This window comes from Hibiscus syriacus, unplaced genomic scaffold, assembly GCF_006381635.1.
Source record: "Hibiscus syriacus cultivar Baekdansim isolate YM2019G1 unplaced genomic scaffold, ASM638163v2 tig00000935_pilon, whole genome shotgun sequence".
Classification (NCBI taxonomy): domain Eukaryota; kingdom Viridiplantae; phylum Streptophyta; class Magnoliopsida; order Malvales; family Malvaceae; genus Hibiscus; species Hibiscus syriacus.
Genome location: NW_024061835.1, coordinates 1 through 56,088, shown reverse-complemented (window position 1 = coordinate 56,088; position 56,088 = coordinate 1). Strand labels below are relative to the sequence as shown.

Here is a 56,088-nt window from a genome sequence, read left to right as displayed (position 1 = left end):
ACTTTCTGATTAGGATATTAGACTTATTATGATGAAAATTCTTTTGGATTTATGAATTCAAAACTCATCAAATTTTGTTCTGCATAATGCTACATGTATGTTGTCGTTAGGAACTTAGGATTATTATTGCTATTGCCGTCGCGTAGCTCCTCTCCAAACTGCAAAACCAGGTAGAGTTGTCGAATCTGTCATACCGTACGCAAATGGGGAAAACGCTAAAGATGGTTTCGACGCCAAGATCCTTCACCGAAATGCAGTCCTTCCTCCGCAGACAATCTCCTCTCATTGTTACTTCCGGACCAGCACCACATTTCAAGAGAAATCCAGAATACCAGCTCCGCTTTTTGGTAAGAAATAAATATAATTATTGGAAACAGACCACTGTTTATGGATTCAAGGACTTTCCTTTGCTTCAATCATGGAAAATTACTCCTACCCTTTGCTGCAACCAAGGTTATCCCTTTTTCTAAAAGACCTATTAAAAGTTTCAATTTTTCTTCTGTAAGTTGTAGTCTTAACACTCGGCCAATTGTTGAACCGAAATCTCAGACGGGTAGCATGCCGAATGTTGTTAAAATACTTAAAGAAAGAGGATTGCTTGAATCCATAACCAATGAAAATCTAAGCTTGGTTTGTTCAGACCAAACTGCTGGTCCTCTCAAAGTTTACTGAGGTTTTGACCCAACTGCTGAGAGCTTGCATTTGGGGAATCTTTTGGGTCTCATTATACTTTCTTGGTTCCAAAGATGTGGTCACAAAGTTGTCGCCTTGATTGATGAAGCTACCGGTAGAATTGGTGACCCTTCTGGTAAAAGTCAAGAAAGACCTGAACTTGATTTGAATACACTGGAAAAAAACATTGTTGGGATCATGGAGATTGTAATTCTTAGTAAAAATGCAGATCTGGGTACTGAAAAGAACTCAAACTTTGTTGTTTTGAACAATTATGATTGGTGGAAAGAGGTTAGGCTGCTCAATTTCCTTAAACAAGTCGGTCGATATGCTCGGGTGGGGAGTATGATGAGTAAGGAGAGTGTTAAGAAGAAGAACTGGTGACCAAAATGCAAGACTATTAGAAGTTTGGGAATTATTTGTATATTTTACCCTAAAAAATATGCCAAATGGCATTTAACGCTTGAAATTAACGGCCCATCACGGTCAGACACCAAACTGAGCAAATAAAACATTTATCTCAAATTAGACCGAAAAAACGTTAGACACTAAATTAGAAAAAGATTCATAAACATCTTTATTACTATTAATCCTTATATTTAAAACAGAAAAGGAATTCATAACAGTGGGAAAAAAATTAATCGGTAAAAATTATACTGAAAGTTTGAAACGTATTATTTATATTTAAAACAGAAAAGGAATTCATAACAGTAAAAAAAGAGAAAATAACTTCAGTGACCAAAAATGCCTTATAATATACGATTTTAACCAACTTTTTTTAGATTTGCCAAAATGACCAACAAAATCGCAACGCGATCTCCAGAATCGCAAATCAGTTCCCATAATTGCAACGCGATTATGAATAATCGCAATGCGATAGTACAAATTCGCATTGCGATTTTCCATAATCGCAACGCGAATATGAAAATCGCAACGCGAACATATAAATCGCAACTCGATTCTGATTATCGCAACGAGTATCCGTAAAATCGCAACGCGTATTCGTAAATCGCAACGACAATACGTAAAATCGCAACGCGTATCCGTAAATCGCAACGAGAATACGTAAATCGCAACGCGGAAATCGCAACGAGAATACGTAAATCGTAATACGTATCCGTAAATCGCAATGCGAATACGTAAATCGCAATGTGAATCTGTAAATCGCAACGAGATTCTGACTATCGCAATACTGAATTTCAAATTCGCAACTCGATTTCTGAATTCGCAACAGGTTTTAATTTCGCAATACAAATGTTTTGGGTATATAACTACGTAGCAGCAGCAACTCATAACCTAAATCCCTAAATCGCAACTCATTCCATCTCCATCTATCACTCTCTCCGGCGACATCCGTTCCTATATCCAACGACATCCTTCCCCATCCGGCAACAGGTTTTAGTTTCGCAGCTCGTTTGTTTAGTAAATTAATTTACAATAATGAAATCATCTAATGTTGATCATGTTTGGATATATTTGTGTTTTGGAGGGTCATGGGAGAATGTTCATGGTGTTTTACAAATATATGCCTTTACCCATGAATCTTCAACTAAAACTGTCATTAAAAAAGTTAACTTATGAAACTCTAATGTTACGTGTTGCAAATAAATTGAATTTAGAGCCCCTACGTGGATTTAGGCTATCTTATTAGAGAAATGGTAAAGTTTATTTGTTAACCGACAATGAAGATGTTGAACGATTCATTGCTTAAATTAGTGTTTCAAGTGATGATGTTACATTGTATGTTGTTGAACCTAGAAGTAGTGAAGTTGGGTCAGTAGCGGGTAGTAATCAACTAAGTTTTTCAACCCCAGTTTATGGTGCTCAAAAATTTAATGGTTCCACCACAATTTCATCACCAAGCAAATATTGTTTCACCATATTTCCAATATCAAACACAATCTCAAAACCCACAACCTTTCCCTAATCCAAATCACAATCAACTTTCAGCACCAAATTCCGGTTTTCGTATTGACCAGTAAGACGATGATGAGCCAACAGAAAAAATTGTGAGTACTAGTCAGTATTTGAAATTTGATCTTGGTCAATACCCAGACTTTGATCTTGGTCAATACTCGGATTTTGATGATTTTTCAGAAGAAGAAACAGACCCTGCGTGTAATGATTTTGATATTGGTCAATACCCGAATTTTGATGATGAAACAGCCGTTGCCGAGGAAGATGTTGTTGATGATAATGAGGAGGAAGTTATGACTTAAAATGAACATGTTGAACATCCATTCTGTAATTCATATAACACTGAAGAAGAAAAAGAAGAAGAAGAAATCCCCAAAGAAAAGTCCCCGAAGAAAATGCCACGGGAGTATAACTGGAATATGCCAGAATTACTTCAGATACCGGAAGAAGAGTTGGTAAAGATAGCAGTTGATTGTTACACAAAAATTATTCGTATCAATAAAGATGATTGTTTTGATACAAAGGAAGACTTGAAGATAGCTTTGTATACGAAATGTGTGGAAGATGACTATCAACTAAAAGTTAACAAATCAAGCAAAGATCGTTTCGAAACAAGGTGTATGATTGACAAAAACTGTATGTGGCGTATGATTGCAAAGAGGATAAAAAAGATTGCGAAATGTTTCAAGTTAGGACTTTTATTGATAAACATACATGTTCAAGAACCCAAGTTTTTTCTCACCATAGACAGGCAAACAAAAAGGTGTTGGGTGGTTTTCTGGCTGAGTTAATGTTTTTGAATGGTAGGGTATATCGGGGACATGAAATTATGACTGACATGAATGCTCGGTTCAAGATTAGTATCTCATATTCTCAAGCTTGGAGAGCCAAATGTTATGCCTTGGAATTGTTGAGAGGGTCGCCAGAAGCATCGTTTGCCCAACTGTCGGCTTATTGTCACAATTTAAAGCTGAAAAATCCTGGGTCGGTAACTCATATCAAAACAGATAGAGATGGACACTTTGAGTTGCTGTTTATCGCCATTGGTGCTGCGGTTAGTAAATCAATATAATTTTGTTGACTCATTTTTGTTAGTTACATGCATTTCACATTTAAATGATTATATTTCTTGTGTATATGATTTTGTAGATTCGTTCGTTTATTAATTGCATGCGCCCAATTATTATAGTTGACGGAGCACATTTAAAAGGTCGATACCTTGGAGTAAACTTATTAGCAGTAGCCATGGATGCTAACAATGGGATACTGCCAATAGCTTACGGGGTTGGCAAATCTGAAACCCCTCTGATTCATGGACATGGTTTATGGGGCATCTTAAGGATTGTATAGGTCCTATTAGCAATCTGACAATCATATCCGATAGGGCAAACTCAATTGACAACGCTGTTAGAAGGTGTTTCCCAGATGCTTTTCATGGACTTTGTGGTGTTCATTTGTATAGAAATCTAAAATCAAGGTCTGCTGGTATAAAAAATCACAAATGGACATACTGGAAGGCTGTAAAAGCTTATCGGGAAGTGGATTTTAATAAGCATATAAACTGTTTAAGACGTGTTTTGCCTCAGTGTGCTCAAACACTAGAAGATGTCGGATTTGAAAGATGGTCAAGAGTACATCAACTTGGAGCAAGATATGGTTTCATGGCGTCTAATAGTGCAGAACCAATCAACGCTCTAAGTCGTCATTCCCGGAAATTACCCATTACTATGTTAATGGAGTTTTTTCGAGCCTCTATTCAACAGTGGTACTACAAGAAAAGAAACCATGCAGGTATTATTTCTTTAAATTCGTAACTTATCATATATTTTACTAAGTATTATTTATTTAAATTTACATGAACATTGGAACATCATGTTACACCATGGACAGAAAAAAAGATAACGAAACGTGTTGTGAAGTCAACGTCATGGAGAGTTGAACCATGTTCAAACACTTTGTTTGAAGTACTGGATAATAACTTAAATGAGCTTGTCGATCTAAATGCAAATACATGTAGTTGTATGAAATTGAAAAACATCTGGTTATCCGTGTGGCCATGTTATAAAAGTTTCTCTTCATCTAAACCAAGATGATTCAAGCGCATACGCTATGGATTGCTACACTACAGAAGTATATCGACAGACTTATGGCGAGATTGTCTACCATTCCACATCCTTCTGATTGGGATATACCAGATGACTTACAAACAGTTTTGCCACTAGCCATGGACAGAAGGCTACCTGGCCGACCAAAAAGTCACGATCGTATACCGTCTAAGGGTGAAGAGAAGAAGAGATCGACATGTAGTCGGTGCAAGGAAAGTGGTCATACAAGGTTGACATGTGGATCACCAGTGCCATCACAATCATCTTTTCCTCTACCAAAATATGGATCCTCATCAAAATCCAAAGCTCATATGGTTTCAAACAAAAGGCAATCAAAATCGCAATCATCTTTAAAATCCCAATCATAATCGGCTTCACCTTTTGGGACTGTTAACTTAGGTGATTTTTAAATGCAAACATTGTATTATGTGGATTTTATGTATGAACTTTTAACATTTTCAGTTAGGCATGTATTAGTAACTTGAGTTTGAAAATTGCTATGATATGTTCAGTTGTTATCACTTATTAGGCATTCATTTGACTATCGCAACATGGAAATGACGTTCGCAATCATCTTAATGTATATCGTAACGTGGAAATTACTATCGCAACGAGAGAATCGCAATGCGAAATGAAAATAGCAACGTGAAAATCGCAACGCGGAAATGACTATTGCAATGCGAAATGAAAATCACAACGAGGGAATCGCGTTGCGATGCAATGCGAAATGAAAATCGCAACGCGAATTTAGTTTCGCGTTGCGATTTTAGTTTCGCGTTGCGATTTTGTCGTTGCGATTTTAATTTCGCATTGCGATTCTCTCGTTGCAATTTTCATTTCGCATTGCGATAGTCATTTTTTCCTTCAACATAATGCAGATTGAAATCAACAAAATCAACCATTACATTTCAATCAATTAAACAAGAACAAATAAGAATTATGTTCACATCAATTAAACAAATCAACTTTTACAAATCATCTTTTACAAATCAATTAAACAATCAAAAAATATGCAATAATTCTTATTTCCTCATCTACTATTGAATCAACTTTTGCAGCCATACATCATTTTCACGCAGCTCACTTCTGAGATTAACCTGCAGAAACCAAACATTTGCTCAAACAACACTTTCTACACATCTAAAACCTACAAACAGCAAATTATTGAATTCTAGGTACTTAACCAAACATTTTCAAACCAAAAGCCTATAAACTTACCAATTGTTTATGGACACTTTCATAACGCGGATGCAGGTAGGCAGCGTCTCGCATATATCGCTCTAGCCATAAAATGCCGAAACCACAAGTCTACTGCACTTCTATCTCTATCGGTGGGAGGTAGAAGATGTGTACTTCCTGTCGTCAAACGCTCCAAGCACATGCATACGAGAGGACCATAATCCCCTCTGGCTTCCTTCATTTATTGTGGTGCGGTCTCGTCTCTGCTAACTGTAATATTGAGCTTCTTTGGCTTCTTGTTTCCAGAACGAGTCCAATAATTTATCACATCCAAGAATTTAGCCAAATGAGAGCTCAATCCCTTAATAATATCTCTTAAATCAACCAATGATATGTAATTTATCATGCTGTCATATATTATTGCCTTAAGGGATGGGAGCTGAAGCTCGACGAGAATCCAATGTTTACTTTCCAAAACAGGGATAAACACCTGCAATCATAAGTAATAATTCATTCATTTGCGCACTTATTTATGAATACCTTTAAACTCAATCTAAAATAAATACTAATTTTATCGACCTCCTATCATGCAGGATAAAGTTTAGCTTGTCCATTGCCCAACGCAAATGATTCATCTTGTTGATTCTTCAAGTGAATGGCGTTAAAAGACGTCGGCATAATTGTATATCGTGTATTTCTTTTATTTTTCTTAAGTTTCCTAATTATTAGAAGACGTGACACCAACGCATCGATATGCTGTTTTACAAAAAAATACATATATTAGTAACTTACATAAATTTTAAAAAAAATAATCAAATTGAAATATAAGAAAAATATAAGACTTACCCCTCCATCGAAATAGCCATTGTCTTCGACCCCTAATAATACGCCCCACCAAGACCGATCAAGCAACAAATAGATATCATCGTTGAGCTTGCATATGTCAGTGAAACACCCCTGGCTCCGCTCATGTAGATAAAAATCAACTGCGGTCTTAGCCCAAAGGGTGTTATCCAGAATTGTGTCCGGTAGTTGTCTCCTGTCCACTTCAGATACCGGAATGGTACTGGCCGGTAACTCATACGAGAGCCAACTCTTATCCATTATTTCCGGTACGTCAGAGGTTTTCTCAAGAATCTTACATATGACGCCATGTGAATTGGGCTCTTGAATGGTGGGAGGGACCTCTTCAACGATGACAGTGGTCTCTTGAACGGTGGGAGGGGACTCTCGAGGAATGATAGGGGCCTCTTCAACGATATGAGTAGACTCTTGAGGGATGACATGCGAGTCGGGCTTCTTCTTGCGGTGTCTTAGCACTATTGGGGTGTACGGAGACTTAATAGCACGTGCACGCCGTCTGATGCGTGAACTCCGTCGTGCAAGAAAAACCCGACGTAAAACATCCACCTTATCGGGCCGCTAAATAATTAAATAGAAAAATCAGTAAATAAATAGACATGATATTTAAACAGTGAAAACAAAGACAAATACTAACTTCACAGTGTTAAAGAATAAACAGTTTAGCAGTATTTGCAGCAACCGAATAAATTTACTAAGCAATCTAAGTGAAATGGTTAATCTAAGTGAAATTACGAGTAAATTTATCATCAAGTTAAATATGGAAAATCTTAAACTTACCTCGTTGCGTAGAGTATGAACCTCATTCTGCAACGATACTACCATCTCACGTAGAGCGGCAACCTCACCACGTAAAGTAGACACCTCCACACGCCATGCACCATCGTTATCGCGTAGAGTACCGATCTCCTCACGCAAGGCATTGACCTCATCACGTAACTCCCTTGAATCATCCCGTAGAGATGGAGGTAGAGAACATAGGGATAGAAGTCGTGGCATCTTTGTCGGTCGCCTATCATGAGGTGATGGTGGAGAAGAGGCTCGATGATGTGACGGGATAGGTGATGGCTCTCGTTGTAGAGGTGGGTCGATCAGGTGATGGCTCTGGGTGAGGTGATGGCTCTCGAAGTGGAGGAAGTGGAGGCTGCTCATCATTTGTGCCATCAAAAAACGCTGACTAGCTTGCCACCAATCAGTGGCAAGCTCAGCCTCTGTGGGTGTCAGTCTCTGTAAAAGAGTGTTGGCCTCCTAAAAATATAAAAACTCAAACAAAGTTAAACGTCTACTATTAATAACTTGTTTATATATGATAGTATTTGTGTTAACTTACATTATTTATTATCGCATATGGTATTAAGTCTTCCCAATCCAACATACGTTTCCTCTTCCAGGAAATAGCCCTAGGAATATCATTTGAAGTTTTTAATGCATATGTCTGCATGCTAGGGAAAGCCTCGAATATCCAAATCTACAAACAATATAATAACAAACATTAGTAATTGTTAAATAATTAATTATAAATTTGAAAACATTATATAGAAATTCTACCTAAAGGCCCAAACAAAGCCTGACAAAGTGTATTTCGACCCATCGCCACGCAAACTTTTGCGGTCATCAAAGGCAGACGACAACTTAGTCTAGGTAGCTTTCCATATATACGAACCCCACGGAAATAGATTCCATGTATTTAGGTCCTCTACCAATAATATTAGCTCTTGAGGAATAGGTTGTCTGACTTCTCTGCCTAAAAAGCCGGCATACACAAGTACTAGAAGGCATACTCGGACAACATCGACGTCATTCATCCGAGTAAAACCATCTTTCTTATTAAACAATTTCTTCAGGTCTTCGACGTGTAAGTTCGGCTTTTCTATTGACTCATCAAGAAAAACCCGGGATAACCATGATGGGCGGGTGATATGACGAGTGTACTGGCCTACATCATCGTGTCTGAATCATAAACCAGTAATTAAGCATAACTCCTTCCGCCCAAAACAAATATACGCCGGTGGAAAATGAAACCATATCTCTTTCTCACCACGTTGTATACTGTCGGGTAGATCGCTAGTCATGATCTGAAGCCACAAATGGGTCAAATTAGCATCTCCACCCGGATGCTGTACTCTCAGCCATGGCCCGAAGCAAGTTTCCTCAAACAATTTTCTTTGTGCAGGTGAAAGCTTCGAAGCAATTGTAGTGGATAGGCTAATTTTATTCCTTAATATCAATGAAGCCGAAAAAAAATTCTACAAAAACAATAAACATATCAAGTTAGATATACCAAAAACTACACTGTGAAGATATACTAAAAACAATAAACATAAAGTGTAGTAGTTTATTCTTGAAACTAAAATTTGCAACACTGTTTTGTCATTTGGTTGAAATGAAAATCGCAACGAGAGAATGAAAATCGCAACGCGGAAATGACTATCGCAACGAGAGAATCGCAACGCGAAATGAAAATCGCAACGAGAGAATCGCGTAGCGAAATTAAAATCGCAACGCGAAATGAAAATCGCAATGCGATTTTGGTTTCGCGTTGCGATTTTCATTTCGCGTTGCGATTCTCTCGTTGCGATTTTCATTTCTCTCGTTACGATAGTCATTTTCGTGTTGCGATTTTCATTTTCATGTTGCGATTTTAAGTTTAGAACTATTCTTCTTCTGCAAATTGAAACTTTAATGGATTGCATTACTTCAACCAAAAGACAAAACAAAGACAAATACTAACTTCACAGGGTTAAAGATAAATACTTATCATCAATTTCAATATGAAAAACCTAAAATAATGCAAAAATTTCAAAATAAAAATAATTTAAAAAACTAACCCTCGGAGGTTGATTTTCCATTTCTGAATGATTGTGAGGGATTTCTGACCATGAATGGTTGTGAGGGATTTCGCAGGAGATGGGGACGGAAATCTTCGGAGATGGGGACAGATTTCGCCGTAGAGAGTGAGAGATGGAGATGGGACTGAGTTGTGATTTTTTTAGGTTTTAGGTTATGAGTTGCGATTACGGGAGTGGACGGTTCAGTGTTCTGATAATTAATATTCGTGTTTGAAATTTGAAAATAAAATACGCGTAGCAATTATAATGGCGCTTTAAAAATCGCGTTGCGATTTACGTATTCGCGTTGCGATTTACGGATACGCATTGCGATTTACGTATTCTCGTTGCGATTTACAGATACGCGTTGCGATTTACGTATTGACGTTGCGATTTTACGTATTCTCGTTGCGATTTACGGATACGCGTTGCGATTTTACGGATACTCGTTGCGATAGTCAGAATCGCGTTGCGATTTATATGTTCGCGTTGTGATTTTCATATTCGAGTTGCGATTATGGAAAATCGCAATGCGAATTTGTACTATCGCATTGCGATTATTCATAATCGCGTTGCGATTCTGGGAACTGATATACGATTCTGGAGATCGCATTGCGATTTTTATTTCGAATTACGATTTTGTTGGTCATTTTGGCAAATCCAAAAAAAATTGGTTAAAATCGTATATTATAAGGCATTTTTTGTCGCTGAGGTTATTTTCTTGTAAAAAATGTAGTAGTAATTTATTTAGATACATTTTAAAAACATGTCTTTTTATATATGATTTGAAACTATAAATATTTTTTTATATTTTTATTGTATATATACATGAACACAAATATAATACGTATTATGTAATTAGAAAAGTTTGGTCAAATGTTAGAGCCAAAAAAATCAGTATTTTTTTAAAGTGTATTATTCTTAAATTAGTTATATTTTCATCTTTTATTTGATATCAATTTAGTTATCGTTATGCTCGACTTAAGCGATTTTGGTGGTAATAATTTATTAAGATCTTGAGTTTAAGTATCATGAATGTCATAAGTTTAAGCATTTAATATTAAATGATTTTATTTAAACATATATCGGTAGGTTCGAAGAAGGCAAGAATCTCATGCATGGTCCAGAAACTTTATACTTGCTTTAGTTAATGGAGTCGTTAGGTTACAGAAGCAAAGCCCAGCATTCACTTTTAGGCTCGATGCAGTGCTGACAAGACCAATCTTGGTGTGGAGGAGGAGGTAAACCAATGACACATTTTTGTTTGACCACTATTCATATTTTCCTTCCGGAAAAACACGTTTGCCATCCTTGTGTAATGGAATAATATTCAGAAGTGGCTATCAATTGACCCAAACTAAAAAAAGTTTGCATCTCAATCTTCAGGCACAAAAGTCAAGCAAAAGCAGCAGAGAGTGGAGTTTTTACTTTACACTAAAATACAGAGTTTCGATGTAAAAGAATGGTAAAGATGTCATGATAGCATACTTTCTTTGTCTCGTTTCTTCTGGGGATGAAAACTTGTCAAAACAAAAGCCCTCGCTTTTTCAAAGCATTAAACAGTGTGCCCATTGCCATTTGCGAGTGAAGAACACTGGGTCCGATGAGTGTTGAAATCATCGTTAACTCATAAAAGCACGTGGGCGTGCTTCTTCATCCACAAACCCACAGTTCCTCTTGGGAACGACAACATACACCCCAAACCCTATCCCTCCCTTCAACGCCCTCGTCGTATTGGGTTTAAACAGACATTCCCCCCCTTTTTTTGGTAGCAGCGAATGTTGATTCTAATATCAAAGTGAGGGTATCCCGATGGCCCAACAACCCTAATCACCTTCACCTATTCTCTCTGCTCGTGTTTCGTGTCAGTTAAAATATCTGAGGTCTCGGCATGGATTACTTCCCAAACCCCACCGCATTGTCATTTTTTAATAATATTTCCAGAACAGAGTCGAGTTGAACTTCTACTTTTGTCTTTTTCCTGTCAAAGTAATCAAATAATTGATATCGATGTTGCATCTTGAGACTTGAAACATGCAAATCTCCTTTGTGGTTAAAATAAATGTTAAATTTTATAAAGAACATTAAACGGTATTACAAGCATTTAGAACAACATTAAACAACACTAATTACAACATATACAATTCTCTCTTAATATCACTGTGCAGTTTTTTAATAAAATAACCCTCACTAGAATCGAGCTCAATGAACTGTATATCAGTGATGACTATAAAAAGATATCGATACCTTTTAACTATTAAGAGAAGGAAAAATATAATAAAACAATAGTAAAAACAGTTACAAAATTCATTAATCAGTTAATATCGTTAGAACTACCATAAAAGCAAACAAACTATTAAATAATAAAAATTCAATGAAACAATTCAAAAAAAATTTAAAACAATTATTATTATATGTAATGAAAAATAAATATCATTAATATTAAAATAAAATGATGGAAAATTGGTCTTATCATAAAATAAACATGATTCATTGAAAATTGATTATAACTATGTAATGAAAAATAAATATCATTAATATTAAAAATTAAAAATTTATTTTTATTCCTATTATAAGTTTGATATAATCTATGTATAAATTATTATGCTTAGGTCAATTTCAAATATTAATAGATTCTGGACCAAGTAAACCCAAAGGAAAGGAAAAAGATTAAAAGAAAAGGTTTGATTGACGTGATGAGGACTTTTCATGTGTGAGTAATAAGATGCGCCAAGTCGCACAAACTTACCCATACCATCACCCTTTAATTAAAGATCATGTTCTCCTATCGGTTCTTCAACTGTTTCCACACGGTTATTCCTCTGCACCTCATCTCCCCCAATTCCTGCCTCTAATAGCCCGGTGTCCCATTTATATTTTTTGGCACCAAGGGCACGTCATCCCCAACATCAAAATTTTCCCACTAATTTTACCAAAACTTCTACCCAAAAGAAAAAAAACACTTACTCGATTTAAATATATTAGGTTCTGTACAGTTATTTGGAATAATTCTAAAAATGGCCCTCAACATTTTACTTTATAATAGTTTAGTTAAATTTTTAATTTTCGGTCGACTTAAACTTTTGAAATTAAATTTCAGCTCGAATTTAGAATATAAACTCTAAATTATAATTAATTCAAATGACTAAACTATTTAAAATTTAAAAAAGTCTAAAAACTGAATTTTGGTTCTCTCTAATAATAAATATTCCAACTTCCTGTTCTTTTTCAAGATAAATATAATTTACTCCTACGGACAGTATGATGAAATCATCATCGAACACCTATCTAGTCAAAGCGTCAAACAATCTAATCTTTTGATGACAAGATGACGTCATGCAATCGAACGGCTATTAGCCCCATGGAGCTCCTTCGAGATTACGCACTATTAGTAACTATTACACTCTATAAATCTCTCCCCATATTCTGGATTGCTATTCATTCACAATAATGACCCTCTTTTACTTCCTATTTCCTTCCGTGTAGAATCTAGAGATTAAATTAGGCTTTAGGGCTATTTTAGACCTTTCGACTCCCTAATCTCCCCTATCAAATCACCTTTATTCACACTTCTTGTTCTGGAGTAGTAAATCATATTCTTATCCCTTAATTAATTTTCATGACAGTGGTGTTACGTTTTTGTCCTCGCCGCTCGTCTTGAAAGGAGTTGCGTTTGTTGTAAATTACGGCAAATTTAAAGAATAAAATGGGTAATCGAGCAAGAGATCCAGGAACGTAAATTTTACGGATTACGGTCTCATCGACAATGACAGACAGGGATATCTTCAAATCCAAAATAAAATCTCACTACACAATTACTTAAATAATTTTTTAATTATGTGACAGGGCGAAGCCCCTCAAATCCTAAACTACTGGTTCAATCCTGGAATTTTAAAAAAAATATATTTTAACTTTTTATTATTTTGTCGTGTTTTTAATTATTTTGACTTTATTTTTGTTTTTTAATAATTGTATCTAATCTTATCGAGCTTTTAATATTAATACATTATTAAAGATTTGAATATAATATCTTTATTAAAATGAAACAATGTGTCAGTTGATTTAAACTCTTTTTATAGTAAATTTTTAATTTCAATTTTTATTGGCATAAATTTCAGAAAGGGATACACCTATTAAGGCTTGAATATTCACGTTTGATGTGAAGTAGAATAATTTAAAATTTTAATAATAGTTGTAAATTGATTATTAATTTGATTCACATCGTATTATTATAAAATATAAAAAGTAAATACATATGCAGTGTTAAAAATTAGGGTAAAATTTATAAATGATTTATTGATTATAAAATATTATTCTGTTAAGTCTTTTAACTGTTAAAAGTTATAAAATAGTTTTTTGATTATATGTCATTATTATGTTAAGTCATTGGACTATTAAAAGTTATAAAATTATCACTCGATTATTAATTTTCTGAACTCATCATTTTTTGTTAAAAATTAATGATAATTTGAGTTGAACATTAACATGTTGATTGTGATATGATAAAATCTAAACTCAATATCTCAAAAGACTATCATATTAAAATCAACAAATTAGAGTCTAGCATAGCCTATGATAAATTTTTAATTAGTTGATAATTTAAAAAATGAATTTAAAAAATATGAATAATCAATTGATAATTTTATAATTTTTAATAGTTGAGATACTCAACAAAAACAACCTCCATAATTAATTAAACATCTTATAACTTTTAATATTTAAAATATTCAACAAAGAAACATATTATAATTAGAGAATTAATTTACCATAAAAACTAATTAGCTATAAATTTGAAAATATTTTTAATTTTTTTGTACAATTATTAAACTTGCTATATAAATTTAAAATAATTTTATTAATGTGTAAAACAATTGTTTCAATTAAATAATAATATATATTTTTCTTCTATATATGTAGCTAGTGTTACGCTCATCAATCAAACTCTGAATATCTGTCTTCCTAATTGACTCCATCTCTTACAATGCAAAGCCCCGCCATTGTACATTACCGTTCTCTCCAAGCTGTTCCGCTCTTCAGTACCCCAGAGGCGTACGTAACGCCTTGGCCTTACAATCGTCCCGAGGTTTCTTCTCAAATGATTGCCCCCACCCATTTTCACGAGCGAAATTATCAACCCTTTTGCACTGAATTCGCAGGTGTTTTCTCTTTTAATGGTTTTGATAGGAATCGTGAAAATGCACTTGAAACTAAAATGGAAACCGGTCCCGAAATACCTCCGATTCTCGATGGGATAGCCGCCGTGGTTGGCCAGCACGTTCTGCTTGGTAACAAGACCAACCCCGCTGTGAATCACCACATCAACTGTGGCAATCAACCAGGTTTCATTTCGGTGTCACAACGTTTCGGGTCTAACAAAAGAGACATGGGTAGTACGGTTTCAGTGCAGAAAAGCTACAGGGGAGTGAGGAAGAGGCCGTGGGGGAGGTGGTCAGCGGAGATACGCGACCGTATTGGGCGGTGCAGGCACTGGCTAGGCACGTTCGACACGGCGGAGGAAGCTGCGCGTGCTTATGATGCAGCGGCGAGGCGGCTGAGAGGGTCGAAAGCTAAGACCAACTTCGAAATTCCATCAGCCCTGTCGTCACAGTCCACCTCGTCGTCATCTTCAGATGCAAAGAAGAAGGTCAAAGGTAAAGCTAAAACCGAGAGAAAATGCGCGGTGGTCACCTCCGTGGATCAGCTGTTCAGTTATGATTGTAGCCTTGGTAGAACTGTAGGGACAGGGAAGTTGGAGTTGGGCGTTGAACGTAATAGCAAGGCCATTGCTTCAAATACTTAATGGAACAGCCAATTCATCCCTAGCTATTACCAGTTTCTTTGTCTTCTCTAACCTTGTTTAACTGAAACTGATTATGTTTTTTGTTCTGCTTTTGCATGGTGCATTGAAGCAAAGGTTCTGTGGCTTTTGTTTTCTGGGTTGTAAGTTAAAATCTAGGAACATATATATGGAACTGATAACATGTATAGAGTAGTAAATTAATCTTCCGGTATGCTTCCAATGCTGTATCTTTACGGGAGTGAGTCTTCTACTGTATTTGTTACTCCCTAAAGCTCTTCCAATGTTAGTAAACTAATTTACCCTTTGTTGTCAATGGCTTAACCAAATCAAATTCATTTGTGTTAAGTTGCAGTGGAATTAGTAGACATAGTAATATACCTAGTTTTGACGAACATAGAGCTGAGAGATCGAAAAGTTAGGCATGTCATTGTTGATTACAAGTACGGAATGTAGCTCAGTCTTTTTTTTTTGGAGGAGGGAGGGAGGAGGCTATATTTCCTTTCAAATCGCCCTGTATAGCCGCGGGTGAAGTATGACAGACTCGAATTTTCAGGATATTTACTATTTACACATCTATTGGGAGGTTTTACTGTAAGTTGGATTAATATATGTTATTTGAAATATTATATGTTTTTATTAAAAATATTATTTGTATTGGTAATAATAATGATAATAATTAAAAATATTATTGTAGTATATAAAATGAATTAAAATTTCTGGAAAATAAATTTTAGAAAATATTTTCTAATGTTTGAATGAAGATACATAATTCATTTTTAGTTTGGTAAATTTTCCCGAACATATTTTTTAAAATACTTTTAGTGAAACATACACTCATTATAAATTTTATTAACTTTTTATCTGTTATTTTTTATTGAGTTAATTTTATTATTATTAAAATTTAATGCTATTCATCTTTTATAATTATAAATAATATGAATAATTTACTTTGATTGAATTACAAATATATTGTTTTTATTAATTGTGAAGCTATTACAATATATATGTTCAATTATTCTTTATCAAAATTCATTGCATTGGAGAGTTTATACCCGAAATCATTCATATTTATTTAGCAAATTTCGTATAAAATACTTTAAATACTCCATACCATATAATCATTTCAAAATCATTTTCATAAATTATTTAAACATTATTTAAATGAAATATCACATAAAATGTATTGAGTAATTTATACTCAAATTATCGACGCATCATTTTGTAAACAATATAAAAATAATTCATGATATAATTTAAAACTTTTCTTTCAAAATCATTTGAAGTTGATTCGTCGCAAACCGTTCTCATATATTATATATGATAGCATAAAAATCATAATTCACTCACCTGGTAATGCCTCACTAGTTACTCTTGTATTTGATCTTTTGCTTTCAATTTACTTTGATTACAAAATTTATCACAGTCTAAACAAAATAATAAACTACATAAATATTCAAAGCATATATTAGTACCTTACTAACATAAGCGGAATCTAATAACAAAAATCCATAAAATATATCCGATACTTGTTTGATATAAAAAACACTTCACTTTTCCATAACAACTTCAACATTTCCAAAATAATTATTCAATTTCAAATAATTTCATATTCATCAGCAAACTATCTAATTTTCAATACTTTACATTTCAGTCATCATTTATGAATTCTTTTAGAATTCATTCTGACTTTTCCAATTTATTCAAAATGGTCATTTACCATTTTACTTAATTTAAACCCAAATTCTAAAAATTCCAACATTGTAGTAATATACGCAATCTAGTAACTTCACATTTGCAAACATGCAATTAAATCCACAAATTTCAAGCTTATTCGAATTGACTACTAAACTTCCCCAAATTTTACAATTTGATCCAAAACAATAGTCTAACTTCAAATTCGGCATTTCAACATAAAATTCCAGCAATGAACACCCATAATTTAACAATTACACATCAATGTCTCGTAATTTCCAAAACTTGCAAAATGGTCCTTTTACTATCTCAAGGTTCCAAATTGATTCAATTCAATCTCCAAAGCATGTAGAACACATCTAACATCAACTTCAATCAAAATTCAACCAATATCCATAAACCCTACCATGGTCGAACTTATATATGACTTTATAATTGCTTTTAATCATCACTTATACTTGAAAATTAATCTACAACATCAAACATAAAAATAATATATTAACTTTTCAAAATCAAACATGTTCTTCAACCACCCAATTCATGAAATTCATCATCAAAGCATTATTTCCATGAAATTTTTATACCAAATAATAGAGAATTTCAAGATGATTAATTTACAATTTCGATTTAACATGGAAAAATCAACTTCAATGCCATTGATCCATGTTAAATTTAACTTTTCTAAATTATGGAAATAATATTTCCAACCTTTTTCTATCATCCTTCAAATTTCCGTGAAGTTCCGGTTCGATCCAATTACTAGAATTCTTATCGGACTTTCTACTTTATAGCTTTTAATACAAATCTTGAATCAAAATTCTGACTCCTATGAAAACGTTAATTTTGCAACAACAAAAAAACTATTCATTTACAGTATAAATATAACTTTTAAAAATTATATTTTTAGTCCCTAAACTTTTCCAAATTTATACTTTGGTCACTAACCTTTCAAAATTTATATTTCGGTCACTAGACAAAATGTTGAGGTTTTAAAGTTTATGTTCGTTCATTTATGTCTGTGTATGTTCGTTTATGTTCGTTTGTTTATATTCAGCCTAAGCTCCATACCCATTTAAAATATTAAGATCCAATCATTAATATTTTAAAACCCAAATAATTTTAAACACAAATCAATTAAAGAAAATGTAAACCATACCCATTTAAAACCCAAATAATTTTAACTCTAAATTTGTTGGTTATATTAATGAATAATGACTTTTATGTGGTTATTGTTGTTGTTTACATTCGTTTACGTTCATTTATTGTGTTCGATTATGTTCATTTGTTATGTTTTTGAAGGTTCGTTTATGTTTGTTTATGTTCATTTATTGTGTTTGTTTACGTTCGTTTGTTTATGTTTATTTATGTTTGTTTACTTCCGTTCATTTATGTTCGTTTATCATTTAAATGAACAAATATGAACGAACATGAACATGCTACATTTTTAACAAACAAACACGTACAAGAAATGTTGTGTTCGTTTATGTTCATGTTGGTTCATTTGTTCCGTTAAAGTTAAACGAACGAACATGATCATACCCCCGTTCGTGTTCGTTCGATTCGTTTACAGGCCTAGAAATACTTAACTTAAATTCATAATATTTTTTATATATTAATTTGAAAAATATTTTATTTTAATATTAACTTATTAAATTTATTTTATTATTAATTTAATTTAAAAATATTTTACTTTTTTATTTAAAAATATACATTTTATTCTTATCTTATTTTAAAGAGAAAATAACCTCAGTGACAAAAAATCCCATATAATATACGATTTTAACCAACTTTTTCCGGATTTGCCAAAATGACCAACAAAATCGCAATGCGATCGCTAATTCGCAACGCGATCTCCATTATCGCAAATCAGTTTCCAGATTCGCAACGCGATTATGACTATCGCAATGCGATTTTCCAATTTCGCGTTGCGATTTTCCCAATTCGCAATGCGAATAAGTAAATCGCAACGCGAATTGGGAAAATCGCAATGCGATACTGACTATCGCAACGCGATAATACAAAATCGCAACGCGATACTGACTTTCGCAATGCGATACTTACTTTCGCAAAGCGATACTGACTTTTGCAACTAGATAATACATAATCGCAATGCGATTTTCAAAGCGCCATTAGTATCGCAACGCGTATTTTATTTTCAAATTCCAAACACGAATATTAATATATTGGAACACTGAATTGTCCACAGTATATCCCGTAATCGCAACTCATAACCTAAAATCACAACTCAGTCCCATCTCCATCTCTCACTCTCTCACCCATCTCCGACGAAATCCGTCCCCATCTCTGGCGAAATCCGTCTATCTCCATCTCTCAGAGCCACCCTCACAATCAGAAATGGAAAATCAACCAAATCAACTACCGAGGGTTAGTTTTTTTAATTATTTTCTTTTTGAATTTTTTGCATTATTATTAGGTTTTTCATATTGAAATTGATGATAAGTTTACTGGTAATTTCAATAATAGATTAACCATTTCACTTAGATTGCTTATTAAATCAACCGAGAATCGCAACGCGAAATGAAAATTGCAACGCGATTTTAGGTTCGCGTTGCGATAGTCAAATTCGCGTTGCGATAGTCATTTTTGTGTTGCGATTTTCATTTTCAGAAACTATTCTTCTTCTGCAAATTGAAACTTGAATGAATTGCATTACTTCAACCAAAAAACAAAGACAAATACAAAATTCACAGTGTTGCAAATTTAAGTTTGAAGAATAAACTACTACTCTTTATGTTTATTATTGTTTTTGGTATATCTTCACAGTGTAGTTTTTGGTATATCTAACTTAGTATGTTTATTGTTTTTGTAGAACTTTTATTCGGCTCAATTGACCTTAAGAAATAAAGTCAGCCTGGTCAAAACAATTGCGTCGAAGCTTTCACCTGCACAAAGAAAAATGTTTGAGGATATTTGCTTCGGGCCATGGCTGAAAGTACAACATCCCGGTGGAGATGCGATGTTGACACACCTGTTTCTTCAAACCATGACTAGCTATCTACCAGATACTATACAACGTCGTGATGAAGAGATATGGTTTGATTTTCCACCGGCGTATACGTGTTTTGGGCGGGAGGAGTTTTGCTTAATCACCGGTCTACGCTTCGGACACGATGATGTAGGTCAGTACACTAGACACATTACCCGCCCATCATGGTTATCCCGGGTTTTTCCTGAGCTAGAGAGGTCGAATCTACACGTGGAAGACGTGACGAGATTATTGAATAAGAAAGATGGTTTTACTCGGATGGATGACGTCGATGTTGTCCGAGTATGCCTTCTAATACTTTTGCATGCCGGCTTTTTAGGCAGAGAGGTCAGACAACCTATTCCGAATTATCTAATCAAATTGGTAGAAGACCTAAATGCGTGGAACATGTTTCCGTAGGGCTCGTATTTATGGAAAGCTACATGGAATAAGTTATCGTCTGCCTTGGATGATCGAAAAAGTTTGTATGGCGATGGTTCCAAATACACTTTGACAGGCTTTATTTGGGCCTTTAAGGTTAGAATTTTTATATAATGTTTCCAAAATTATAAGTAATTATTTAACAATTACTAATGTTTGTTATTATATTGTTTGTAGATTTGGATATTTGAGGCCTTTCCCGCCATGAAGACATATGCAATAAAAACTTCAAATGATATTCCCAGGGCTATTTCCTGGAAGAGGAAACAGACGACCTTGCAATGGGAAGATTTACTACGGTATACGACAATAAATAATGTAAGTTAACATAAATGCTACCATATGTTTATAAACAAGTTATTACTAGTACACGTTTAACTTTGTTTGAGCTTTTATATTGTTAGGAGGCCAACACTCCTCTACAGAGGCTGACACCCACGGAAGCTGAGCTTGCCACTGATTGGTGGCAAGCTAGTAAGCGTTTTTTTTGATGGAACGGATGATGAGCAGCCTCCACTTCGGGAGCCATCACCTCACCCAGAGCTATCACCTCACCCAGAGCCATCACCTGATCGACCCGACTATACACCTCCACAACGACAGCCATCACCTATTCTGTCACATCATCGAGCCTCTTCTCCACCATCACCGCAAGATAGGCGACTGGCAAAGATGCGACGATGTTTATCTCCCTGTTCTCCACCTCCACGGGATGAGTTAGGGGAGTTACGTGATGAGGTCAATGCCTTGCGTGAGGAGGTCGGTACTTTACGCAAAGACGATGGTGCATAGCGTGTTGAGGTGTCTACTTTACGCGGTGAGGTAGCCGCTCTACGTGAGATGGTAGCATCGTTGCAGAATGAGGTTCATACTCTATGCAACGAGGTACGTTTAAGATTTTTCATATTTAACTTGATGATAAATTTACTCGTAATTTCACTTAGATAAACCATTTCACTTAGATTGCTTAATAAATTCATTCGGTTGCTGCCAATACTGCTAAACTATTTTTGTTAGTATTTGTTTTTGGTTTTGTTTTTGTCTTTTGGTTGAAGTAATGCAATCCATTCAAGTTTCAATTTGCATAAGAAGAATAGTTTACTTTCGCAACACGAAAATGACTATCGCAACGCGGAAATGGATATCGCAACGACAAAATCGCAACGCGAAATGAAAATCGCAATGCGATTTGTGTTTCGCGTTGCGATTTTCATTTCGCATTGCGATTTTGTCGTTGCGATTTTCATTTCGCATTGTGATAGCCATTTCCACGTTACGATAGTCATTTTCGGATTGCGATTTTAAGTTTCGTGTTGCGAAAGTAAACTGTTCTTCTTCTGGAATGTTTATATATGTTGTCCTTTTAAATGTTTATATAAGTGCTTACTTCTGGAATGTTATCTGATGCATTTTGTGAACTATGATAGAATAATGACTTGGGTGAATACAATGCAAGTTTGAAACATATTTGTCTTTGTTTAATATCATGTCTGTTTATTTACTGATTTATGTATTAATTTTTTTTAGCGGCCCGATAAGGTGGATGCTTTACGTCGGGTTTTCTTTGCACGACGGAGTTCACGCATCAGACGGCGTGCACGTGCTATTACGTCTCCGTTCACCCCAATGGTGCGAAGACTCCACAAGAAGAAGCCCGACTCACCTGTCATCCCTCAAGAGTCCCCTCCAATCGTTCAAGAGGCCCCTATCATCCCTCAAGAGTCCCCCCCACCATTCAAGAGGCCACTGTCATCGTTGAAGAGGTCCCTCCCACCATTCCAGAGCCCGATTCACATGGGGTAATATATCGAATTATTGAGAAACCCCCACCGTTGCCGGATATGATGGATGAGAGTTGGCTCTCGTATGAGTTACCGGCTAGTACCCTTCCGGTATCTGAAGTGAAGAGGAGACAACTACCGGAAACAATTCTGGATAATACCCTTTGGGCTAAGACCGCAGTTGATTTTTATCTACATGAGCGGAGCCAAGGGTGTTACACTGACATAAGCAAAATCAACGATGAGATGTATTTGTTGCTTAATCGGTCTTGGTGGGGTGTGTTATTAGGGGTTGAAGACAGTGGCTATTTCGATGGGAGGTAAGTCTTATATTTGTCTTATATATGATTTTGATTAATTTTTTTTAAAAATTAATGTAATTCACTAATATATGTCTTTTTTTGTAAAACAGCATATCGATGCGTGGGTGTCACGTCTTCTAATAATAAGGAAGCTTAGGAAAAATAAAAACAATTCGCGATATACAATAATGCCGGCGGATTTTCACGCAGTTCACTTGAAGAATCAACGAGATGAATCATTTTCGTTGGGCAATGGACAAGCTAAACTTTATCCTGCATGGTGGGAGGTCGATAAGGTTAGTGTTTATTTTTTAAATTTTTTAAAGGTGTTCATAAATAAGTGCGCAAATAAATGAATTATTACTTATGATTACAGGTGTTTATCCCTGTTTTGGAACGTCATCATTGGCTTCTCGTCCAACTTCAGCTCCCATCCCTGAAGATAATAGTATATGACAGCATGATAAATTACATATGACTGTCTGATTTGAGAGATATTATCAAGGGATGGAGCTCTCATTTGGCTAAATTCTTGGATGGGATTAATTATTGGACTCATTCTGGACACAAGAAGCCAAAGAAGTTCAATGTCACAGTTGTCAGAGACGAGACCGCGCCACAACAATCGCCGGGAGCCAGAGGGGATTGTGGTCCTCTCGTATGCATGTGCTTGGCGTGTTTGACGACGGGAAGCACAGAGTTTCTACCTCCCACCGATAGAGATAGAGTTGCAGTAGGCTTGTGGTTTCGGCATTATATGGCTAGAACGATATATTCGAGACGCTGCCTACCTGCATCCGCGTTATGAAAGTATCCATTGTTAATTGGTAAGTCAAATGCAAGTTTTGTTAACATATATACTCCTTTTGGTTTGAAAATGTTTGGTTAAGTACCTAGAATTCAATAATTTGCTGTTTGTAGGTTTTAGATGTGTAGGAAGTCTTGTTTGAGCAAATGTTTGGTTTCTGCAGGTTAATCCTTAAGTGAGCTACGCGAAATGGATGTACGGGTGTAAAAGTTGATTCATTGATTCAATAATTGATGAGGAAATAAGAATTATTATTATTTTTTGATTGTTTAATTGATTTGTAAAAAATGATTTGTAAATGTTGATTTGTTTAATTGATGTGTACATAATTCTTATTTGTGCTTGTTTAATTGATTGAAATGTAATAGTTGATTTGTTGATTTTTAAACTGCATTATGTTGAAGGCAAAACAGACCATCGCAACACGAAACTGACTATCGCAACGAGAGAATCGTAATGCGAAATGAAAATCGCAACTAGAAAATCGCAATGCGATTTTCATTTGGCATTGCGATTTTCTCGTTGCGATAGCCATTTTCGCGTTGCGATTTCCCCGTTGCGATAGTCAAATGAATGTCTAATAAGTGATAACAACTGAACAGATCATAGCAATGTTCAAACTCAAGTTACTAATACATGCATAACTGAAAATATTAAAAGTGCACACATAAAATACACATAATACAACATTTTCATTTAAAAATCACCTAAGTTAACAGTCCCAAAAGGTGAAGCCGGTTGTGATTGGGATTTTGAAGATGATTGCGATTTTGATTGCCTTTTGCTTGACACCATATGAGCTTTGGATTTTGATGAGGATCCATATTTTGGTAGAGAAAAAGATGATTGTGATGGCACTGGTGAACCACATGTCAACCTTGTATGACCACTTTCCTTGCACCGACTACATGTCGATCTCTTCTTCTCTTCACCCTTAGACGGTATACGATCGTGAACTTTTGGTCAGCCAGGTAGCCTTCTGTCCATGGTTGGTGGCAAAACTGTTTGTAAGTCATCTGGTATGTCTCACTCAGAAGGATGTGGCATAAGTATGTCGATATACTTCTGTAGTGTAGCAATCCATAGCGTATGTGCTTGAATCATCTTGGTTTAAATGAAGAGCAACTTTTATAACATGGCCACACGGATAACCAGATGTTTGCCATTTCATACAACTACACGTCCTTGCATTTAGATCGACAAGCCCATTTAAGTTATTATCTAGTACTTCAAACAAAGTGTTTGAACATGGTTCAACTCTCCATGACGTTGATTTCACAACACGTTTCGTTATCTTTTTTTCAGTTCATGGTGTAACACGATGTTCCAATGTTCCTGTAAATTTAAATAAATAATACTTAGTAAAATATATGATAAGTTACGAATTCAAAGAAATAATACATGCATGGTTTCTTTTCTTGTAGTACCACTGTTGAATAGAGGCTCGAAAAAACTCCATTAACATAGTAATGGGTAATTTCCGGGAATGACGGCTTAGAGCGTTGATTGATTCTGCACTATTAGACGTCATGAAACCATATCTTGCTCCAAGTTGATGTACTCTTGACCATCTTTCAAATCCGACATCTTCTAGTGTTTGAGCACACTGAGGCAAAATACGTCTTAAACAGTTTATATGCTTCTTGAAATCCACTTCCCGATAAGCTTTTACAGCCTTCCAGTATGTCCATTTGTGCTTTTTTATACCATCAGACCTTGATTTTAGATTTCTATACAAATGAACACCACAAAGTCCATGAAAAGCATCTGGGAAACACCTTCTAACAACGTTGTCAATTGAGTTTGGCCTATCGGATATGATTGTCAGATTGCTAATAGGACCTATGCAATCCCTAAGATGCCCCATAAACCATGTCCATGAATCAGAGGTTTCAGATTTGCCAACCCCGTAAGCTATTGGCAATATCCCATTGTTAGCATCCATGACTACTGCTAATAAGTTTACTCCAAGGTATCGACCTTTCAAATGTGCTCCGTCAACTATAATAACTGGGCGCATGCAAGTAATAAACGAACGAATCTACAAAATAATATACACAAGAAATATAATCATTTAAATGTGAAATGCATGTAACTAACAAAAATGAGTCAGGAGAATTATATTGATTTACTAACCGCAGCACCAATGGCGATAAACATCAACTCAAAGCGTCCATCTCTATTTGTTTTGATATGAGTTACCGACCCAAGATTTTTCAGCTTTAAATTGTGACAATAAGCCGGCAGTTGGGCAAACGATGCTTCTGGCGACCCCCTCAACAATTCCAAGGCTTAACATTTGGCTCTCCAAGCTTGAGAATATGATATACTAATCTTGAACCGAGCATTCATGTCAGTCATAATTTCATGTCCCCGATATACCCTGCCATTCAAAAACATTAACTCAGCCAGAAAACCACCCAACACCTTTTTGTTTGCCTGTCTATGGTGAGGAAAAACTTGGGTTCTTGAACATGTATGTTTATCAATAAAAGTCCTAACTTGAAACATTTCGCAATCTTTTATCCTCTTTGCAATCATACGCCACGTACAGTTTTTGTCAATCATACACCTTGTTTCGAAACGATCTTTGCTTGATTTGTTAACTTTTAGTTGATAGCTATCTTCCACACATTTCGTATACAAAGCTATCTTCAAGTCTTCCTTTGTATCAAAACAATCATCTTTCTTGATACGAATAACTTTTGTGTAACAATCAACTGCTTTCTTTACCAACTCTTCTTCCGGTATCTGAATTAATTCTGGCATATTCCAGTTATACTCCCGTGGCATTTTCTTTTCTTCGGGGACTTTTTCTTCTTCAGGATTATATGAATTACATAATGGATGTTCAACATGTTCATTCACAGTCGTAACTTCCTCCTCATTATCATCAACAACATCTTCCTCGGCAACGGCTGTTTCATCATCAAAATTCAGGTATTGACCAATATCAAAATCATTACACGCATGGTTTGTTTCTTCTTCTGAAACATCATCAAAATCCGAGTATTGACCAATATCAAAGTCCGGATATTGACCAAGATCAAATTTCGAATACTGACTAGTACTCACAATTTTTTCTGTTGGCTCATCATCGTCTAATTGGTCAATACGAAAACCGGAATTTGGTGCTGAAAGTTGATTGGGATTTGGATTAGAGAAAGGTTGTGGGTTTTGAGAAAAACTTAGTTGATTACTACCCGCTACTGACCCAACAATACTACTTCTAGGTTCAACAACATACAATGTAACATCATCACTTGAAACACTAATGTAAGCAATGAATCGTTCAACATCTTCATTGTCGGTTAACAAATAAACTTTACAATTTCTCTGATAAGATAGCCTAAATCCACTTAAGGGCTCTAAATTCAATTTCTTTGAAACACGTAACATTAGAGTTTCATAAGTTAACTTTTTTAATGACAGTTTTAGTTGAAGATTCATGGTTAAAGGCATATATTGTAAAACACCATGAACATTCTCTCATGACCCTCCAAAACACAAATCTATCCAAACATGATCAACATTAGATGATTTCATGGTTGTAAATTAATTTAGTAAACAAACGAGCTGCGAAACTAAGACCTGTTGCCGGATGGGGAAGGATGTAGAAACGGATATAGGAACAGATGTTGCCGGAGAGAGTGATAGATGGAGATGGAATGAGTTACGATTTAGGGATTTAGGTTATGAGTTGTTGCTGCTGCGTAGATATATACCCAAAAAATTTGTGTTGCGAAACTAAAACATGTTGCGAACTTTGAAAATCGCATTGCGATTCTGTATTATCTCGTTGCGATAGTCAGAATCTCGTTGCGAAAGTCAGAATCGCGTTGCGAAAGTCAGTATCGCGTTGCGAAAGTCAGTATCGCGTTGCGATTTTGTATTATCGCGTTGCGATAGTCAGTATCGCATTGCGATTTTCCAAATTCGCATTGCGATTTACTTATTCGCATTGCGAATTGAGAAAATCGCAACGCGAAATTGGAAAATCGCATTGCAATAGTCATAATCGCGTTGCGAATCTGGAAACTGATTTGCGATAATGGAGATCGCGTTGCGAATTAGCGATCGCATTGCGATTTTGTTGGTCATTTTTGGCAAATCCGGAAAAAGTTGGTTAAAATCGTATATTATATGAGATTTTTTGTCACTGAGGTTATTTTATCTATTTTAAATATATATTTTATTCTTATATTAATTTATTAAATATATTTTATTTTTACTTTAACTTATTAAATATATGTTAAAAATATTTTTAAATTAATACAAAATTAAAATATATATTTGAATTTAGCATAAAAATAATATATATATATATTAAGTTAAGATAAGATAAGAATAAAATATATGTTTTAAGTTTAGATAAGAATGAAGTATTTTTTAAGTTAAAATAATATTAAAATATTTTAAAATTAAGATAAATAATTTAAAATACTAATATAATACATTTAATAAATTATAAGTGAAAATATAATTTATTAAATAGTATAATAATACCTTATATATTTAAGGTGAAAAACATATAACTTAATATTATTTTAACTTAAAAAAGATACTTCATTCCTACTTTATATATATATATATACCTCACATTACTCAAAAATAATATAATTATATTTTATATATTTAAGGTAAAAAAATTTACGAGTGAAGTGGTCTTAAACATAAATCGAATCAGGTTTCGAATGGAGAAAATATATTTTTTAAGTCAAGTCGGATCGATAAGAAACTTAACCGACACACGTCCATCCTTAAGTAAGACACTTCAATCGGCCTACGTTGCAGCTTCATTTTCCCCGACACATTGTCCATCGCTCACTTCTCACTTCTCACTTCTCACTTCTCACTTCTCACTTCTCACTTCTCACTTCTCACTTCCTTGGAAGTCGCTTGCTGGAAAAAGCCTCCTACTGGTTGCATCAAAAATTAATGTAGACGAGACATATTCATTGGACATCGGGACATTGGTCTCATTACTTGCGATGCTAATGGTCTGGTAATTGTTGGCCGTGCTATTCTGATACAGGGGTCTTGTGGTGCTGGTCCTATGGAGATGAATGCCATAATGGCATTCGCATAGCGGTTAACTTGATTCTCTTCGAGTTATTATTGAGAGTGATTCCGTTGTTGTTTACTAGTTGGAGAATCACGTCTCTAACATTTCGATGCTTCCTTCTTAAAGCCTCACGATTGTTGGTTACTCACCACTACATTCACGTCCAATACGTACAGTTGATCTGCCAATGATGCCTTGCTCATTACACCTATTATGTCCGGATCATTATTTTAATGTTTTAGCTGTTATCACTAACAACACCATTTTCGATTTTAAAGATGGATAATGATTTAAATGAACATCTAACTGATTAATAATTAAAAGTGATTTTTTTATTAAGTTAGAGATAGAATACATTTAAGCCTCAAAACCATCTCCGTTTAGGCATTGATTTATTTTCATGTTCATCTTTCTTCCTCAAATCAAACTTTACTTCATTTTTGTATTCATTAAACATTAACATATATTATACATGGAACGTGAAAACTAATACAAAGGCATACAGTCTGGAAACAAGTAACTTTTGAACAGGAGAATATCATAGCATCCATCAACTATCTTCTCCTTATTTTGAGAGGATATGCAGTCTAGCACAAGACAGGAATCTAATGTTTAAAAGGAGGCGAATCAAATGCGGGAGTAAGCTGGACCGGTGGTAAGAAAGTTTTCGGAGGTGACTCTGGCTGCATGAAACCCGTATCTGGTGCTGATGGAGTGGAGGAAAATGGAAATGGCTGCTCAGGGATAGTTGGAATTACTGGAGTTGGCAGAAAAACATTTGGTGGACCAGTTGATTCAATGGGTGGTGCAAATGTAAAGGGTGGAAGTTGTGGTGAAGAAAATATTGGGACTATAGGTGCTGGGACGGTCACATCAGGCGGCAAATCTTGTGCTGGCGGCGAAAAAATTATGGGCAGAAACGGTGGTGTTGGTTGAAACTCGACTGGTGGAGCAAATACGGGAAGAAGAGGCGTTGTTGGTGTAAATCCATCATCTGGAGGCATGTTAGGCTCCGTTGGAGTAGCAAATACGGGCGGTAGTGGCGTTGCTGGTGTAAAATCATCGTCTGGTGGTGTAAATACGGGCGGGAGTGGTGTAAATTCATCGCCTGGAGGAGAAAATATTGGGAGCAGAGGTGGTGCTGGTGTCGTATCAGGCTCTGGCGGAAGGAAAGGGTTTGGTGGTGGTGATAAATCTGGAATCGATGGAGTGACCGGAGGAGTTAGCCATGGAAATATTGGCGTTGGAGGTGGTGAAAGAACTAGCGGCGGTGGTGAAAATACAAATGGTGGTGGACTTTCTGTCGGTGGTGGTGGTGATGGAACTAATGGTGGAGGCGGTGACAGCGGCGGTGGGGATGAAGGTGGTGGAGCAGATGAAGGTGGTGGAGCAGAAGTAACTGGTGGTGGGGAAGGTGAAGGAAGTAAGGGTGGTGGTGATGAGACTATTGGAGGAGGGGATGGTAATAAAGGTGGTAAAGGCGGCGGCAATGGCGGAGATCTCCTACGAGGGGAAGGCCTTCGCCTAGGCAGAAAAGGGTTGTCCGGAGAGGCAGATGTTGAGAAAGGCCATTGACCACAGGTTCCGAACAGGAACTGAAACAACGGGTCACAAGATGTTCCTCCTCTTCTCCCACCACCACCACCGCCTCTTCTTCTTCTTCTTAATTCTTGTTGGTGGCCACTATGGTGGGAATGTGACCTGGCCTCTGTAGCACTTTGGGTCAACAAAAGCAAAGCTAACACTATGAAAACGCTTGCTTTCATTGCTGCTTCACATTTCCCTTATCTTTGGTTATAAGTTTTACATATATAGAGTGCATGTGAAAGTGAGATGTGATTTTAACGAGTGTTTATTACAAGTATGGTCAATTTGACTTTTCCCTTTGGCGATAAAATAGAAAATGCCTTGAACTTCACACCTTTATGGTTTGCTTTGAAATTTGGGAATGGAGTTATTAAGACTGTTGGGTTCCAATACGTGCATGCATGCAGCTGTATTAAATTTGCCATTCTTCTCAGATTTGTTTCCATTGGTTCTCTAATTTGGCAATCTCAGTAATAGAATTTAAAGAAAAAAGAAAGAGTCAGATTTAATATATTAGCTTTATTAAATATATATAAAAAATATGCATTTGCATGTTTATAGCTAAGTGGCAAAGTAAATGAAAAACACATTGAACCTGCACTGCATGATGCATTAATTTGTAATAAATAGAGTGGATAAGATTGAAGGAAGGACAGAGCAGCTAAGCAGAGTTACGATTATCAATAGATACAGATATTACGTATGAGACAAAACGAAATGATACATCTTATAAATGCAAAATGGATGGAGATTCTCCCTCTCCGGGCTACATTGTTGCCTTGAGTACAATCAACAAACTATTTACCTAATCCAATTGCGCCTCTAATGGGATGTGAAGTGCCATTACTCACTAGATGAGGCGAGCATTTGGACCTTAAATGCAATGGCAGATCATGGTCATGGGGCATATATATATAGCTAAACATCCCATTTGCCACTCCACTCCTCACCTCACTATGTTTATGTCGCACCGCCATTGAATGTCTTACGTGATTGTCTTTGCTGCTTAGTTACTCTGTATATATCATTGTCAAATAATATGAGTTGATTATAAAGTGATATATATTTTAATATTTTTTTAATTTATTGACTATATATATATATATCTTGTAGACGCAGCTAATCGGATTCAAAATATTTAAAAGAATAATTTTATCTTTTATCATTGAGATCAATCATAGTTGTTATGAGGGGATATTAGGGTTTAAGCAATAAAATAAGTAGACATGATTATAGTGGATTTCTTTAGATGCTAAGTTGTTTTTATTTAATTAGTATTTTGTTAAAATAAAAAAATGAGAGTTGAATTTAATTAAAAAATAAAACTAATAAAATTAAGTGTACCAATGAAAAATTAAATTTGTTATTATGTGAAGAAAAAAACATTGTATGTTTAAGATTTGTTAGGTACTTCCAAATTTTCTAATCAGCCTAAGTTTGAATTTCACTTTGCTTATTTCCTTTTCTTCTAGCATTAAATATATTATAATATATATACATGTGTAATCATTTAATTAGAAGAAAAAATAATTAAATTAAATAAATTTAAATTATAAAAAATAGGAGTGTTCATAATTCGGTTAAAACCGAATTAATCGACCAGATTGGAATTTTGATCTATTAATCGGTCGGTTAACAGTTAATGATTTTTTAAATTTCAATTTTGATTAATTCGGTTTGAAATCGGTTAATTAACTAAATTAACAAAAATTATTAAATATTTAATATATTATATATATTATTTAGCTTTATGGTGTTTAAACTTCGATTTTAACTGAATTAACTGACCGAATTAACCAAATTAATAAAAAATATTTAATATATAATATATATTATTTATAAATTTTGATTAATTCAGTTAACTGATCAATTGACCAAACTTAGTTCGGTTCGGTTAAATATTTTTGAAAAAAAATCTGGTTTAGTTAACGGTTAAATGGAAAAATCGATTAATCAAATTTGGGCAATTCAATTCGGTCGGTTAACCAATTTAACTGTTTGAACACCCCTAATAAAAAATCTTTAATTTAATGGTGACACATGTCATCATCTGAATAAATAATTAAATTTATCGAATTAAATTAAAATTAGAATCATTTTGATATATTTTATAAGTATTATAATTCAATTGTATAATTATATCAATTTGTTAATGGTCATGTTAGCACTTCCGTTAAATCCATTAAATATTAATGGTAGGTGATTTGATTGACATCATTTAAACAATTAGATGATTTGGTTGATAAAATTAAAATATTATTGATCAGAATGAAAACAAAATAATTAAGTGGTCATTGTTATAATTTAACCTAAAAGTTTTTAATTTTGTATATATCTGAAATGATATATGAATTCCGAATTCTCTAAAATAGACGGGGCTTTGATAAATGAGAAAGTTAGTTCAAAGCTCAAACCCAGCCCAGCCAGCCCATCAGATTACCGAATTATTCTTTGAACTTTCCCCACCCTCATCTCTCTCTCGGTCTCTCCCAAAACAACACCGCGATTCAGCGACACCCGCCCGCCGTCCGCCACTGCACCGTTCCGCTTACTTGCCATACCAAGTAAGGTGATTATCACAACTCCATTGCTTTCTATTAACTTTATTCGTGCCTTCCTTAGCTCATTTAGGGTTTATTCTGTATTAGTTCGGGAATTGTTTTTTCCCTGAAATTATTGTTGTTAAATCTTAATTTAGGGTTTTTATAATACAGAAAATTAATAACATGGGGGAAGACGATGATTACGTTGAGTATATTCCGGTTGCGAAACGCCGAGCTATGGAAGCTCAAAAAATTCTACAACGAAAGGGCAAGGCTTCCGCACTTGAGGATGAAGCTGAAAAATCCAATGTTGCTGAAGTGAAACCTAGTTTGCTTATAAAAGCAACTCAGCTTAAAAAGGACCAACCTGAGGTCAGTCAAATGGAACAAATTGTACAACAAGAGAAAGACATGATTGAGCATTTATCAGATAAGAAAACGCTTATGTCAGTTCGGGAGTTGGCTAAAGGGATTACTTATACGGAACCCTTGATGACAGGGTGGAAACCGCCTTTGCATATTCGAAGGATGCCTCAAAAAGATAGGGATTTTATTCGAAAGCAATGGCATATTATTGTTGATGGGGAGGAGATTCCTCCCCCTATAAAGAATTTTAAGGATATGAAGTTTCCAGATCCAGTATTAAAGAAGTTAAAGGAAAAGGGAATTGTGCAGCCGACTCCAATTCAAGTCCAAGGTCTGCCTGTTATTTTATCTGGAAGAGATATGATTGGGATTGCCTTTACAGGGTCAGGGAAAACGCTTGTTTTTGTGCTTCCGTTGATTATGATTGCATTACAGGAGGAGTTGATGATGCCAATTCTTCCAGGAGAAGGTCCTTTTGGGTTGATTGTCTGTCCTTCCCGGGAGCTTGCTAGGCAGACGTATGAAGTGGTGGAGCAATTTTTGGTACCTATGAGGGAAAATGGGTATCCGGAACTCAGGCCATTGCTTTGTATTGGTGGTGTAGATATGAGGTCTCAGTTGGATGTTGTGAAGAAAGGGGTTCATATTGTTGTTGCTACACCTGGGAGGTTGAAGGATATGCTCGCCAAGAAGAAGATGACTTTAGACAATTGCAGGTATGTTTCCTAATTCAGTGCTTTTAGTAACACCATTTTCAATTAGCTAACGTGCTACATTTATTCTTATCATCTTCATTATAGTATGTGTTTGAATTTAGTTGGTTATGGTAGCTTAAGCTGATTCTATATCAGGAGTCGGATGCTAAAATGTTATAGAGGCTTGGTGGGGGCCAATCTACTTTTTTTTGCCTGTTAATTTGTTCTCACTTGTGTTTGTTTCTGATGAAAATATGTGGTGTTTCTTACACTGGTTTCTTATCCAAATTTTCTTGCATTTATTTTCAAAGATGTTGGATGGTACCAATTCTATTACCAGATCTGTTATTTTCTTCAAGTTGCATTTATTGGGAAACGACTGTTCTGCCTTTTGGTTTTCTTTGTTATTATTCATTTTGTTAGATATCTCTATGTACTTCGGTTATTTGGCAATTTTAGATGCATGTGGATTTGTTAGCTATACTTGTACTTGATTTCAAAGATAGCAAATGTGTTGAATCTGTTACAGTAAGCTTTCTTATCAAAATAATTTCATGTATGCAGTTTTGGATTTAACTTTTTTGTTCTGGATAGGTAATGATACTCAAGCATTTGTGTCTCTGCTGTAGGTATTTGACATTGGATGAAGCAGATAGATTAGTGGATTTAGGATTTGAAGATGACATCAGGGAAGTGTTTGACCATTTTAAGGCTCAAAGGCAAACCCTTTTGTTTTCCGCCACCATGCCTACCAAAATTCAGAACTTTGCCAGAAGTGCTTTAGTCAAGCCAGTTACTGTTAATGTTGGCAGAGCAGGAGCTGCAAATCTTGATGTGATTCAGGAGGTCGAGTATGTGAAGCAAGAGGCCAAGATTGTCTACCTCCTTGAATGCCTACAGAAGACCCCTCCACCTGTTCTAATATTTTGTGAGAATAAGGCTGATGTGGATGACATTCATGAATATCTCCTCCTGAAAGGAGTTGAAGCTGTGGCGGTTCATGGAGGCAAGGACCAAGAAGAGAGAGAGTATGCCATTTCATCCTTTAAAGCTGGCAAGAAGGATGTCTTAGTTGCAACCGATGTTGCATCAAAAGGTTTGGATTTTCCGGATATTCAACATGTGATCAATTATGATATGCCTGCGGAAATTGAAAACTATGTCCACAGAATAGGACGAACAGGAAGATGTGGTAAAACAGGAATTGCAACCACATTTATAAACAAGAATCAAAGTGAGACAACCCTGCTTGATTTGAAACACCTACTGCAAGAAGCCAAACAGAGGATTCCACCTGTCTTAGCCGAGCTCAGTGATCCGATGGAAGATGTTGATGCAATCACCAATGCAAGTGGCGTAAAGGGTTGTGCTTATTGTGGTGGATTGGGGCATCGTATCCGGGATTGCCCCAAGTTAGAGCATCAGAAAAGCATGGCTATTGCAAATTCCAGAAGAGATTATTTTGGTTCTGGTGGATACAGAGGAGAAATTTGAGTTATGCTTATATGTATTCTGAATTTGTTTTGGATTGTATCAAATATAGAATCTGGGGACGGGCCCCTTTTCATCTTGGGGTGTTGTGCCTTAATGCAAGTTTTGTTTCTTTGACATGAACTAATTCAAAGCTCAATAATGAGGGAAAATAGAATCACGTATCATGTTTCTTTTGGGAAACTCCGCTGCAGTTTGTTTTGTTCTTTTTAAGGTTTGCCTTTACGTTTTTGTTTTGCTAAGCCCTAAATCTATGTCTAATTAATGTGCATCTCTGATCGAAAGTTGCTAATGCATTGGTCTTTAAGATATCAAAAACCTGGATTTTCCGATACAACTTGTCTTGGATGTTCCTGGCCTTGTACCTGTTTAACCCCACCTTCATCACCATCACTGAGATGGTTTCCTGGTAGGGTTTATGTGGTACTCGGCCAGTACAAAAACAGTAAGGGATACTGCAATGCCATGGTTAATCTGGATTTATCCATTGCGAAAATAACATTATTTTCTTTATACAGAGGACCCAAGGCCTTAGCCTCGGAATAAATTTAAATCTTGGATTATAGTATGGCGTGACTTGATGATGATGGTTACTTGGACCAGCTAGGATATGTCTAGGGTTCAATGCTATGAAATCTTACTCGAAACAATATTTCGTCTCCAAATACATAAGGATTAGCAGAAGCAAGATTTAAACCTAGGGCTCAAACTGGAATACCCTAGAAGGTATGATGATTAATTGTCCATCTTCTTTATCCTTATCGAGGATGGTGCAGTGCAGTGCAGTGTCTCAAACACATTTCATTAATTAGTTTTTTTCTTTTCCACCACCGTCTCCAAGAATACTTGCTTCATAAGTTCACCTTCTTCAAGTTTCCTCAATCTTGCATTTAGGTCTTCAGCTTCAGGAGCCTGCAAAACCAGCTTACCCTAACAATATTTGCTGCTAACCCTTTTTCTTGGATGACTTATTATCGACCCAGATTGATTCAGTGCCTGTTTTGGACTTGAATAGGCGCTTCCAGAGAACAAGTGTTCTTGTTTCAAGATAGATTCTACCGAGACATCAATCTTTACGCTTGACTGATTGCTTGTTCTTGCATGTTCACTTCTACCGCTTGCTGCCTTAAAATTCTTCAATTCTGAACCTAATTCCATCTGAGATCGAACTTCTCGAAGAAGCTTTAGAGAATCGAAACTCCGGGTTTCAAGCACATCGGAAGCTATCAAATGTGAAAGGACCAAAATAACACTTTCCACGAAATAATCGAGCATAAAATGGAGCAATCCTGAAAGGCAAAACATAAAGGTTGCTTACCTGAGAAACTGGTTTTTGCAATGGAACTAGTGAAAATGGAGGTAGCTGAAATGATTGTTGCTTACCTGAGAAAGATAGGCCCAATGACATTTATACCATTTTCAAAGGAATTTTTGCTCCTTTTCCGCTGGGGGCACTGCAAGCGGAGTTGAACAAACTCCTTTAAAGTTTTGCATACCAAATATTTGATTTCTGCTGTTGGAGTTTAGAGAAAGAGTGGGAGACAGACGAGTTATCGAGAAATTGCTAAGCTCCTTTTAAATTTCCCCATCGTGGCTGCTTCCCCCTCCCTCCTGATGAGATGCACCCTCTCGATCTCATTCCTGAACCCTCTAAAATCAAAGATGCTTTGTTTGCTATGTCTCCCCTTAAATCCCCTGGTGCGGATGGTCTCCACGCCGACTTTTTCCAAAATCACTGGGAGATTGTGGGACTCTCCATTTACAGAACAATTCAAGACATTTTCTCTGGTAATAGCATTGACCCGTCTTTCAACAAAACCATCCTTGCTCTCATTCCCAAACCGTTAGTCCTTCGACTTTTAAAGATTTTCTGCTTATCAGCCTTTACATGGTTCTTTACACGCTCATCACTAAGATCCTCGTTCACCGTCTTAAGCCTATCATCCCCCACCTTATAGCCCCTAATCAAACCAACTTCATTTCTGGTAGGAATATCATGGAAAATGTGATTATTAATCAAGAAGTCATGCACGCCATGAACTCGAATAAAGGGAACATTGGCTGGATGGCAATCAAAATTGACCTTGAGAAAGCCTTTGATCGCCACCGCTAGGACTTTATTTCGGACACCCTTTTTGACGATGGGCTTCCCCTTCCCTCCGTCACCTGATTTTGCATTGCATTTCCACTTCCACCATGCTCCTAAACTCCTTTGCTCCTAATCGTGGAATTCGTCAGGGAGACCCCTTTTCTCCCTACCTTTTTGTTTTGACGATGGAGAGGTTTGGCCACAACATTAATAAAGTTGTCACTGAGGGTTCCTGGACCCCTTTCAATTTGGTTAGAGGTGGCCTCTCGATCTCCCACCTCTTCTTTGCCGATGACCTCATCCTTTTCGCCAAAGCTTCCACCGACCAAGCTCAAGTTATCAATCAGATTCTTGATGAGTTTGACATCTACTCTGGCCACAAGGTGAACAAATTCAAATCTTAGATCTATTTTTCCAAGAATACGACCCCCAATCATGCTGATGCCATCAGCTCTTGTCTTGGGATAAGACAAGTCTCCGACCTTGGCACTTACCTTGGCATTCCTGTCATGCTTAAGCTTGCCACTTGTGAGTTCTATAACTTCATCCTGGACAAAATCCGCAAGAAGCTTGAAGGCTTGTCAGCTAGCACCCTCTCCCTTACTGACCGTGTTACCCTTGCCAACTCCGTCATGTCCGCCATCCCGACCTACTTTATGCAGTCGTGTTATTTCCCCGCTCATGTTTTTTATGACATTGAGAAACTCATCCGTAATTTTGTTTGGAGCTTCAAAGATCACAACCATGGCATCCCCCTTGTCCGTTGGTACCTCCTCACCCAACCTCGGTACCATGGCAACCTCAGAATTCGTAAACCCCAAACTCAAAATACCGTTTTCCTCATGAAGATCTGCTATGCTCTTATGGATAGTCTTGGTAACTACTGGAATTCCCTTCTCCGATAAAAATACAAGGTTTTTGATCGTTGTCCCTTTTCCATCACTAAGCCTAACTGCTCCCACCTTTGGCGAGCCCTTTCCAACATCTGGCCTTCACTCCGTGAATTTATTTCCTGGTCAGTCGGTGATTGTCGCCTCACTCGATTCTGGCAGGACTCTTGGATACCTCATTTTGGTCCCCTCTTTCACTAGCGAAAACCCAATGCCATTATCAATGAGGATCTCCTTGTTTGTGATGCCACCCTTCCAAATGGCTCCTGGAACTGGAACCTTTTTTCCCATCTCCTTGTCGCTGAAGCCGTTGATCACATTCTGAATATCCACCACCCGGACCCTTCCATTGGCCATGACCGTTGTTACTGGGAACCAGGTCAAATGGTCACTTCTCAATCAACTTTACCTATCGCCTCCTGGCTGCTAGTGATTGGGACGACCAAGATAACAAATGGGATCTCATCTAGCATACCTCGATCCCTGAACACATCAGATTCTTCCTCTGGCTCTCCCTAAGGGACAAGCTCCTCACCAACCTCAGCCGCTACCATCGCCATCTTACTGATGACCCCACTTGCCATATCTGTTGCTCTCAAGATGAAACAACCCTGCATATTCTTTGCGATTGTGAAATAACCAAAAATCTCTGGCTTTTCATCCCTGAAACTCATCAGATTCCCGATTTTTTTAGCACCCGCTCCAAGACTGGCTCCTCCAAAATCTTCGCCCCACTAATCTCTTCTCTAGTACTAACATTAACTGGAATATTATGTTTTCTTCTCTTATTTGGCAGGTTTGGAAGCGGCGATACTCGGCGATTTTTTCGGCCGATGTTCACCCCAATAACGCTCTCCTCCACCACAACACGCTTTAGGCTTCAAACTACTGCTCCTCCCATCCCTTCTCTTCGGCTCACCAGGTGCTTAAGCAGCCGAAGGAAATCCAATGGCAACCGACCCCCGCTGATTGGATAACGTTAAATACTGATGGTGCATTCAACCCCAATACGCGCCATGGCGTCGCTGGTGGCCTCCTCCGCAATTCTGATGGTGATTGGCTCGCTGGTTTCCGCAAATTCCTTGGTATATCTCAACCTCTCCCTGTAGAACTTTGGGGTATTCTCGTCGGACTCCACATTGCTTGGAACCCTGGGTTCGAACGTCTTCAATACCAAACCGACTGTGCTGAAGCCCACAAGCTCACATCTTCCAACGATGCCCACTCAAGTTCACTTTCCGTGGTGTGATGACCTCCAAAGCTTGGGTGGTCTAGTTTCTTCTTAGGTGATGACCCCGAACTCGATGGACTCACCGACTACATCCCAGCTGCTCCTCCTCGTGTGCTCGACTGCATGCATAGAAACCTTCATGGTCCAGCTTACCTAAGACTTTAGTCTTCTGTACTTGGCCGTTCGGCCCTTTCTCATTCAAAAAAAAAGAAAAAAAGAGAAAAGATTGAGAAATGGAATAAAAAGAAGAAGAAATACCCATATGCGCATAGGCTAGTAATGGCGAGGTATGGTCATGACGGTATTTTTGGTGGACTGTTACAATTAGCCCATTAAGTTCGTTTATTTCCACCATTAGCACCATCGACATCACCATAATTCCTGCCGCTAGAATCACTATGAGATTTGATTAAGTAATTGGAGGATGATTGATTATTGGCTTGTTAAAGAAGTTGGCGAAATCAAATAAAGATTTTAATAAGCTGCTCCCCAACCTAATTGTCTACTTTAATCAATTACCAACCTTTTTCATCATTTTCTAAAGATTTGAAGGACCTATCGTAAAGAAGAAGAATAAAACGGGGCCATTTATGATTAATAAAGTATAAGGGTCCTTGAAAAAGAAATTATCCCCTAGTGATGTCATATTGTGCTTCATCCATCTCGTTTGGAACAAGGATTGAACTAATTTTTCTTTACTCTGTTCTCAACACTTTGAAAGATCAGTTCTTGAATCAATTCTTTTGGTAAATCCTCTAACTCCCCCCCCAGGCGGATATTTTCTAAGCTTTCAAGATTTTTGAGCTGAATTATACTGTCATCTATGCTTTGAATGAGGTCAACTCATTCATTTTCTTTTGCTGTTTGGGTCATCTGCTTTTGATCTTAATTATGAATCTAAGGTTACATTTTACCCATTTTTCTTATCAATTATGAGTTATTCTTTGCAAAGGGCACCCACACCACACTGAGTTTAAGTTAATTGAACCTGTTTCTAATAGTTCTTGCTCTGTACATCGAATCTCTGAGTTCTATTGTTAATGGAGGAGTTGATAAGCATAAATTAATCGTCAGCATGCATTGATGGCCAATTATTTGAAAGGAAAAGGAAGAAAAATTGCTACTGTGTTTAACCCCATTATGCTGTTTTTATGCCTAGGTGTGTGTATACATATATATTCTCGTTGAGTTACATATATATATATGAAGCCTTGCTCATTCAATAGAATTGAGGCCGCTTCTTGGTGCTTTGATGATGGAAATTTTCGTTTTGTTATATGTAAAACTGCACGGTGCAATACATGGTTCATGTAATTGATGTAGTGAACACCCTCACGTTGTCGACACTCATACATTGCCTTCTAGTCGATCTCTGGAAGATATCGTCTTGTTAGTTGGTATCCATGATTCTGTTTATCTGGAAAGTGTATTTGGAATCTAGTTTTCTTTATGTTACTTATCATTTGTTTGCCTTTCTTTTTGATTTGTGGATATTTGATATACTTTTGTCACAGATGGAGGAAGTTTCTCTTAATACTGATCCAGTTGTTGATGATGATGCCGATGAATTCGAGATTGAAGGTGATTGTGAAATGGCAGAATGTGTTAGGCAAAGTGGTGTTATTCAAGGAGAGAATCCTCTGCCTCCTGTCGTCGGAATGGAATTTGATTCATACGAGGATGTATATTACTTTTACAATTGTTATGCCAAGGAACAGGGATTCGGTGTTAGAGTAAGCAACACATGGTATCGGAAGAGCAAAGAAAGATACAGAGGCAAATTGGGCTGCAGTATTGCAGGATTCAAGAAGAAGAGTGAAACAAACCGGCCAAGACCTGAAACAAGGACTGGATGCCCTGCGATGATAAAATTCAGGGTGATGGATAACAAAAGGTGGAGAATCATATAAGTTGAGCTTTACCATAACCATTTGATCAGCCCTGTGAGTGGAAAATTCTACAAGTCCCATAAGCAATTAGGTCTTGGAACCAAAAGAGCACTGCAGATAGACAGTGCTGAAGAAGTCCAAAAGCTTAGGGTTTTTCGAACAGTGATTGTTGATGTTGAAGGGAATGGAAGTGCAGAAGTCAGTGATGGAGAACTCCAGACTGCTCATAACCAAACCAATCAATTAAGGCTTAAAAATGGAGATGCACAAGCTATTCATAATTATTTTAGCCACTTGCAACTGATTGATCCAAACTTCTTTTATGTGTTGGATCTCAACGAGAAAGGATGTTTGAGGAATTTATTCTGGACCAGTGCAAGGTCTAGAGTTGCATACGGTTACTTCGGTGATGTAGTTGCAATCAATCGACACTTCCTGCTTAACGGACAAATACGAAGTCCCACTGGTTTCGTTTGTTGGAGTGAATCATCATGGGCAGTCTGTGCTTTTGGGTTGTGGTTTGCTTGCAGGTGATACTATCGAATCATATACCTGGTTGTTTAGGGCATGGCTTTCATGCATGTTAGGACGTCCTCCACAGGTCATCATCACCAATCAGTGTAGAACCCTGCAAACTGCTATTGCTGATGTTTTTCCGAGGGCTTCTCATTGTCTTTGTTTGCCAAGGATAATGCAAAAGGTTCCGGATAAACTGGGTGGATTGTATGAATATGAATCAATTAGAATGACATTACATAATGCAGTTTATTACTCTCTAAGGCCTGAGGAATTCGAAACCACATGGGAAGATATGATCCACCATTACGGAATCAGGGATCATATTTGGCTTCAAATGTTATATGAATATCGCAGACGATGGGTTCCTGTTTATTTGAAGGAGACATTTCTTGCAGGAATGCTTCCAACCCGGCCAAATGAGGTTGTGGAGTCATTTTTCGGTGGCTATCTTGATAGACATACTTCTTTGAAGGAATTTTTGGACAAATATGATCAAGCCCTACAGGCAAATTATCAGCTGGAAGTTTTGGCTGATATGGAATCAAGAAATCCGGGTTTTATGCTAAAATCCAGATGTTATGTCGAGTTGTCACTTGGAAAACTGTACACGAACAATATCTTAAGGAAGTTTGAACAAGAGGTTGAGGGAATGTACTCATGTTTTAGCACGAGACAAATAAACGCCAAGGGACAAGTAATTACATACATGGTCAGGGAACAAACTGCAGTAGATGGAAACAAAAGGGAGACTAGGGACTTCGAGGTTTTGTACAATGCAACCGAAATGGAGGTGCTTTGTGTTTGCGGTTTGTTTAACTTCAAAGGGTATTTTTGTCGGCATGCACTGAGCGTCCTTCACCAAACTGGCATCGAGGAGATCCCCCCTCAATACATTCTATCACGATGGAGAAAAGATATTAATAGGAGTTATGTTATGAATCATGACCACAGTGGTATTGATGTTAATAACCCAGTTCATAGGTATGATCATCTTTACAAATGCATTATGCAGGTTGTTGAAGAAGGCCGAAAATCAGAAGGTCGACGCAAAGAAACGGTTCAAGCATTAGACCGGATATTGAGCAAGCTTGATCTTGTAGAGGGTCGTTTATAAATATTATTTTCGATCCTAGAGCTTTGAAGTTGTTTGCTAGAATGCTTTCATTGCCAACTTTTTTTTTCATTTATCTTTAGGATAAACTACCTAAATGCTCACCCAACTTTTAAGATAACAACAAATATAAAAAATGATCATTTGGGTGACTAAAAAGGTCTAAAATGTTAGCTGGCGTTAGGGGTTTAACGGTTGGTGCTTAAAAAGGGTAATTTACATGTTTAGTACCTAAATTATTTTTTGTTGCCTCGTCAAAAACTTAATGGAACTGTTGCATGTGATATTTTTTATGAGTAAATTACATCATTTATCACTTAACCATCTTCTCACTCCTCTTTTGGTAATTGAAGTTCAATTTTTTAATTTAATCACTTAACTTTCATATTACTCCTATTTTCATCTCTCTAACTTATTTTATTAATATTTTATATGACGTGACATCTTTTAATTGTATATTAATAAAATAAAAAATGTCATGTCACAAAAAATATTAATAAATTAAATTAGAGTGATTAAAATAGGAGCAATTTGAAAGTTGAATAGTAAAATGAATTTGTTTTTAAATTTTAGTAACTAAAATAGAAGTGAAAAGATAATTGAGTGATGAATGATGTAATTTACCCATAAAAATATCACACAATTCCGTTAAGTTTTAACGGTATGGTACTAAAATGAAACCTAAACTAAATGTTAGGTATGATTTTGAAACAAAATAAAATTTAAGCACCAAAATAAAACAAAAATAATAGTTTAGGCACTAATCATATAGTTTACCTTAAAAAAGAATAAGGCCTTGCACTCAGAAGCCATAATGGAGACCGGAGAGCTTATTTGAGTGTCCTTTTAACAATCGAGTTCTTAAATTTTGGCTGAGGATTTGAACTGCTTTGCGATTTCAATTTTGTTTCAAGTTTAAACATCAAAAGAGTCACAGAATAGGCTCATGAATCTTTAAACAATCACATCTTGGAGAAGACCAGTCAAGACATGACACCGGTTGAAGGGGCTGTGAGTAAAACTCAGCCACTTGAAACATGCCCTAGCTCTTGAAGATCAGATACATATCCACATGATCTACACAGTCTATTCAATCCCCTCAAGGCTCCATATATTTCCTTTGTTTCGAGGCGCCTCTCATCTAGGGAGTAAAACTCAACTACACTGTCATTAATCTCGATCGAGCTACAACCAGGCACTTTCTTATAACCAGTATCTCGCATCGCAACTTTTAATCTTGCTACATCTTTCCACCTACCAAGATCTCCATATATGTTTGCCAGCATCACAAAGTTTGCAGGATTCTTTGGCTCAAGTTTACTGAGCTGTTCAAGAGCTAACTCGGCAACTTGGACGTTTTTGTAAACCCGGCATGCTCCAAGTAAGGCTGCCCAAATAACCGCATCTGCTTCCATAGGCATCTTCCTCACAAAATCCAGAGCCTGTGGTAAAAGACCAGCTCGGGCTAGAAGGTCAACCATACATCCATAATGCTCAATCTGAGGCTCAATTGAGTAATCATCAACCATTGATTGGAAATGTGCAAAACCATCTTCGAGTAAACCCATATGTGTACAGGCACACAAAACACCTATGAAGGTAATTCCATCTGGAATGACTCCATTCTTCATTTGAGAAAAGAGATCTAAAGCATCAGCTCCACGGCCATGCATTGCTAATCCCCCAATTATTGTGTTCCAACTGATCAAATCCGTCTTACTCATGCTCTTGAACACATCAACTGCATTCTTTATCATCCCACATTTTGCATACAAATCAATTAACGCATTCCCAACATAAACATTTCCTTTATATCCATTATTTTCTGCGTATATATGAACCCATTTCCCCATATCCAAAGCTCCTAACCTGGCACATGAAGACAACACTGTTACAAGTGTGGCATCATTAGGAAGAACATCATCTTCAATTAACATCCTCTTGAAAGCATCTAAAACCTCCAAGAAAAATCCATTCCTTGCATACCCTCCGATCAAACCATTCCACGAGAACACATTCCTCTCAGGAATCTCTTCAAACAACCCCTCACAAGCCTCAACATCACCATTAATTGCGTAGCCCTGCAACATTGTATTCCATGACATAACATCCTTTTTTGGCATCTGGTCAAAAAGCTTCCTTGCTTCCACCATATCCCCCACCTCGATATAACCTGAAACAATAGTATTCCACAACACGATATCGCGCTCCGGTGCCAAATCGAAAAGACGTCTTGCCTTAACTAAATCGTGAAAAAGGATAAACCCATTAATCATTGCAGTCCAAGCAACAATATTCCTGTCAACCATTTCATTAAACACTCTATAAGCTGCTCCTATCAGTCTCCAACCAGAATACATCTCGATTAACGTAGTTCCCACAAAAGGGTTTCCTTTAAAACCACTCTTTATCACGACACAATGCACCTCCTCGCCTTCTCTGAAAGCATTACACTTCAAACAAGATTTAAGGACAACAGGGAAAGTATAACAATTGGGCGCTGAAAAATCCATGCTTTTCATTTGACTAAACGAGGATATAACTTTCTCATGAAGCCCGTTTTGTGCATAGCCCTTAATCACTGAATTCCATAGAGATGTGTTTGGTTCAGGATTTCTATCAAACAATTTCTGTGCAATACCAAATTGCTTCAGCTGTATACATGCAGTCGTAAATCTTGGAGTTAAGTATTGGTTCAGGTCAAAGCCATGAATGAATATTTGGGTTTGGATTTGGAAGAGATGTCTTAAGGTCTTACATGATTGTAAGAGAGAAATAAACTTCTCTTCGAGAAGCCTATGAGGGAGCTTTTGAGCAAATGGAGCTATTGTGAAAGAAGGGTGCCGCTAATTTCAACAAAAATGGTTACGTTTTGAATATGGCGGATTCAGGTTTCCAGTTGTATATTAACCAATGGGCTAAATACTAGAAGGCCTGCACGCCAAACCCACACAGCTTCACAAGAGCATGCAAGAAATCAAACACTGTCACTAGTTAGTATGTTGGTTTCAAGATATCGATGAACTCCGTGCGAAAAAGAAAAAGTTACGAGTCAAAGAAGCAGTTCTCCTCCCATAAGGAAAATGACAGTGGCTTACGCATGAATGGAGCATGCCATAAAGAGGCTCTTTCTTTTCTTGGAAAAGAGAAGACAAGAGAAGACAACGTTTAGATTTTATTTTTAAAACTTAACGTTAAATTTTGGATTGAAATATTAAAATAAAATAAAAATTAAACTTTATGTATGAATTTAAAAAATTTAAAAATTTAAGTATTAAAATAGACTAAAACTAATAGTATAATTGCTAATACGTAATTTACCCTAAAATAAATTGCGTCATTAAGTGATCAGCTTAGAAGCCCAACATCATACGACAATATCACTCAACGGAACTAAAAAAGAACTAAGGGAGAAAAGACAATGTTTTATTTTTTGGGTAAAGTGTATAAATACTCCCTGAACTTTTAGGATGTTTGCATTTTAGTCACCTAACTTTCGAAACTTGCAATACAGTCATCTGACAATATCACTTAACGGCGCTAAAAAAGTTATGACTCTCAAAAGTGGGTTAATGACAAGTAAGAAAAGTATAAGTTTATACAAGATAATAAAGTTTGAAGACTTATCCAATTACCTAAAGTTGCAAGGTTAATTGGTTACAAATGAGTATTTATAATCAAGATTGATGCAAATGGTAATGTTGATAAGTATAAGACATGTCTTGTATTTAAAGGATATACTCAGAAATAATGCATTAATTTTGTAGAGACTTTCTCTTTGGTTTCATTAAAAAACACTTTCAGGATAATTATGATACTTGTTGCTCATATTTGGTTTTGAGTTACATAAGTTGGATTTCAAAATTGTGTTTCGTAATAGTAACATTGATGAAATATTTTATACCGTGCAATCAGAAAATTGTAGCTAATGATACAAAATTAATAATATGCAAATCAAGGAATTCCATTTATAAGTTCAAGTATTACTCCCATTAATTGTATAACAAACTTCACCAAGTGGTTATCTCGTTTGGTTTTGGGATGATTTTGGTTTATAAATGTATATATTATAAGTTCAGTGGGAGTAAACCAAATAATACCCCTTATTGCTTAAGGAATCAAGTTTAGTCTTGATCAACGTCCTAAGGATGATTATGAAACTAAGGAAATGTAAAAGGTTCCTTATGCTTCAAAATAAATAAAGAATTTAATGTATACTCAAGCTTATACGCATTCAGACATAACCTATGATTTTATGATATTTAGCAAATATTTAAGCAATTTGGGTATGGATCGTGGGATAGCATCCAAATCAATTCATACAATACATTTAAGAATAAAAATGTTAAATGCTCACGTGTCTGAGGTCTAGTAAGCAATAGATTATTAAGTTTATGGACTCCAACTTATTGGAATATGTATGCAAAATTTTGTCACATGAACTACTAATTATGGATTAATAAGAAAGATCACTTGAGTTATTTGTGACAACTAAGTTGTAGTCCTTTATTCCATATATAATAGAAACACTGTAAGTCTAAGCACATATACATTATGTTTTTGTCTGTTAAAGGAATTCAGAGTGATTATGTGTTTATAGAGTATATTGGTATAAACTCATAATTGCGCACTTACTAATGAACCGTCACCCAAGGTCTTTCATGAGCACACTACTCATGTGGGTGTAATATCATTTAAGGGTATTCGATTTTAGTGGGAGTTTGTAATTTTAATGCTCGTTTGTTATAGACACAATTTCAGTTACTTCAATTTAAGGATATTTATGTTAAAGTTATTTTTCGCAAAAATGAAGTCTGTTTTGGTTTATCCACACTATGGTTTTGGTAAATTTTGATCTTACTAATGTTTAAATAGGACCAGTTGGAAATAGACATGTGAGGTTCACATTGCATGTAATTTTCATGCTACGATCCATGATTAATCGATGTCGTTTGATTGTGTTTGTATACGTGACCATTGATTGGTCTAGTCATGATTGATATGACAAAGGTCGCTTTGATCCTATATGGATATAGTTGATAGGCGAGATTATTATAGAATACTTATTATATGATAGCAAATTTTGTGCTCTTAAGGTTGTACATTTGTCAGGAAGCATATGTTGCCCTAGTGGGAGATTGTTTGATTAAAATTCATATTTGTGGGCACATATGTATAATGTACAATGTTATCATAAAGTATGACACAAAATTAAGTGATCAATTATGTTACACGTATTATATGTATTAAAGTGTCATGCAATCAAAGTGTAGATACCATAAGTTGTATTTATAATTTGATAAGTGCAAAATTATAAATACTTAAAAGTTTGACCTAATATTCAATCTCTATACATAGGAAATGGTCCCCAAGAAATAACTTAATTAGTATTACTCTTATCTTCGTCAGAGAGTTTTGAGCAAACATATATTCTTAGAAGATCACAACCAAAAAAAGACTCAAAAATTTCAACCCATTAATTAATTTAAGTACGTTTCCACATCTAATATTTTTATTCTTGATAATTTTAAATGATTTGATCCTGGTTAATTTAATATTTATTATAATTTAGTTCTAACATGTTCCGCTTCATGTTATCGATGAAAGGAAACTTCAATGGTGTGACAGGTACTTTATGCCGACCAGCCTAGCTATATGATTATTCTTTTGTTCTTGGGGATAGAAAAAGGAAAAAAGAAAGAAAATGGTTGATGGGAAAATTTTGGGTTTCTTTTTGCAGTGTGTAAAATCGAAGAGTGCAAGTTGTTCCTATATCTCATTGGATTAGTTCTCAGTAGGTATGTTTACATGGTTTAAGGTTGGCAATATTTGGAAAATTATCATTTATTAAATTTGTTTTTATGGGGCAAATGAACTTTAGAAGAAGAACAAAGAACCAAGATATGAAGCAGCAGACTAGTTCAATATATGATCTTGATGTGTTCTCTCATTGCTTTCAGAATGTACCCAGAAATGCTTTTGATAAAGAGAAAATTGTGCAAAGAATAGAACCATGGATTCGAAGGGAGCTTCAGGCTATCCATGGGGATCCAAATCCATCAATCATTCTTCTTGTTGTGTCCTCACTTCTTTTTCTTAGACATGAAAGAAGTTCAATGGCTCTTCTTCCACCTCTTCAAGACAGGTTGGTTTTGACAATAACTTCCTGGATTCTTTGAAACTTTTCTTGCACGACCAAATTAATATGTTTTGGCATGAATTAAGGTGAGTGTTACACCTTTACTGAATGTTATGTTTTTGTTAGAAGGAGGTTAACGGAGGTCACGTCATTCCTAACTAACGGAAGGTAACGGCAAAGACAGAAATGAAACGAACTAAAATTCAATAACTGTATTGTAAATTTCAAAAGTTGGGGGACCAAAATGCAAGTCTCCTAAAAGTTCGAGGACTATTTATATACTTTACCCTTTATTTTTGTTATTTTAATAAACTCTCGGAAAACTCTCTCATTAGTCATTTCTACTTCACTAAAAACATGTTCAAAAGTCTTCTTACTTTGATCGGCTTAATGATTCGACTTCACAATGGTTTAAGCCTACACAGTTTTTTTTTTAATCTTGGTTCACTCAATTGAACTTAAAATATTATTTATTCATAAATATAATTTTATTTTAAATTATATAAATATTAATAAAAAAAAATATAAGAAATAAACAATATAAAAATATCATACCCAATTCGTTTATACATGAATTTTAACAACCATATAATAATCTGCCAATACATAAATTTTGATATTTCCTCGATAATCTGAAGCCTAAATACAACTTTTTACTAGAAAAAACAAAGAATTTTTTACCACTCGATACAGTTACGTGGAAAACAAAACAAGAAACCTAAACACAGTACGGAAAAACATTAAAAACATGAAACAATACGAAAAAAATAATACTAAGACACAAATGTGTCAAATTTTCCAACATGAATTAGTAACATATCAAAACTTATATGGATCCATGATATTTGAAAGACAATTCTAAAGAAAAAGGCAGTAATACACGAATCAATTGAAGACAATGATAAACCTATGGTCACTTGAATCAGACATAATAAGCAGCATGAGACATCAATCCAATCAAACAGATTGAGCTAATTGTATGGTCATAATTTACAGGCTAAACACACTTCATCCCTATGCCCCGTCTTAATCTTTAGAACCCATGAAGCTGCCTTATTGTGTCTGTCTGAAATGCATCGTCAAGGTGAAATTATTCATCTGCAATACAAGCAAACGGTAAAGTATTATTTTTCTTATAAATCTTATTACTTAAATGATTGATCTCATGAAATGTTATGGACAATAATAGAGTTGAGGAACATCTTGATTCAAACCTGTAGAGTTTGCAACTGCTCCTGATACTGAGACACCAACTGCCTCAACTGTTGCAACTCATAGTTTTTATCTTGATATTCCTTTTGACGTTCATGCTGGATAGCTACGGATCGTTTGAGGACTCTATTTTCTTGAGTCAAAATTTCAACCTGCTCCTTTAACATAACATTTTCCTGAACTTGAAATACATTCCAGCGAGTAAGGTGATTATTAACAGTTTCAATGCAACGCAAGTAACAGAAGCATCTTTTATCCAACATGAAACCCATGTTTGATTTTCATGGATATGTCAAACTATACTCATTTTTTTAGCAATAACTACTAAATTGCAACTTCTGACCCTAAACCTTCCAGCCCATTTTTCCCTCCTAAGAAAAATAAACACTGCTGAGAAAGTACACTGAAATCCACTGGTTTTTCTGCACCAAACAAAGTTCAAGAAAAAAAATAGATTGCCCTTCATATTCAGTCATTTCTTATTTTAAGTGGGTTGCTCCGCACAAGAAGTGGCAAAACTTCGATTTGAAAAGCAAAATGTCAGGATCAACGTAATTTCTCAAGAATCAACAAAACCATAAACACTTAAATGTATTTCTTTTCAGCTCCAAATGCATAACTGAATTTCAGCTGCACTTAAAACTTAGAACATTCAACAAAGCAAGGATAATAGTACTGGCATGGGACCCTTATCACAAGAAATTTCTACCATTCATGTATTGGTATAAAGGCAGGGTGACTCAAACTTCAAGAATAGAATAAACACCTTTCAAGATGTATAATGTTGACTCGGTTAAATTCAATCAAGTTCAAGTAGAAACCTAAATAAGGCGCTTCATAGGTTCAGCTGAACCTTTGGCTAATTCAACAGATGCAGCAATCTATTAAAAAATACCTTGAGAAAAGTTTTTGATGCCTCTTCAGCTTCATGATTATTTATGGCCTTCTCCAGGACCTCCAGCAATTTAGATGCACGGACTTTGGCATCATTCACATTTGTAGCGCTCACCATCTCCCTCACAAACAAATCCACCCATTCTGCACCATCAACAGGTAGATTTTCAGTGGCTGGTGGATTCTGAACACCCACAGCAGCAGCTTCTCTACCATTGGTCAATATACCTGAAAGTTCAGAAGCAGATGTCAGATCCACTTATTTAAGATGCGAAGACATCCTAGCTTAATGCAGAACATAGCCTACTGAAATTGATGATTGTAACCACAGCATATTATTGAAGCATAAAGCCAAGCAGCATCAAACAGAGAGAATCAAAATTAAAAGCAAGATTCCATATTATCTATGTTATTCAAAAATTAATTTTATTGATCCAGATAAGAATTAAAAAGAAAAGAAGAAACGGAAAAGAAGCTGTTAAAGGATACTTTTAACCTATTTTGCGTAATCTCACTGTTTAAAGACCTAAAGATAGCCAACACAAATTATTCCATTCTCAATGTGCATATAAATTTTACCATTGGATATACATAATATTCTATAGACTACCAAACAAATGCTGGAAATTGAGTGCTGTTAAAGGGCATGAAAATCATGATGGAAATAATGCAGATCAATCATAAAGTGTAAGAAATACAATTGCAAGAAACACCGGCATACCCGGCTCTGCAGTTGTACCCAGTTCCTCAACAGGGCCGGACTCCACCCCTGCAGCTTCTTCAAGGCCTATGCAAAGCTCGTGTAACCTCTTGATAGTGGTATCTATATCATTGCTACATTCTAATAATACCCTCTCCAAAAGCTGCAAGGAATGGTCGTTAGACATTGACAAAAGAGACAGATATCAGTAATTTGACACCGAACCTTAATCTCTCAATGGACCGATGGATAAGTAAAAGCGAACACTTTCAAAATCTAAGCAAGATAAAAGAATACGAGAAGCTAATTTTGTACCCTCACGCAACTTATTCGGTGTTTTTCATTTAAAAAAAAAGGATAATTTCCTCAGTTAAGGGAAATGAAATCATCAAGGAAGAACCATCAACTCCACCAAGAATTGAATAAAGATGATCATAGAAGTAAATAACTATATACTCCAGCTTAATCGGGTGCTTTCAAACGGAAAGGACTTGAAAACAATCTCAATCTCAAAGGTTTTCCAATTATTGATTGCTTTATTGGTTTCAATCCACACCATTGCACTTAATAGAATTTTACCAAAAAATCTATTGAAATTTCTTTCTTTTCTTTTAAATGAATTTTACAATAATGAAGCAACAAAGAACTCCACCCAACATTAAAAAATAACCAGTAGTAAGATTCTGTTTTCTTTTAATCACAAGCCTTTTGAAATCTAATTTGATGATACTACAATAACCAAATAAACCTTACATTTATGCATCTAATTAACGCCTATATATATTAAATTAAAAAGGGTGGCAACTGGCAATACCTGAGGGTCGATGAGAGGGAAGAGGGCTTGGACTTGTTCGAGGGTAGACAGAGGCGGAGAGAAGTGAACAGACGAAGGAGATTGAGGCGAAAAGCGCCGGAGCTTCTTGTTCTTCAACAGAGAAGCCGACTGCGGTGACGGGCATCCTTGAAGAACGATCTCTTGCTTCCGCACACTGCCGCAGACATCCTTCCCGTAAACCAAATAAAATCTCTCTTTCTATCTGTATCAATCTAATTCACTTTCTCTCTAATTTAGAGGAAAAGAAAGAAAAATAGGGTTCACAAGTGACATTTCTGTCTGACAAATGAGAAATTGGTGGAATCTTTCCGAAAGGTTTTGCCTTTGGGCGTAGGGTTTTCTAATTTGTGGGTATTTTGTCTTATTTTTCTTCTTATATAATGGCGGTGGAGAATAAAGCGGTCATTATGTTGTTTGTTATTTTACATTGTGTAGGTCAAATTTTGGATTATATTAATAAGAGGTTTAATACAATTTTTAGTCTATAAACTATATCTCAAATTAAGATTTGATATTTAAAGAATTTTTTACTTACAATAGATACTTGAACGTTTTCAACGTTACATTTTTAGGTGTCTGAACTGTAGCGATTATTAAATTTAACCGTTATCTGACACGTGTCACTCATAAAAAAATTTAAAAATTATTTTATTTTAAAAATTAATATTATAACTTAAAAAAACTTCAAATTTTACATCTTTCAACATGATCGCCCATCGTCGATCTGTGACTATCTCCATTGACGCTATCAGAATCATCTCACCACTACAATCAAAATTCAATCCCTCATTTATTGTGAACTACGTCGATCGTCGTGAAAAAAGTCACGATGGGGATGGAAGGGAGAGGGACAATGTGAGAGTTTGATTTTTAATTTTTTCTTTTAAAAAACAATTATTATTATTAAAAAATAAAAAATATATGTTATACACCTAAAAATATAACGATAATATTTAGACATCTATAGTTAACAAAAAGATAAATTTTTACATCATATCGTATTTTAAGATTTAGTTCAAGCACTAAAAAGTATAATAAGACGTAATAATAAGAATAAAGTGAAAACTAATATCAACAAAGCTAAATTACTTATTTAGCAACTCACATATTATTTTGTTTATGTTTTGATTATTTAATTATTTTTTTAAAAGTTGATGTCTAACATTAAATATTTTTTCTATTTTAATTACTCTCCATTAAATTCAGTTAAATTTCTTAATATATTATAAATAAAATGCTTAAAATTACTTAATCTGAATTATTTTGTATTTATATAATTGAAAAAGAGAGAGGATAAGGGACATGAAAAAGCATGAGTGGAAAATGTATACGACAAAATTGAACAAACGACAAACAGGTACTGAAATGCAATAAGAATTTATTAAAATTTAACTTGCATGAAAAAGTAAAACTAAAACAGCCTCACAGATGAACTGGTTTCACGGTAAAAAGGATTACGCAGGGCAACCAAAGGTTTGAAAGGAAAACACTAATCGGTTTTTGAAGTGGTATTCACTGGGGAACCAAAGTTTCCTCCGACAACCAGATCGTCTTGTCTGCATGTTTCAACGCCAACGCCACTACCTGTAAAAGAAAACAAACAAAGTAATTAAGCAAACTAGCAAAGTAAAAGGAACTTATTGCATGGTAACATTCAACTGATACCAGAATGCGCAGAGCAATTAATCTGCTGCCGTGGCTCCACAAGAATATACAATGGCTTTTCATTTAGTCCATGTTGTCCCTGTAAAACATAAAGATACTAAATTTAAGGGAAAAACTTGTGTTGAATACTGATATGCTGGATTTTATTCTATTCTCTTTTACCTCACGTAGTCCAACAACACATGCGCATTCAACCACTTGTGCCCCAACTCTTTCTAGTAAATTCAGCCATGGAAGTATCAGAAACTAGGAAAAGGAAGTGTACATTGATGGATGAAGTGCAGATAATGATTACCTAATAGACGTATTGCAGCAGAAAGAGTTCCACCTGTAGCCACCAAATCGTCAATAACTAGGACGCGTTCCCCAGGATGAACAGCTCCCACATGCATCTCTAAACAATCTTTGCCGTATTCCAGTACGTATGCTTCGGAGATCACCTCTCCTGGCAACTTCCTGGGTTTACGTAAGGGAACAAACTTGGCACCAATAGCCAATGCAATCGATGGACCGAACATAAATCCTCTAGCTTCAACTCCTACAATCCCAATTTACCATGTAAGCACGAACAGCTATTAATGGCTGGAAAATGAGTAATTTCACGTTAACCATGAATGGTCAGATCTAATGAGAAGGGAAAAGAAAAAAGAAAAGAGTGAGAGGAAACCTGCGACAACAGAAATACCCATATCTCTATAACGATCAACAAAGATGTCGACGGCATCTTTGAAGGCTACGTGATCAAGTAGCAGTGTGGTTATGTCGTGGAACATAATTCCTGGGCATAAAACATCAAACCAACAAAAAAACTCAACATTTTACTACCAAACAACAATGCATGCTTCACGCCTTTTAGTTTATCTTATTACTTCCAGAACACGAGCAAAGAAAAAGAGCCGAGTGCGAAGAAGAAGAAGAAGAAGAAGAAGAACCTGGCTTTGGGAAGTGAGGCACAACTCTAATGGCTTCAGAAATGGCCTTCAGCCTTGGGTCATCTTGTAAACCATTCTGGTCTCCTGCAAACATGTTTTTCCCCTGTAATAAGCTTGCTTTTACCGTCTTAAATTAGTCTTAGTGTCGGCAAAAAAACTTAAAGGAAGCTCCAACTGCTCAGTGCTAATTATTTATAGCCTCCTTTTTCTAATTTTATTTGCCTTCTTTTTTAGTGGATGTCACTCTCAAGATCGCTATATTTCAAGTACATTTGTGAAATATTTGTTGCTTTACAAGAAATTTACAAGAAATTAATGGAAAAAAGTTGAAAATTTGTAGACACCGACTAACATTATGTTATCACTTCAAATTGATGGATTTGTCGAACCAAATTACTCCAATATCATGAAGAGATAATTTAACCATTCATACTAAACATTGTTTGTTATTATTTATGGAAATTAAAGTAAAATTATACTCCCAACTTTTTAAAACTCCTTTTTCTATGCATGAAAAATAAAGTAACGAAACAATTTTATATTTATCGATTATAATCTTACATAATCATCAAGTAATATCAACAGTTAAAAGGAATCTTTTTTTTAAGATATTGAGTTCGTAAAGTTATATTTACAATATTGTTAGTGGTTAAAAAAATTACAAACATATATTGTCTTGTAACTACTCAAATTATTTTAAAAAATATTTAAATAAGACATAAATTAAAAGTAACTAAAACTAAACTTTTTTTTCAAAATTGGACTAAAATCAAATAGATCAGAATCATAAAGGTCACCAATATTGTTTACCCTTAAAAGTGCTTTTCATTCGTAATAGTTAATTTTTTTTTGCCCTCTTAATT

General features: G+C 35.7%; 9 protein-coding genes across 11 annotated transcripts; 4 read left to right on the top strand and 5 right to left on the bottom strand.

The window, feature by feature from the left end:
* Positions 1-14,543: 14,543 nt before the first annotated feature.
* On the top strand, positions 14,544-15,362 carry LOC120118343 (ethylene-responsive transcription factor ERF084-like). Its single transcript, XM_039138397.1, has one exon. It carries the CDS (start codon positions 14,544-14,546, stop codon positions 15,360-15,362), a length of 819 nt encoding a protein of 272 aa, XP_038994328.1.
* Positions 15,363-29,042: 13,680 nt separating this feature from the next.
* LOC120118333 (extensin-like) lies at positions 29,043-30,203 on the bottom strand. Its single transcript, XM_039138393.1, has one exon. The coding sequence runs from the start codon at positions 30,201-30,203 to the stop codon at positions 29,043-29,045; it is 1,161 nt and encodes a 386-aa protein (XP_038994324.1).
* A 2,205-nt stretch (positions 30,204-32,408) lies between these two features.
* LOC120118382 (DEAD-box ATP-dependent RNA helicase 35) lies at positions 32,409-35,186 on the top strand. 3 transcript variants are annotated; one of them, XM_039138421.1, is made up of 3 exons: positions 32,409-32,593; positions 32,723-33,649; positions 34,258-35,186. In XM_039138421.1, exons 1-3 carry the CDS (start codon positions 32,412-32,414, stop codon positions 35,120-35,122), a joined length of 1,974 nt encoding a protein of 657 aa, XP_038994352.1. In that variant the 5' UTR covers positions 32,409-32,411; the 3' UTR covers positions 35,123-35,186. The 3 variants fall into 3 exon arrangements, with proteins under 3 accessions (XP_038994352.1, XP_038994357.1, XP_038994362.1); XM_039138426.1 differs by having other exon boundaries at positions 32,409-32,588; positions 32,739-33,649; positions 34,258-35,185; XM_039138431.1 differs by having other exon boundaries at positions 32,514-32,593; positions 32,739-33,649; positions 34,258-35,175.
* Positions 35,187-35,995: 809 nt separating this feature from the next.
* LOC120118371 lies at positions 35,996-36,566 on the bottom strand. The gene is made up of 2 exons (XM_039138414.1): positions 36,503-36,566; positions 35,996-36,408 (listed from the first exon to the last, which is right to left on the bottom strand). The coding sequence occupies exons 1-2, from the start codon at positions 36,525-36,527 to the stop codon at positions 36,050-36,052; spliced, it is 384 nt and encodes a 127-aa protein (XP_038994345.1). The 5' UTR covers positions 36,528-36,566; the 3' UTR covers positions 35,996-36,049.
* A 3,042-nt stretch (positions 36,567-39,608) lies between these two features.
* Positions 39,609-41,752, top strand: LOC120118316 (protein FAR1-RELATED SEQUENCE 6-like). Its single transcript, XM_039138385.1, has 4 exons — positions 39,609-39,616; positions 40,653-40,755; positions 40,844-41,223; positions 41,269-41,752. Exons 1-4 carry the CDS (start codon positions 39,609-39,611, stop codon positions 41,750-41,752), a joined length of 975 nt encoding a protein of 324 aa, XP_038994316.1.
* LOC120118360 (protein FAR1-RELATED SEQUENCE 6-like) lies at positions 39,972-42,935 on the top strand. Its single transcript, XM_039138409.1, has 2 exons — positions 39,972-40,075; positions 40,844-42,935. The coding sequence occupies exon 2, from the start codon at positions 41,799-41,801 to the stop codon at positions 42,849-42,851; it is 1,053 nt and encodes a 350-aa protein (XP_038994340.1). The 5' UTR covers positions 39,972-40,075; positions 40,844-41,798; the 3' UTR covers positions 42,852-42,935.
* A 903-nt stretch (positions 42,936-43,838) lies between these two features.
* On the bottom strand, positions 43,839-46,366 carry LOC120118305 (pentatricopeptide repeat-containing protein At1g08070, chloroplastic-like). The gene is made up of 2 exons (XM_039138380.1): positions 46,343-46,366; positions 43,839-45,694 (listed from the first exon to the last, which is right to left on the bottom strand). Exons 1-2 carry the CDS (start codon positions 46,364-46,366, stop codon positions 43,871-43,873), a joined length of 1,848 nt encoding a protein of 615 aa, XP_038994311.1. The 3' UTR covers positions 43,839-43,870.
* A 3,466-nt stretch (positions 46,367-49,832) lies between these two features.
* Positions 49,833-53,368, bottom strand: LOC120118278. Its single transcript, XM_039138364.1, has 6 exons — positions 53,324-53,368; positions 52,608-52,826; positions 51,815-51,956; positions 51,095-51,321; positions 50,202-50,375; positions 49,833-50,085 (listed from the first exon to the last, which is right to left on the bottom strand). Exons 1-6 carry the CDS (start codon positions 53,366-53,368, stop codon positions 50,041-50,043), a joined length of 852 nt encoding a protein of 283 aa, XP_038994295.1. The 3' UTR covers positions 49,833-50,040.
* A 651-nt stretch (positions 53,369-54,019) lies between these two features.
* On the bottom strand, positions 54,020-55,364 carry LOC120118288 (adenine phosphoribosyltransferase 5-like). The gene is made up of 6 exons (XM_039138370.1): positions 55,226-55,364; positions 54,961-55,071; positions 54,589-54,831; positions 54,456-54,508; positions 54,294-54,372; positions 54,020-54,212 (listed from the first exon to the last, which is right to left on the bottom strand). Exons 1-6 carry the CDS (start codon positions 55,317-55,319, stop codon positions 54,118-54,120), a joined length of 675 nt encoding a protein of 224 aa, XP_038994301.1. The 5' UTR covers positions 55,320-55,364; the 3' UTR covers positions 54,020-54,117.
* Between the last annotated feature and the right edge of the window lie 724 nt (positions 55,365-56,088).

Excerpts from the sequence above, each read along its gene's own strand:
- LOC120118343 (XM_039138397.1), top strand. The coding sequence starts at position 14,544 with ATGCAAAGCCCCGCCATTGTACATTACCGTTCTCTCCAAGCTGTTCCG.
- LOC120118333 (XM_039138393.1), bottom strand. The coding sequence starts at position 30,203 with ATGAAAGCAAGCGTTTTCATAGTGTTAGCTTTGCTTTTGTTGACCCAA.
- LOC120118382 (XM_039138421.1), top strand. The coding sequence starts at position 32,412 with ATGAGAAAGTTAGTTCAAAGCTCAAACCCAGCCCAGCCAGCCCATCAG. Across the intron at positions 32,594-32,722 it reads TACTTGCCATACCAAGTAAG|GGTTTTTATAATACAGAAAA; the intron begins GTGATTATCACA and ends ATCTTAATTTAG. Across the intron at positions 33,650-34,257 it reads ATGACTTTAGACAATTGCAG|GTATTTGACATTGGATGAAG; the intron begins GTATGTTTCCTA and ends TCTCTGCTGTAG.
- LOC120118371 (XM_039138414.1), bottom strand. The coding sequence starts at position 36,527 with ATGTCATTGGGCCTATCTTTCTCAG. Across the intron at positions 36,409-36,502 it reads ATTGGGCCTATCTTTCTCAG|GATTGCTCCATTTTATGCTC; the intron begins GTAAGCAACAAT and ends TTTGCCTTTCAG.
- LOC120118316 (XM_039138385.1), top strand. Across the intron at positions 40,756-40,843 it reads ATTCTGTTTATCTGGAAAGT|ATGGAGGAAGTTTCTCTTAA; the intron begins GTATTTGGAATC and ends CTTTTGTCACAG. Across the intron at positions 41,224-41,268 it reads AGGGTGATGGATAACAAAAG|CCCTGTGAGTGGAAAATTCT; the intron begins GTGGAGAATCAT and ends CCATTTGATCAG.
- LOC120118360 (XM_039138409.1), top strand. The coding sequence starts at position 41,799 with ATGTTAGGACGTCCTCCACAGGTCATCATCACCAATCAGTGTAGAACC.
- LOC120118305 (XM_039138380.1), bottom strand. The coding sequence starts at position 46,366 with ATGACTGTATTGCAAGTTTCGAAA. Across the intron at positions 45,695-46,342 it reads CTGTATTGCAAGTTTCGAAA|CGGCACCCTTCTTTCACAAT; the intron begins GTTAGGTGACTA and ends TGTTGAAATTAG.
- LOC120118278 (XM_039138364.1), bottom strand. The coding sequence starts at position 53,368 with ATGGAGATAGTCACAGATCGACGATGGGCGATCATGTTGAAAGAT. Across the intron at positions 51,322-51,814 it reads GGGTACAACTGCAGAGCCGG|GTATATTGACCAATGGTAGA; the intron begins GTATGCCGGTGT and ends CTGAACTTTCAG. Across the intron at positions 50,086-50,201 it reads AGCAGTTGCAAACTCTACAG|ATGAATAATTTCACCTTGAC; the intron begins GTTTGAATCAAG and ends CTTGTATTGCAG.
- LOC120118288 (XM_039138370.1), bottom strand. The coding sequence starts at position 55,319 with ATGTTTGCAGGAGACCAGAATGGTTTACAAGATGACCCAAGGCTGAAG. Across the intron at positions 54,373-54,455 it reads GTGTTGTTGGACTACGTGAG|GGACAACATGGACTAAATGA; the intron begins GTAAAAGAGAAT and ends TATGTTTTACAG. Across the intron at positions 54,213-54,293 it reads TAATTGCTCTGCGCATTCTG|GTAGTGGCGTTGGCGTTGAA; the intron begins GTATCAGTTGAA and ends TTTCTTTTACAG.